The sequence below is a fragment of the Salmo trutta genome, chromosome 25 (assembly GCF_901001165.1).
Source record: "Salmo trutta chromosome 25, fSalTru1.1, whole genome shotgun sequence".
NCBI classification, from domain to species: domain Eukaryota; kingdom Metazoa; phylum Chordata; class Actinopteri; order Salmoniformes; family Salmonidae; genus Salmo; species Salmo trutta.
The window spans coordinates 3,595,704-3,667,792 of record NC_042981.1 but is presented as its reverse complement, the minus strand read 5'-3'; the positions used below and the strand labels follow the sequence as shown (position 1 = coordinate 3,667,792).

Sequence of the window (72,089 nt, the reverse complement as noted above, 5' to 3'; positions counted from 1 at the left end):
AGATTATGTGTGCTAGTGATTGAACTCAGCCAGCAGCTCCTGAAGAGGAAGATCACCATGGTTGGCACAGTTAGAAAGAACAAGCCTGAGCTCCCCCCTGCACTCCTCACAACAAGGGGGAGAGAAGCCTTCTCATCAAAGTTTGCCTTCACCCACACCACCACTCTAGTTTCTTACCTCCCAAAGAGGAATCAAATCAAATCAAATGTATTTATATAGCCCTTCTTACATCAGCTGATATCTCAAAGTGCTCTACAGAAACCCAGCCTAAAACCACAAACAGCAAGCAATGCTAGAAAGGCCAAAACCTAGGAAGAAACCTAGAGAGGAACCAGGCTATGAGGGGTGGCCAGTCCTCTTCTGGCTGTGCCGGGTGGAGATTATAACAGCACATGGGCTAGATGTTCAAATGTTCATAAATGACCAGCATTGTCAAATAATAATAATCATAGTAGTTGTCGAGGGTGCAACAAGTCAGTAACACAAGAGTAAGTGTCAGTTGGCTTTTTCATAGCCGATCTTTGAGAGTATCTCTACCGCTCCTGCTGTCTCTAGAGAGTTGAAACTGCAGGTCTGGGACAGGTAGCACATCCGGTGAATAGGTCAGGGTTCCAGCAGGTCTGGGACATTTAATGGAACAAGAATGTGGTCCTCCTGAGCACACTGCACAAAACGGCTGAGATCAGTGATCGTGAGGACAGGAAGCCAGCCATCACCCTGGACTACAACCACAACAAAGGAGGTGTGGACAACCTGGACAAGGTGATTGGAACTTACAGCTGCAGGAGAATGACCGCCCACTGGGACCTGGTCATCTTCCATAACATCATGGATGTGTCCTCATACAATACATTTGTGATATGGAACAAGATCAACCCTACCTGGATGCCTGATAAGCGGAACAAGAGGAGGGTGTTCCTGGAGCAGCTGGGAAAGGCACTTGTAACCCCACACATTCATAGAAGGGAGCGCCTGCCCTGCACAGTAGCCTCTGCAGCGCTTGTGAAAGCAGTTCAGGGGGCTGAATCTTGTCCTGATCACCTGAGGCTGCAGCTGGGGCAGGCAAGAGGAGGAGATGCCAATTCTGCCCCCCAAAGAAGGACTGTAAAACAAATACTATGTGCTGCACATGTGAGAAATACAACTACATGCACAAGTACTTGCATACTGTCCTACATGTGCAATTTGAGTTGATTGATTTATGTTCTTCATGATTTTTGTTTTGTATCTATTATCTTATTATATTCTTATTTATTGTTGTTATTTATACACCTTGTGGGTGGGTGGCAATGGTAAAAAAAATGGGAGAAGACTAGTATTGTGTTGTTTAATTCTTCATTGTACAGTATATAAGAATATATCATTATGTTGCCAAAAACGTTCAAGACTGTTATTGTTTCCCTTCAATAAAATGCACTCAAAACGACTTTCTGCACATTTCTGCTACTTTCTTAGGCTATACAAGTGCTATCAGTACTTCTGGATACGATACGCATGTTTCTATCAAGAATTCATGCCCAAATGCAGTAAACTCAATTAAGATGAATACTTTTTAGGACTGATTATTATCTGTGGTGAGACTAGATCATAACAAGGTGTTTTAGCTGGTGAGAGTGTGTTCCACCTGCTGATACCACATTATGGTGTTGTAGCTGGGGAGAGTGTGTGAACAGGACAGGACAGCAGTTTCTCCAGAACTCTGAAATACTGAAGATGGAGACTGAAGAACGCTGGAACAGAGGAGTTCACCTGTTACAGAAGAGGAGAGAGAGACCTGTTTGTTATAACTACTGTAGTCATTCAAGAAATATATGGATTTATAGATTATTTTAGACGGTATCTAATCTGTGTTCAAGAATTATCAAGAGATTCACGTTCAGAGGTGAAAAATATCCAACAGTGAAAGATTCTTAGTTCAACACTGAGTCAAGATGAATATTCAAAAGGACATGGATCTTCAACTCTCAGACTCCTTACTACACACCATAGTTTACTGTGGTACTGTGTCTGGTGAGTCCACATGGATTTGTTGAGCTGTATCTCCACCTACAGGAAAGACATGATATCAGACCATACTGTATCATGGTCTCCTGTATATCAGAGGGAACCTCCCCTTTCTGTTAGACCAGCTGGTGAGTGTTTTGGCATTGAATCAGAGTCAGATACAGTGTGATGTTAATACAGGTGTGATTAGTCTACAGTACACCAGGGAGGAGGTTTTTGTAGAGCAGAGAGGGAGATCTTATGCACTGTGTAAACTAGCAGCACAGTAATACACAGCACTGCTATTTGGAGTTAGTTGATTGATGGTTAAGGTGCTGGTACCACCTGCACTAGCATCTCCTTCTATACCAAATCCAACCTCAGGATTTGCAGTTTTCGCTGTCATGTATCCTAAAAACACAAATTCTCTGTAGTTGGATTGCTTGTACCAGAGGATGACATTATAGGCTGATATACTATGTGAACACTCCATCTTAGCCAACTCTCCCGGGTTCTTGTACAGGGATGCAGGACTCTGGTAAACCTGGCTACTGAGAGAATAACCTGGAGAGAGAGAGACAGAGAGACAGAAAGAGAGAGAGAGAGAGATAGACACAGAGAGAGAGAGACAAAGAGAGACAGACAGAGAGAGAGAGACAGAGAGAGAGACAGACAGAAACAAAGAGGTGAAACAACAAATACATCTACATTTTCACCTGAAACATAAACTATCAAATGAGGATATTAGTAGTTGATGAAATCAATGACCTGAATACCTGCAGCCCAGGCTGTGTAACCCATGGTGATGGAGATAAGAATTCTGATCATGTTGACTTACTGTTAATTAAGGAGACAGAAAGAATGAGACAGACAAACCACTCCACATGAATTAGAGGTGGCTTCTCATCAACTCATCTCAGTGATCTTATAGAGGGATGCTGCCTCCTTATGAGAACATCTAAAACATCAGAGACCTGAGATGAACCCTGTAGGAGGAGTCTCTGTGGGACAGGAAGCAGGGTTTAGCAGAGCAGAGAGGGAGATCTGATGCACTGCTATCTGGAGTTAGTTGATTGATGGTTAAAGGAAATATTCACCCATTTTGAATGTTATATTATTTTTGTGTATCTCTGAGTGAGGTCTTATCAATGCCATGGGTCATTTCATGTTTTAATGTGTATCGTAGTTATTTGCAGTCAAGCAGTCAGACATTCGTCTGGTATGACGTAGTACTGTGATAAAGTGATAAAGAGTGGCCAACCTCCCGGCCCTCTCAGTGGACCCTATGATCACTCGGCTACACAGCTGATGCCTCCCGGACTCTTGACTAACACGACTAGAAGCCACTACATCACCGGATTCCTGCCGTAACCTCCTTTGCATCAGATCACCGCTTCTAGCTAGCTGCTACCGAGTGGCTATAGTGGCTATCGCCCTTGTCCTGAACCTAGCACCAGTTAGCCGTTAGCCAGGCGCATCTCCCGGCTAGCAAACAAAATTACTACAACCACAATACCTCTTTCGCCAACTGGCCTGGACCCTTTGTCGAAACGAAGCCCCGCCGTTCCACCACGACTGGTCTGCCGACGTAACTCCATCCGCTGTGCCCCTAACCGGCCTTTGCTGGATGTCGGAGCAGGCGCTTCTACTAGCCCCGGCCTGCTAACTTTAAACGCTGTGTCTCCCGCTTGCTAGGTAGTAATGACTACCCAGCGTCTTCCCTGTTTCATCTATTGCTGTTTACTGGAACCTATGATCACTTGGCTACATAGCTGATGCCTGCTGGACTGTTCATTAGTCATGGTTCTCCATTTTGTTTATTTTTTTGTTTATCTGTCGGCCCCAGCCCCGAACTCAGGCCCTGTGTGTAGTTAACTGACCCTCTCTGCCCGTTCATCACCATTTTACCTGTTGTTGTTGTCTTAGCAGATTAGCTGTTGTTGTCTTACCCGTTGTTGTCTTAGCTAGCTCTCCCAATCAACACCTGTGATTGCTTTATGCCTCGCATTATGTCTCTCTCAAATGTCAATATGCCTTGTATATTGTTGTTTAGGATAGTTATAATTTTTTTTGTTTACTGCGGAGCCCCTAGTCCCACTCAACATGCCTCTGATACCTAATTTGTCCCAACTCAGAGCCATCCGTAAGTCTCTACCACTCAGCCGTCCTCAGGTCTCCACCACTCAGCCATCCTCAAGTCTTTACCAGTCAGCCATCCTCAGGTCTCTACTACTCAGTTGTCCTCAGGTCTCTACCACTCAGCCATCCTCAGGTCTCTACCACTCAGCCATCCTCATGTCTCTACTAATCAGGTCTACACATACGGAGACAGAGGGGAGCTGTTTCACTGTCCAGACAACATCAGATACATGGTCTACACATACGGAGACAGAGAGGAGCTGTTTCACTGTCCAGACAGCATCAGATACATGGTCTACACATACTGAGACAAAGAGGAGCTGTTTCACTGTCCATACCACCAGCCCTGGTCCTGGCCCCCTAGGGTCCTCCCATACCACCAGCCCTGGCACAGGCCCCCTAGGGTCCTCCCATACCACCAGCCCTGGTCCTGGCCCCCTAGGGTCCTCCCATACCACCAGCCCTGGCACAGGCCCCCTAGGGCCCTCCCATACCACCTGCCCTGGTCCAGGCCCCCTAGGGTCCTCCCATACCACCGGCCCTGGTCCATGCCCACACACATTTAGAAAGCTTCTCAATCCCAAGTTACATCCTATTCCCTATATAGAAAGCTTTTCATCCCAACTGCCACCCTATACCCTATATAGGGCACTACTTTTGACCAGAGCCATGCCTACAAACACATTTATGAAGTGTGTTCATCCCAAGTGACACCCTATTCCCTATATAGGGCACTACTTTGACCAGTGCCCAGAATGCCACTATACAGCATCTTCTAAATGTGTGTTGAGAAACACTCCCTCCTGTTGGAGAACTGAGGAAGTGCACCTAAACCATCTAAACTAGCCACTTATAACAGTATCATTACCATCTGTTTGATATCAAATGGTTCATAGCAAAGTGTTGTTGAAGTGGTTGAAGACAGGTACAGGTGTATAGAGCTGTAGTCAGTATTATATGAGAGGATCAGAGAGGGTTTTTGTAGAGGAGAGAGGGTATAGTGAAACACTGTGCTTCACTAGCAGCACAGAAATACACCGCACTGTCTTCAGCTTCTGTCAGTTTGGGAAAATGTAGATACGCCATTTTATTAGCTGCAGCATCTCCACTGACATTAAAACGCCCTTTAAAGGAATCTTCCACCGTTGGACTGGTGTTACTCACATACCCAATGAGTTTCAGAGCAGTGTTTTGGGCTGACTGTTGGTACCACAGTATCATGTAGTAACTTGAATCAGTGTGTCTGCAGGTGAGTTGAACTTTATCTTCAGGTCCTTTTAGTATTGCAGTAGGAGTCTGGTAAACTTTGTTTGTTTGTAACAGCCCTGTGGATAAAAACAGACAATATGAAATATACATTATTACTCAGCATATTGACAGCAATATATTTCAGTAGTAAATCTATCTTTCATGAGGGATTTAGTACCTGTCACCCATAGTGGTAAAGTTGCTACATGTATGAGAAGCTTGATCATGTCGATGGTTCTGGAGAGAAGAGTCACATGGACAAGGAGAAAGGGTTTTCAGATAGTCAGAGATGTGATGTCATCTAGTGGGAGTGTCAAATGTATGTCAGCATCCCAAATGGCACCCTATCCCCTTTCAAGTGCACTACTTTAGACCAGAGCCCATAGGGGGAGAGGAGAATAAGTCAATAGAGAAGGGGAGCTGAACTGAGCTGCCGGAGGGGAAGGAAATGACATCACTTTGACGTCAGATCTTGTGTTGATATTCAAGCAGATTCTTTGTTCACCTACAGGTCTCCTGTTCAACTTAAAGGTGTATTGTGGAACATACCGGTATCTACATCATTGAAAGGGTTTGTCTTTTTTAGTCTTTAGATTCTATCTGTGTTATAGATTCTGCAGTCATCACACTAGAAATAGGCTGTAATTTGAAGAAATACCTGAACTGTTTCTTCACGACATCATCAACCACATTATTTGGTATAGAGGTTTGATATCAACTTCCTCCATGTGCTCAGACATCTACAGTGGTGGATAGCAGGTGTGCTGGGTGTTGATGAACACTGCAGTTATGGAGTAAAAGATCAGAAGGGGGTTTTGTAGAAGAGAGAAGGGTATCTACATCACTGTGTTGACTTCAGGTCAGAACAGTAATAAACTGCACTGACTTCAGGTCAGAACAGTAATACACTGCACTGACTTCAGGTCAGAACAGTAATAAACTGCACTGACTTCAGGACAGAACAGTAATACACTGCACTGACTTCAGGTCAGAACAGTAATACATTGCACTGATTTCAGGTCAGAACAGTAATACACTGCACTGACTTCAGGTCAGAACAGTAATACACTGCACTGACTTCAGGTCAGAACAGTAATACACTGCACTGACTTCAGGTCAGAACAGTAATAAACTGCACTGACTTCAGGTCAGAACAGTAATACACTGCACTGACTTCAGGTCAGAACAGTAATACACTGCACTGACTTCAGGTCAGAACAGTAATACATTGCACTGACTTCAGGACAGAACAGTAATACACTGCACTGACTTCAGGTCAGAACAGAAGCTGAAGAGATGCTTCTTTCGATCCATTTCCAAGGATTTTAAATTGCTCTTTAAATGAACCTTCAACTGTCTGACTTTTATAATACACATATCCAATCAGTTTCAGACTAGTATCATCTATTGACTGCTGGTACTATAATATAGTATTGTATTAACTAGTAGTATGGCTGCATACCAGTACCACTGTAACATTGGGACTTCTCAATAGTGCTGAGGGAACCTGGTGGACCTTACTGCAGAGAGAACGTCCTGTGAAAAAAACAATAAAATAATATTTAAAACAGAAAGAATCATTATTTAGACATCTGTTAGTTGCTAGTGTTTTCAGGATTTACATACATTCTACAGACATGTTATTATTAGCTGTTATCCTGAACAGTGAGAGTGTGAACGTGATGAAAGCTCTGGTCATGATGACTGACTCTCTACTGGACGGATGGATGAAGAGAAATAGAAAGAGAGAGAGAGAGAGAGAGAGAGAGAGAGAGAGAGAGAAAGGGGGTGGGAGAGAGAGAGAGATGGGGTGGGGGAGAGAGAGAGATGGGGTGGGGGAGACAGAGACAGAGACACAGAGGGGGGAGTGGCGGGGGAGGGAGAGAGAGGAGAGAGTGTAAAGAGAGGGGGGGCAGGCTAGAGGGGAAATAACTAGAGACATTAGAAGAACTAGAGTTGGAGGTCCCCCTGCAGTATGTGATGAGACCATCTCTTTACATATTATATTACATCCTGTTGAAATACTGGGGTTTTTGTACAGCTGTACTTGTTGTCTGTATCACTGTGTTGACTCACAGCACAGAAGTACATGCCACTGTCTCCTGTCTCCAACTTCTTCACTGTGAATGATCCACTCTCAGCTACAGTCTTCTTGGCTGAGAATTTGTCTTCATTGAAATCCCCTGAATACTCAGGTTTGGAATTGGGAATAGTGAAGGCTACCTGCTTCATTCCCTCTCCTGGAAGCTGTCTGTACCAGTGCATCTGGAAGTAGCTAGAATCCTTAGTGTGACTGCAGTTCATCAGAGCATCACTGTCTTTCAGTCCCCAGAGTATGGTGGGTATCTGAGTGACTTCACTCCCCTCAACAAGACCTGTAAGGATACAGTGAGAATGAAATCAATAGAGTTAGGTACAGTTAGACCTGAATACATCAAATGTGCCATTTTGCTCAATTGATACATTTTCAAGTACATAACAATAGTGAACATAGAAAAATTATATGGTATTAACAAATTAAAGTTTACACACTCCCAGAAATGTCATACATGATGGATCATTAGTTTATAACTAACATTCACACATCAAGATGGCTGGACGGGGTGGGTGTGGAGCCAGAGACAGCAGTGGGGTCAAACTGTAGAACTTAATACTGTTTTTTATCAAACAAAACTATGCTACATTTTGTCTCTGGGACCCTCAGGATGACCAATCAGAGCAAGATTACTGAATGTAAGTACATTATTTACCTTCAGAGGTGAATGTATCAAACCAGTTGCCGTGAAAAAAGTGTTTTGTTGTTGTGCACTCTCCTCAAAGAATAGCATGGTGTTTTTTCACTGTAATTGCTACTGTTTATTGGACACTGCAGTTAGATGAACAATAATGTAAGCTTTCTGTCAATGTAAGACATGTCTATGTCCCGGAAAGTTGGCTGTTGTATTCAACGTCATTCTAGTCCCATTAGAGCACGATAGCAACAACCGTGTCATGTTTGGGAAAATCCAATACAACACATTACTGAGTACAACTATCCATATTTTCAAGCATAGTGGTGGCTGCATCATGTTATGGGAATGCTTGTAATAATTAAGGACTGGTGAGTATTTTAGGATAAAAATACAGTATGGAGCTAAGCAGTCGCAAAATCTTAGAGGAGAATCTGGTTCAGTCTGCTTTTCACCAGGCACTGGGAGATGAAATGTACCTTTCAGTAGTACAATAACTTAAAACACAAGTCCAAATCTACACTGGAGTTTCTATGCTTACGAAGAATACAGAGAATGTTCCTATGAAGCAAATTACAGTTTTGACATAAATCTGCATGAAAATCTATAGCAAGACCTGAAAATGGTTGTCTAGCATTGATTAACATGAAGAAGCAAAGTGATGCCGAAACGTTGGTAAATACCCAATAAATTACTGGGAGTTTATGGAGTGTGCGACTCTCTTTATTTTGATAGCAATGATTAACAACCAATTTGACAGAGCTTGAAGAATTTTGAAAATAATAATAATGGGCAAAAATTGCACATTCCAGGTGTGGAAAGCTCTTAGAGACGTACCTAGAAAGATTCACAGCTGTAACTGCTGCAAAAGGTGCTTCTACAAAGTATTGATTCACAGGTGTGGATACTTATGTAAATTAAATACTTATAAAACATGTTTTCACTTTGTCATTAAGGGGTAATGTGTGTAGATGGGTGAACAAATATATTTATTTAGTCCATTTTGAATTCAGGTTCTCACACAACAAAATGTGGAAGAAGTCAAGGGGTATAAATACTTTCTGAAGGCACTGTAGCTTTAACGTTAGGTGGTATGGCATACATAGCCATACCATCTGCATACAGATTAATATGAAGGGATTTAATACAAAGACCAATGTTATTTATATGAATAGTAAAGAGAACTGGTCCCAATACTGACCCCTGCGGTACACCTAATATTGAGGAAACTCGACTCAACACCATCAGAACGCACACATTGTGTCCTGTCTGTCAGAAAGCTCTTAAACCATTTGCAAGACTTATTGTCCAGGCCCATTTCAGATAAGGTTTTAATTAGTAGGGAATGTTCAATGGTGTTGAATGCCTTGGAAAGGTCTAGAAATATGGCAGCACAATGATTTTTATGATCTATGCAATTGAAAACATCATCTAAAACAAGCATAACAGCTGAAACAGCGTTGCCAAAGACATTAGAGAAAGGAGATAGGAATCCCATTGGTGTACCAAACGCCCCACCCAGCAGACTATCAACCAATCGCGTTCATGTTGTTATGTTGCGTCTCACGGTTGCTAAACTAACCATCACGCAAACCCTTCTCAAAGTCAGGATATGAGATGAGAAACTTTCCTATTTTCCTCGAAAGTATGTAATGTCTCGATTCCAAAGCTATACAATATTAGAGATATCAAGTTTATTATCTGTAATGTTGTACTGTTGGTTGACAAAATTCATGCTTATGTATACCCCATCATGGTAGATATCCCAGCTAGCACAATGGATCTGGGCCGATTCCAGCTGAGAGTAAGACTCGGCCGATGTCATGTGGCCCGAGTCTGGGCCGCCTTCGGCAGTATTACTTATAGCTAGGATGTGGGGATTGAACTCGGGCCGACTCCGGTGTGAGTTATCTTCTTATGGGCAGGTGGTAGCGTCCCTCCTGGCCAACATCCATTGAATTTGCAGAGCGCGAAATTCAAACTACAGTGTTATAAATATTTAACTTTCATAAAAACACAAGTGTAATACATCCAAATAAAACGTAACTTCTTGTTAATCCAGCTGCTGTGTCAGATTTCAAAAAGGCTTAATGGCGAAAGCACACCATGCGATTATCTGAGGACAGCTCCCTGCATACAAACACATGAAAAACATATTTCAACCAGGCAGGTGCGACACTAAAGTCTGAAATAGCGATGTAAAAAATGCCTTACCTTTGATGATCTTCTTCTGTTGGCACTCCAAAAGGTCCCAGTTACATTACAAATGGTCCTTTTGTTCGATAATGTCCTTCTTCATATCCATAAAAACTCAGTTTAGCTGGCACGCTTCAGTCAGTAATCCACCCAGTTTCCCTCCATCAAAATGCATTCAAAATGAATCCCAAACATTACTAATAAACTTTTCCAAACAAGTCAAACAACGTTTATAATCAAACCTTAGGTACCCTAATACGTAAATAAACAACACAATTTAAGACGGAGAATCGTTATTGTCTTTACCGGAGAAAAATACCAAAGAACGCGCTCTCTTCCATGCGCTTGGAAACACTACAGCCAAAATGGAAGCCACCTAGAAAAACTACAATTTCTGGCTCATTTTTCCAAAAACCAGCGTGAAACTCTTTCTAAAGACTGTTGACATCTAGTTGAAGCCCTAGGAACTGATATCTGGGAAGACTTGGCCTTATAATTGAAGTGATAGCCATTGAAAATAGAGGTAGGCAGAATTTTTTTAGGGGGGATGGTTTGTCCTCGGCGTTTTGCCTGCCATATCAGTTCTGTTATACTCACAGACATAAATTTAACAGTTTTAGAAACTTTAGAGTGTTTTCTATCCAAATCTACAAATTATATGCATATCCTAGCTTCTGGGACTGAGTAACAGTTTACTTTGGGCACGCTTTTCATCCGGACGTCAAAATACTGCCCACTACCCAAGAGAGGTTATCTGGCCCAAATGTATTACTTGGGTCTCTGGCGGATTCCGATGAGAGTTATCTGGCAAAAATGTACTACTTGGGGCTCTGGCCGATGTGGCTACTCTCTGACAGATGATTACACGGGCTGCTTTATATAATTAACATTTCATTATTTATTTATTCATATTTTCTCATTGTTTCTGTTATCAAGAAATACAATGAACATGAATTCTTTAAGAGGCCTGTGTAGTATTTTAGTATTTTAACTTTGTTTAAGGCAATTGATAAGCATTTAGAACTTTGTGGATGGAGCCTCCAGAGTGGTGCAGCGGTCTAAGACACTGCATCGTAGTGCAAACTGTGTTGCTACAGATGCTGGTTCGAGACCCGTGCCGGACGCCACCGGGAGACCCATGAGGCGACGCACAATTGGCTCAGCGTTGTCCGAGTTAGGGGAGGGTTTGGCTGGAAGGGATGTCCTTGTCCCATCGCGCTGTAGCGACTCTTGTAGCGAGCCGGGTGCAAACACGTTCACCAGGTGTATGTTGTTTCCTTGGACACAAAATGTTTTTTCTGGAAATGTATAAAAGTAATATTTAAATTACTAAATTGGGTAATTTTGAATACATTAATTTAAATTTGCATCAGGTCGCTTCTGGGGAGATTCTGGAAAGATGCCGGCCATGTCGGCTTAATTCCGGTAGACGGATACGGCCCAAAATACTTTTGCCGATTCCTCAATGCTAGCTGGGATATTAGAGCAGCTTCAGTCTCTAGATATTCCCCATCATGGTAGATATACCAGAGCAGCTTCACCTGCTGATACCACAGTATGGTGTTGTAGCTGGGGAGAGTGTGTTCCACCTGCTGATACCACAGTATGGTGTTGTAGCTGGGGAGAGTGTGTGAACAGGACAGGACAGCAGTTTCTCCAGAACTCTGAAATACTGAAGATTGAGACTGAAGAACGCTGGAACAGAGGAGTTCACCTGCTACAGAAGAGGAGAGAGAGACCTGTTTGTTATAACTACTGTAGCCATTTAGGAAATATATGGATTTATAGATTATTTTAGACGGTATCTAATCTGTGTTAAAGAATAATCAAGAGATTCACGTTCAGAGGTGAAAAATATCCAACACTGAGTTCAACACTGAGTCAAGATGAATATTCAACAGGACATGGATCTTCAACTCTCAGACTCCTTACTACACACCATAGTTTACTGTGGTACTGTGTCTGGTGAGTCCACATGGATTTGTTGAGCTGTAACTCCACCTACAGGAAAGACATGATATCATAACATACTGTATCATTGTCTCCTGTATATCAGAGGGAACCCCCCCTTTCTGTTAGACCAGCTGGTGAGTGTTTTGGCATTGAATCAGAGTCAGATACAGTGTGATGTTAATACAGGTGTGATTAGTCTACAGTACACCGGGGAGGAGGTTTTTGTAGAGCAGAGAGGGAGATCTGATGCACTGTGTAAACTAGCAGCACAGTAATACACAGCACTGCTATTTGGAGTTAGTTGATTGATGGTTAAGGTGCTGGTACCACCTGCATTAGCATCTCCTTCTATATCAAATCCAGCCTCAGGATTTGCAGTTTTCGCTATCATGTATCCTAGTAGCACCAATTCTCTGTAGTTGGATTGCTTGTACCAGAGGATATAATTGTAGCCTGATATACTATGTGAACACTCCATCTTAGCCAACTCTCCTTGGTTCTTGTACAGGGATGCAGGACTCTGGTAAACCTGGCTACTGAGAGAAGAACCTGGAGAGAGAGACAGAGAGTGAGAGAGAGAGAGAGAGAGAGAGAGAGAGAGAGTTGAAACAACAGATAATGAAACATATTGACCTGAAACATAAAAAACAATCAAATGAGGATATTAGTAGTTGATGAAATCAATGACCTGAATACCTGCAGCCCAGGCTGTGTAACCCATGGTGATGGAGATAAGAATTCTGATCATGTTGACTCACTGTTAACTTCTTGAGGCTACCTGGGACGTTAGCGTGCCACCTGTGGCGCACCCTATCAACAGCAGGTGCATTTCAAGAGCGGCAAATTTGAAACCAAATAAATGTACAAATTCAAATTTCTCAAACATACAACTAACTTACAGCCTTTGAAAGATAAACATCTTCTTAATCTAACCACGTTTACCGATTTCAAAAAGGTTTTACGGGGAAAGCATAAAGTTAGGTTATGTTAGGAGAGTACATTGACAATAGCTGTGTGCAATGCATTGTCGATTCAAAGACATGCGTCACCAAAACCATACAATCAGCTAAAATTATGCACTAACCTTTTACAATCTCCATCAGATGACACTCCTAGGACATTTTGTTAGACAATGCATGCATTTTTAGTTCTATCAAGTTCATATTTATATCTAAAAACAGTGTTTTACTATGGCGTTGATGTTCAGGAAATCGTTTCCCTCCAATACCGGCAGTCAAGTCATGACGACAAAATAATTAATTAATATTAGAAAACATTGCTAAAATATTATATTGTCATTCAAAGAATTATAGATTTACATCTCTTGAACGCAATGGACTTGTCAGATTTTAAATTAACCTTACTGGGAAATCACACTTTGCAATAATCTGAGCACTGCGCCAGAAAAATACGCATCGCGATACAGACTAACCGCCATGTTGGAGGAATCTAAAATCGAAAATACTATATAAATAATCCATTACCTTTGATTCTCTTCATCAGATGTCACTTCCAAAGAGTCCCAGGTCCATAACGAATGTAGTTTTGTTCAAAAAAGCACATCATTTATGTCGAAAAACCTCCGTGTTGTAGCGCATGATCTAAGCCAGCCGGACTTCACTTCACTTCAAGAACGGAAAAAATATATTTCCGTTCGTTCAAACATGTCAAACGTTGTATCGCATAAATCATTAGGGCCTTTTTTAACCAGAACATGAATAAAATTCAAGGCGGACCATTGGGTTTTCTTTTAAAACGTTTCGGAATGAGAGTACCCACCATCAAATCGCGCGCCAGGGTGAATGATGGACCATCACGTTCCATGGCTCTTATTCGGTCAGATCTCACTGTAGAACACTCAAAACACTTTGTAAAGGCTGGGGACATCTTGTGGAAGCAATAGGAAGTGCCAGAATATAATTCACCCCCTTTGTTTTTCAATGGCATAGGCTCAAAGTCAATTCAACACATCAGGTATCCACTTCCTGTCAGAATCTGTCTCAGGGTTTTGCCTGCCAAATGAGTTCTGTTATACTCACAGACACCATTCAAACAGTTTTTGAAACTTTAGGGTGTTTTCTATCCATATATAATAAGTATATGCATATTGTAGTTACTGGGTAGGTGTAGGAGGCATTTAAAAATGGGCACATCTTTTTTCAAAAAAGTCTCAATACTGCCCCCTATACCCTAACAGGTTAAGGAGACAGAAAGAATGAGACAGACAAACCACTCCACATGAATTAGAGGTGGCTTCTCATCAACTCATCTCAGTGATCTTATAGAGGGATGCTGCCTCCTTATGAGAACATCTAAAACATCAGAGACCTGAGATGAACCCTGCAGGAGGAGTCTATGTGGGACAGGAAGCAGGGTTTAGTAGAGCAGAGAGGGAGATCTGATGCACTGCTATCTGGAGGTAGTTGATTGATGGTTAAAGGAAATATTCACCCATTTTGAATGTCATAATATTTTTGTGGATCTCTGAGTGAGGTCTTATCAATGCCATGGGTCATTTCATGTTTTAATGTGTATCTTAGTTATTTGAGGTCAAGCAGTCAGACATACGTCTGGTATGACGTAGTACTGTGATAAAGTGATAAAGAGTGGCCAACCTCCCGGCCCTCTCAGTGGACCCTATGATCACTCGGCTCCAAAGCTGATGCCTCCCGGACTCTTCACTAACACGACTAGAAGCCACTACATCACCGGATTCCTGCCGTAAGCTCTAGACCTTTGCATCCGATCATCGCTGCTAGCTAGCTGCTACCAAGTGGCTATCAACCTTGTCCCAAACCTAGCACCAGTTATCCGTGAGCCAGGTGCATCTCCCGGCTAGCAAACAAAATTACTACAACCACAATACCTCTTTCGCCAACTGGCCTGGACCCTTTGTCGAAACGAAGCCCCGCCGTTCCAACACGACTGGTCTGCCGACGTAACTCCATCCGCTGTGCCCCCAACAGACCTTTGCTGGACGTCGGAGCAGGCGCTTCTACTAGCCCCGGCCTGCTAACTTTAAATGCTGTGTCTCCCGCTTGCTAGGTAGTAACGACTACCCAGCGGCTTCCCTGTTTCATCTATTGCTGTTCACTGCACCCTATGATCACTTGGCTACATAGCTGATGCCTGCTGAACTGTTCATTAGTCACGGTACTCCATTTTGTTTATTTTTTGTTTATCTGTCGGCCCCAGCCCCGAACTCAGGCCCTGTGTGTAGTTAACTGACCCTCTCTGCCCATTCATCGCCATTTTACCTGTTGTGTTGTCTTAGCTGATTAGCTGTTGTTGTCTTACCCGTTGTTGTCTTCGTTGTCATGCTGAAAGTCCCAGCCACGACCCATCTTCAATGCTCTTACTGAGGGAAGGAGGTTGTTGGCCAAGATCTCGCGATACATGGCCCCATACATCCTCCCCTCAATACGGTGCAGTCGTCCTGTTCCCTTTGCAGAAAAGCATCCCAAAGAATGATGTTTCCACCTCCATGCTTCATGGTTGGGATGCTGTTCTTGGGGTTGTACGCTTCCTTCTTCTTCCTCCAAACATGGCGAGTGGAGTTTAGACCAAAAAGCTCTATTTTTGTCTCATCAGACCACATGACCTTATCCCATTCCTCCTCTGGATCATCCAGATGGTCATTGTCAAACTTCAGACGGGCCTGGACATGCGCTGGCTTGAGCAGGGGGACCTTGCGTGCGCTGCAGGATTTTAATCCATGACGGCATAGTGTGTTACTAATGGTTTTCTTTGAGACTGTGGTCCCAGCTCTCTTCAGGTCATTGACCAGGTCCTGCCGTGTAGTTCTGGGCTGATCCCTCACCTTCCTCATGATCATTGATGCCCCACGAGGGGATATCTTGCATGTAGCCCCAGACCGAGGGTGATTGACCGTCATCTTGAACTTCTTCCATTTTCTAATAATTGCGCCAACAGTTGTTGCCTTTTCACCAAGCTGCTTGCCTATTGTCCTGTAGCCCATCCCAGCCTTGTGCAGGTCTACAATTTTATCCCTGATGTCCTTACACAGCTCTCTGGTCTTGGCCATTGAAAGAGAGGTTAGAGTCTGTTTGATTGAGTGTGTGGACAGATGTCTTTTATACAGGTAAGGAGTTCAAACAGGTGCAGTTAATACAGGTAATGAGTGGAGAACAGGAGGGCTTCTTAAAGAAAAACTAACAGGTCTTTGAGAGCCGGAATTCTTACTGGTTGGTAGGTGATCAAATACTTATGTCATGCAATAAAATGCAAATTTAATTACTTAAAAATCATACAATGTGATTTTCTGGATTTTTGTTTTAGATTCCATGTCTCACAGTTGAAGTGTACCTATGATAAAAATTACAGACCTCTACATGCTTTGTAAGTAGGAAAACCTGCAAAATCGGCAGTGTATCAAATACTTGTTCTCCCCACTGTATACATATACACATACACACATTCAACCATGCTCAGTCACTCAATACAGTATGTAGCCCTTATATCTGATGATGTCTGGACAGAAAAAGAATGACACTCCATACTCTTTTTGTACAGACAGCATCAGATACATGGTCTACACATATGGAGACAGAGGGTCACCAGGACCAGGCCCCCAGAGGCACTCCCATAACATTCCCTGGCCCAAGGCCCCCAAGGGCTCTCCCGTACCACATTCCCTGGCCCAGGCACCCATACTGTCCCACACACATTTAGAAAGCGTCTGAATCCCAAATGACACCCTATTCCCTATATAGGGCACAACTTTTGACCAGGACCCATAAACTGCCACAATACAGCATTTTCTAAATGTGTGTTGAGAAACACTCCCTCCTGTTGGAGAACTGAGGAAGTGCACCTAAACCATCTAAACTAGCCACTTATAACAGTATCATTACCATCTGTTTGATATCAAATGGTTCATAGCAAAGTGTTGTTGAAGTGGTTGAAGACAGGTGCAGGTGTTTAGAGCTGTAGTCAGTATTATATGAGAGGATCAGAGAGGGTTTTTGTAGAGGAGAGAGGGTATAGTGAAACTCTGTGCTTCACTAGCAGCACAGAAATACACTGCACTGTCTTCAGCTTCTGTCAGTTTGGGAAAATGTAGATACGCCATTTTATTAGCTGCAGCATCTCCACTGACATTAAAACGCCCTTTAAAGGAATCTTCCACCGTTGGACTGGTGTTCCACACATACCCAATGAGTTTCAGAGCAGTGTTTTGGGCTGACTGTTGGTACCACAGTATCATGTCGTATCTTGAAACAGTGTGGCTGCAGGTGAGTTGAACTTTATCTTCAGGTCTTTTTAGTATTGCAGTAGGAGTCTGGTGAACTTTGTCTGTTTGTGACAGCCCAGTGGATGAAAACAGACAATATGAAATATACAGTATTACTCAGCATATTGACAGCAACATATTTCAGTAGTAAATCTATCTTTCATGAGGGATTTAGTACCTGTCACCCATAGTGGTAGAGTTGCTACATGTATGAGAAGCTTGATCATGTTGATGGTTCTGGAGAGAAGAGTCACATGGACAAGGAGAAAGGGTTTTCAGATAGTCAGAGATGTGATGTCATCTAGTGGGAGTGTCAAATGTATGTCAGCATCCCAAATGGCACCCTATTCCCTTTCTAGTGCACTACTTTAGACCAGAGCCCATAGGGGGAGAGGAGAATAAGTCCATAGAGAAGGGGAGCTGAACTGAGCTGCCGGAGGGGAAGGAAATGACGTCACTTTGACGTCAGATCTTGTGTTGATATTCAAGCAGATCCCTTGTTCACCTACAGGTCTCCTGTTCAACTTAAGGGTGTATCTACAACTTAAAGGTGTATCTACATCGTAGATAGTATTTGTCTTTTTTAGTCTTTAGATTCTATCTGTGTTATAGATTCTGCAGTCATCACACTACAAAAAGGCTGTAATTTGAAGAAATACCTGAACCGTTTCTTCAAGACCACAACATCAACCACATTATTTGGTAAAGAGGATTGATATCAACTTCCTCCATGTGCTCAGACATCTACAGCGGTGGATAGCAGGTGTGCTGGGTGTTGATGTTCACTGCAGTTATGGAGTAAAGGATCAGAAGGGGGTTTTGTAGAAGAGAGAAGGGTATCTACATCACTGTGTTGACTTCAGGTCAGGACAGTAATACACTGCACTGACTTCAGGTCAAAACAGTAATACACTGCACTGACTTCAGGACAGAACAGTAATACACTGCGCTGACTTCAGGACAGAACAGTAATACACTACACTGACTTCAGGACAGAACAGTAATACACTGCACTGACTTCAGGACAGAACAGTAATACACTGCACTGACTTCAGGTCAGAACAGTAAAGGAGAGAGAGGGAGAGAGGGAGAGAGGGAGAGAGGGAGAGAGGGAGAGAGAGAGAGAGAAAGAGGGGTGATAGAGAGAGTAGTCATGTGAATCACATCTATCCAGGGGGGAGTAATTGAATATGACATTGTAACATTGCATAATGTATGTTAATGAGTGATGACTCTAAACTGTAAATACTGGTATACTGTACTAGGACAGATATCACCTTGCTAATGCCATCATCCATCTGTGTTTATTCATTGGCACTGAGTCAAAGTCAAACCTCAGATGCAGGTGTTCTGAGCCGTGGTCTAATATTACCATCAGACAGGGTTTTAGTAGAGAACAGGAGGAACTCTACATCACTGTGTTGGCTGGCTGCACAGTAATAAACTGCACTGTGTTCATGTCCTCTCAGACTCACTAGATGAAGATAAGCCTCTTTCTCACCGTCTCCACTCACATTGAAGTGCTTTTCAAACAATTTCAACATGGTTATTGACTTTTTATATGCATAACCAATGAGTTTCATAGCAGTGTCTCCTGCTGACTGTTTGTACCATAGTATCATGTAGTAGTTAGGGTTAGTATGTGTAACGCCCTGGCCATAGAGAGGGGTTTTTGTTCTTTATTTTGGTTAGGCCAGGGTGTTACATTGGGTGGGCGTTCTATGTTCCTTTTTCTATGTTTTTGTATTTCTTTGTTTTGGGCCGTGTGTGTGGCTCCCAATCAGGCACAGCTGAAGCTCATTGCTGCTGATTGGGAGTCACACATAAGGAGCATGTTTTTCCTTTGGGTTTGTGGGTAATTGTTCCTGTCAGTGTTTTGTACCAGACAGGACTGTTTGCTGTCGGTTTACTCATTTCTTGGTTTGTATAGTGTTCATGTTGTTTATATTAAATTCTGATAATGAACACTAACTCCGCTGCACCTTGGTCCACTTCTTCAGACGACAGCCGTTACAGAATTACCCACCACCAAGGGACCAAGCAGCGGAAGAGGGAGGTCCGGTCAATGGAGGAGACGCCGGCCAGCAGACGGGGTCGCTGGCGTCGGTCGAGGAAGCCCGGAAGACACCCCCAAGAAAATTTTGGGGGGGGGCTAATGGGGTGGTCCGGAAGGGCAGAGGAGGAGCCCAGACCACTGCTCTCGTGGGGGATGACGGCAGAGGAGGAGACGCAGATGAGGTGGTTTATTGAGGACCTGCTGAAGGAAGATCTGGAGGAGGAGCCTTGGTATGCGGAGTTGCGCGCTGTGTCGCCAGTGCGTCCGCACAGCCCGGTGCGTCCGGTGGACATGCCCAGCACATGCCGTGCTAGGAAGGGCATCCAGCCAGGACGAGTGGCAAAACCGGCTCCACGCTTCAGTTCACCAGTGCGTGTTCACAGTCCTGTCTGGCCCGTCCCTGCTCCCCGCACCAAGTCCACAGTGCATGTCCCCAGTCCTGTCCGGCCCGTCCCTGCTCCCCGCACCAAGCCCAAGGTGCGTGTCCCCAGCCCTGCCAGTCAGCAGTCGTCAGAGCTGCCCGCCAGTCAACAGTCGTCAGAGCTGCCCGCCAGTCAACAGTCGTCGGAGCTGCCCGCCAGTCAACAGTCGTCGGAGCTGCCCGCCAGTCAACAGTCGTCAGAGCTGCCCGCCAGTCAACCATCGCCAGAGCTGCCCGCCAGTCAACAGTCGTCAGAGCTGCCCGCCAGTCAACAGTCGTCAGAGCTGCCCGCCAGTCAACAGTCGCTAGAGCTGCCCGCCAGTCAACAGTCGTCAGAGCTGCCCGCCAGTCAACAGTCGTCAGAGCTGCCCGCCAGTCAACAGTCGCCAGAGAGGTCAGACTGCGCTGAACTGCCGGAGTGGCCAGACTGCGCTGAACTGCCGGAGTGGCCAGACTGCGCTGAACTGCCGGAGTGGCCAGACTGCGCTGAACTGCCGGAGTGGCCAGACTGCGCTGAACTGCCGGAGTGGCCAGACTGCGCTGAACTGCCGGAGTGGCCAGACTGCGCTGAACTGCCGGAGTGGCCAGACTGCGCTGAACTGCCGGAGTGGCCAGACTGCGCGGAACTGCCGGAGTGGCCAGACTGCGCGGAACTGCCGGAGTGGCCAGACTGCGCGGAACTGCCGGAGTGGCCAGACTGCGCGGAACTGCCGGAGTGGCCAGACTGCCCCGAACTGCCGGAGTGGCCAGACTGCCCCGAACTGCCGGAGTGGCCAGACTGCCCCGAACTGCCGGAGTGGCCAGACTGCCCCGAACTGCCGGAGTGGCCAGACTGCCCCGAACTGCCGGAGTGGCCAGACTGCCCCGAACTGCCGGAGTGGCCAGACTGCCCCGAACTGCCGGAGTGGCCAGACTGCCCCGAACTGCCGGAGTGGCCAGACTGCCCCGAACTGCCGGAGTGGCCAGACTGCCCCGAACTGCCGGAGTGGCCAGACTGCCCCGAACTGCCGGAGTGGCCAGACTGCCCCGACCTGCCGGAGTGGCCAGACTGCCCCGACCTGCCGGAGTGGCCAGACTGCCCCGAACTGCCAGAGTGGCCAGGGACGCCCGCCAGCCCGGTGAGTCCTGTGCCTACGCCTAGGGCCAGGCCTCTGTCATGTCTCCCCAGCCTGGTGAATCCTGGGTCAGTGCCGTCAGAGCAGCCAGGGTCGCCCGCCAGCCAGGCGCAACCATCACCGCCCGCCAGCCGGGCGCAGCCAGGGTCGCCCGCCAGCCGGGCGCAACAAGGGTCGCCCGCCAGCCAGGCGCAACCATCGCCGCCCGCCAGCCGGGCGCAACCATCGCCGCCCGCCAGCCGGGCGCAACCATCGCCGCCCGCCAGCCGGGCGCAACCATCGCCGCCCGCCAGCCGGGCGCAACCATCGCCGGCCGCCAGCCGGGCGCAGTCAGTGTCGCCCACCAGACCTTCGGCGCGGCCAGGTGCGCCACCGAAGAGGGCGACGTCAAGGGTGGAGCAGAGGCCACGTCCCGCACCTGAGCCGCCGCCGTAAGAAGGCCCACCCGGACCCTCCCCTTCAGAGTCAGGTTTTGCGGCCGGAGTCCGCACCTTTGGGGGGGGGTACTGTAACGCCCTGGCCATAGAGAGGGGTTTTTGTTCTTTATTTTGGTTAGGCCAGGGTGTTACATTGGGTGGGCGTTCTATGTTCCTTTTTCTATGTTTTTGTATTTCTTTGTTTTGGGCCGTGTGTGTGGCTCCCAATCAGGCACAGCTGAAGCTCGTTGCTGCTGATTGGGAGTCACACATAAGGAGCATGTTTTTCCTTTGGGTTTGTGGGTAATTGTTCCTGTCAGTGTTTTGTACCAGACAGGACTGTTTGCTGTCGGTTTACTCATTTCTTGGTTTGTATAGTGTTCATGTTGTTTATATTAAATTCTGATAATGAACACTAACTCCGCTGCACCTTGGTCCACTTCTTCAGACGACAGCCGTTACAGTATGGCTGCAGGTGAGTTGAACGATTCCTCCAGGTCCTTCTGTTAGTGCCACAGGCCTCTGATGAACCATGCTACTAAACAACTGCCCTGTGGACAGAGAGAGAGAGAGAGAGAGGGAGAGAGGAGAGAGAGGAGAGAGGAGAGAGAGGGAGAGAGGAAAGAGGAGAGAGGAGACAGAGGAGAGAGGAGACAGAGGAGAGAGGAGAGAGGAGAGAGGAGAGAGGAGAGAGAGGGAGAGAGGGAGAGAGAGGAGAGAGAGGGAGAGGAGAAAAGGAGAGAGGAGCGAGAGAGAGGAGAGAGGGAGAGAGAGGAGAGGAGAGAGGGAGAGAAGGTGACAGAGAGAGAGAGATAGAGGAGATGAAGTGAGATTGAGAGAGAAAGAAAGAAAGAGAAAGAAAGAGAGAGAAGGAGCGATAGAAAGGATATTTTATTCAGTTTGATGACATTCGTAGAATCGTTAGGCTTCTCATCGTAAGTGATTTAATACCTGTCACCCAGAGTGGTAGAGCTGCCAGGTGAATCAGAACTCTGAACATGATGATGAGGATGATGAATATACTGAGGAAGACGATGATGATGAGGATGATCAATATGCTGAGGAAGACGATGATGATGGGGATGATGAGGAAGACGATGATAATGAGGATGATGAATATGCTGAGGAAGACAATGATGATGGGGATGATGAATTTGCTGAGGAAGACGATGATGAGGATGTGATATGAGTGTCTCCTGGATGAAGCTCTGAGGTGAAAGGAGATTGGCTGAAGTAGTATCATGTTTCCTTCAGGGTGGTGGATAGTGACAGTGTTAGAGGGAGTGTCAGGAAGCCTGTACTGTAAAGCTTGCTCATAGGACCTCACTGTGAACATGACTGATTACATGATCATGACAATGAAACCATCAGACATTAGAAGAACTAGAGTTAGAGGTCCCCCTACAGTATGTGATGAGACCATCTCTTTACATATTATATTACATCCTGTTGAAATACTGGGGTTTTTGTACAGCTGTACTTGTTGTCTGTATCACTGTGTTCACTCACAGCACAGAAGTACATGCCGCTGTCTCCTGTCTCCAACTTCTTCACTGTGAAAGATCCACTCTCAGCTACAGTCTTCTTGGCTGAGAATTTGTCTTCACTGAAATCCCCTGAATACTCAGGTTTGGAACTGGAAGTAGTGTAAACTACCTGTTTTATTCCCTCTCCTGGAAGCTGTCTGTACCAGTACATCTGGTAGTAGAAGGATCCCTTAGTGTGACTGCAGTTCATCAGAGCATCCCTGTCTTTCAGTCCCCAGAGTATGGTGGGTATCTGAGTGACTTCACTCCCCTCAACAAGACCTGTAAGGATACAGTGAGAATGAAATCAATAGAGTTAGGTACAGTTAGACCTGAATACATCAAGACTCAGGTGAAGTGAACATATGCTTGGAAACATCAATATCTAAAACTAGAGAAGACCGTCATCGTAAATAAGAATTTTGTTCTTAACTTTCCTGGTTAAATAAATGAAACATTATGAAACTGTACCTGCAGCACAGAGCAGTGAGACAGTAACAGTGAAGAGAAATGTGAACATGTTTGATCACGTTATATGTGAGAGTGCTGGAAAGAGTTTGGTATCAATGTATATAAAACAAGAGGAGTGTCACATAGATGAATAGATGACAATCAGTAGACCACGGCAGGTTCCACCATATTCAACATGTCAGTGAAGTGGGAGGGACTGATGATCTGAATACATCATGCTAATTAGTGGTTCAGACTGTAGAGACATTCACATTATTAAAGTTAGAGGTCCCCCTACAGTCCATGATGAGACCATCAGCTCTTTACATATTATATTCTATCCTATAGAGCTCGCCAGCTTGTAGTCCTAAAACACGGAAATGAGTCAGCATTTTCTACCTCTAGTTCGTTGACGATTGCTGTGGGAGAAATGAAGGGGGAAAATAATGGGGTTTTGGGATATAAGGCCTGAAGTTAACACAGGCTTTGGAGATGTTATAGTTTTGTTCTGTGCAATAACTTAAGGATCTGACATTTTTTTTAATTTTCGCCTGAAATGACATACCTGAATCTAATTGCCTGTAGCTCAGGACCTGAAGCAAGGATATGAAGGACATGCAGAGTTGCAAGAAAAGCCATATCTTAGACTGGCCAATAAATAGAAAAGAAAAGATAAAGATGGGTAAAAGAACACAGACACTGGACAGAGGAACTCTGCCTAGAAGGCCAGCATCCCGGAATCGCCTCTTCACTTTTGACAACGAGACTGGTGTTTTGCGGGTACTATTTAATGAAGCTGCCAGTTAAGGACTTGTGAGGCGTCTGCTTCTCAAACTAGACACTCTTACGTACTTGTCCTCTTGCTCAGTTGGGCACCGGGGCCTCCCACTCCTCTTTCTATTCTGGTTAGAGCCAGTTTGCGCTGTTCTGTGAAGGGAGTAGTACAAAGCGTTGTACAAGATCTTCCGTTTCTTGGCGATTTCTCAAATGGAATAGCCTTAATTTCTCATATCAAGAATAGACTGACGAGTTTCAGAAGAAAGTCCTTTGTTTCTGGACATTTTGAGCCTGTAATCGAACCCACAAATGCTGATGCTCCAGATACTCAACTAGTCTAAAGAAGGCCAGTTTTATTGCTTCTTTAATCAGTACAACAGTTTTCAGCTGTGCTAACATAATTGCAAAAGGGTTTTCTAATGATCAATTAGCCTTTTTAAATGATAAACTTGGATTAGGTGGCACAACGTGTCATTGGAACACAGGAGTGATGGTTGCTGATAATGGGCCTCTGTACGCCTGTTTAGATATTCCATAATAACTCAGCCGTTTCCATCTACAATAGTCATTTGCAACATTAACAATGTCTACACTGTATTTCTGATCAATTTGATGTTATTTTAATGGACAAAAATATGCTTTTCTTTCAAAAACAAGGAGATTTTTAAGTGACCCTAAACTTTTGAACGGTAGTGTATATGAACTGAATATATGCTTGTCAACAACAGCCAGTGTTTGTTTTATTACCTGTAGACTAATTTGATGGATTGTTACCTAAATCTAATAGATTCTAAAAACAGCTGATCAGCAATTATTGATAGAACTGTGGAAATCATCACAATTGATGGGGAAACAACAGTGAATTTAACCCTTGTGTTGTCTTCAGGGTCAACAATGACATTCCAATATGTTTAACAGCAGAGAAAACCCCCTAAATTATATTTTTTAAACTTGAAATTTGATGACTTTTCCTAGTGACCCCAACATTAGAAAGTGAAACATCGCCTTTGTTCATAAGCTGTACACCACCAAGGTACAAAGATTGTCTTAGGGTCATTTTTGACCCGGCAGTTATAAAATAATTTACACACCACAAAAACCACAAAGACACACACACCACACACACACACACACACACACACACACACACACACACACACACACACACACACACACACACACACACACACACACAATGAGAATTTGAGATGATGTGTGCTACTGATTGAACTCAACCAGCAGCTCCTGAAGAGGAAGATCAACATGGTTGGCACAGTTGGAAAGAACAAGCCTGAGCTCCCCCCTGCACTCCTCGCAACAAGGGGGAGCAGACAACCTGGACAAGGTGATTGGAACTTACAGCTGCAGGAGAATGACCGCCCACTGGGCCCTGGTCATCTTCCATAACATCATGGATGTGTCCTCATACAATACATTCGTGATATGGAACAAGATCAACCCTACCTGGATGCCTGATAAGCAGAACAAGAGGAGGGTGTTCCTGGAGCAGCTGGGAAAGGCAACACCACACATTTATAGAAGGGAGCGCCTCCCCCACACAGCAGCCTCTGCAGCGCTTGTGAAAGCAGTTCAGGGGGCTGAATCTTGTCCTGATCACCTGAGGCTGCAGCTGGGGCAGGCAAGAGGAGGAGATGCCAATTCTGCCCCCCAAAGAAGGACTGTAAAACAAATACTATGTGCTGCACATGTGAGAAATACAACTGCATGCACACATACTTGCATACTGTCCTACATGTGCTAATTAGAGTTGATTGATTTATGTTCTTCATGTTTTTTGTTTTGTATCTATTATCTTATTATATTCTTATTTATTGTTGTTATTTATACACCTTGTGGGTGGGTGGCAATGGTTAAAAAAATGGGAGAAGACTAGTATTGTGTTGTTTAATTCTTCATTGTACAGTATGTAAGAATATATCATTATGTTGCCAAAAACGTTCAAGACTGTTATTGTTTCCCTTCAATAAAATGCACTCAAAACGACTTTCTGCACATTCCTGCTACTTTCTTAGGCTTTACAAGTGCTATCAGTACTTCTGGATACGATACGCATGTTTCTATCAAGAATTCATGCCCAAATGCAGTAAACTCAATTAAGATTAATACTTTTTAGGACTGATTATTATCTGTGGTGAGACTAGATCATAACAAGGTGTTTTAGCTGGTGAGAGTGTGTTCCACCTGCTGATACCACAGTATGGTGTTGTAGCTGGGGAGAGTGTGTTCCACCTGCTGATACCACAGTATGGTGTTGTAGCTGGGGAGAGTGTGTTCCACCTGCTGATACCACAGTATGGTGTTGTAGCTGGGGAGAGTGTGTGAACAGGACAGGACAGCAGTTTCTCCAGAACTCTGAAATACTGAAGATGGAGACTGAAGAACGCTGGAACAGAGGAGTTCAACAGTTACAGAAGAGGAGAGAGAGACCTGTTTGTTATAACTACTGTAGTCATTCAGGAAATATATGGATTTATAGAGTATTTTAGACAGTATCTAATCTGTGTTCAAGAATAATCAAGAGATTCACGTTCAGAGGTGAAAAATATCCAACAGTGAAAGATTCTTAGTTCAACACTGAGTCAAGATGAACATTCAAAATGACATGGATCTTCAACTCTCAGACTCCTTACTACACACCATAGTTTACAGTGGTACTGTGTCTGGTGAGTCCACATGGATTTGTTGAGCTGTAACTCCACCTACAGGAAAGACATGATATCATACCATACTGTATCATGGTCTCCTGTATATCAGAGGGAACCTCCCCTTTCTGTTAGACCAGCTGGTGAGTGTTTTGGCATTGAATCAGAGTCAGATACAGTGTGATGTTAATACAGGTGTGATTAGTCTACAGTACACCAGGGAGGAGGTTTTTGTAGTGCAGAGAGAGAGATCTGACGCACTGTGTAAACTAGCAGCACAGTAATACACAGCACTGCTATTTGGATTTAGTTGATTGATGGTTAAGGTGCTGGTACCACCTGCATTAGCATCTCCTTCTATACCAAATCCAGCCTCAGGAAATCCAGTTTTCTCAACCATGTATCCTAGTAGCACCAATTCTCTGTAGTTGGATTGCTTGTACCAGAGGATACAATTATAGCTTGATATACTATGTGAACACTCCATCTTAGCCGACTCTCCCGGGTTCTTGTACAGGGATGCAGGATTCTGGTAGACCTGGTTACTGAGAGAAGAACCTGGAGAGAGAGACAGAGAGAAAGAAGGAGAAAGAGAGAGACAGAAAGAGGTGAAACAACATAAAGAAACATATTGACCTGAAACATAAAACCAATCAAATGAGTATATTAGTAGTTGATGAAATCAATGATCTGAATACCTGCAGCCCAGGCTGTGTAACCCATGGTGATGGAGATAAGAATTGTGATCATGTTGACTCACTGTTAAGGAGACAGAAATAATGAGACAGACAAACCACTCCACATGAATTAGAGGTGGCTTCTCATCAACTCATCTCAGTGATCTTATAGAGGGATGCTGCCTCCTTACGAGAACATCTAAAACATCAGAGACCTGAGAGGAACCCAGCAGGAGGAGTCTATGTGGGACAGGAAGCAGGGTTTAGTAGAGCAGAGAGGGAGATCTGATGCACTGCTATCTGGAGGTAGTTTATTGAGGTAAAGGACAATTTCACCCATTTTGAATGTTATATTATTTTTGTCCATCTCTTAGTGATGTTCTATTGATTCCCTTGGTCATTTCATGTTTTTATGTGTATCTGAGTTATTGGTGTTTAAGCGGTCAGAAATCCATCCGGTATGATGTAGTACTGTGGTAAAGTCTCTCTCAGTATGATGTAGTACTGTGGTAAAGTCTCTCTCTCAGTATGACATAGTACTGTGGTAAAGTCTCTCTCAGTATGATGTAGTACTGTGGTAAAGTCTCTCTCAGTATGACGTAGTACTGTGGTAAAGTCTCTCTCTGTATGACGTAGTACTGTGGTAAAGACTCTCTCACTACACTGGAAGTTAATAGGAATATGAATTGTAGATCACTAAAACGTCTATAATACATGTCAGATTACAATACTGGCTGATGTCATCACTCAGGAGGATGTCTTCTCTCCAATGAGCCATTGATCATATTTTTTTGATATTCCTACCTGGAGAGATGTGTAATTTAACGTGTAATTTCTCCTGCACATTTCTCCTATTCGTCTGTCTCTTCAGTCCAGGGTGCTTTGCATGGTGCCGTTGCCAAAGATATTAGAGAAAGGGGATAGGAATCCCATTGGGCAATGAATGGAGGAACGTATAACGCCCCACCCAGCAGTCTGTCGATTGTTCTGGACCCCTTTACTGCCGACACGGAGCCCCACCGATCCATCACGACTGGTCTGCCAACGTATCCGTACGAGGGGGTTTCTACAGGCTCTTCAGTTGTGTTGTACCCTGCAGGCCCGTCTCCTAACCTGCTAGCCCCATCTGCTAGCCTACTAGGCACGGCCTGCTAGCTGTTTCAATCGCCGTGTCTCCAGCTCGCCTAGCTACTCACTGGACCCTATGATCACTCGGCTACACATGACCCTCCCTAATGTCAATATACCTTGTCTACTGCTGTTTTGGTTAGTGATTATTGTCTTATTTCACTGTAGAGCCTTCAGCCATGTTCAATATGCCTTATTTAGCCTTTTTGTTCCACCCCCCACATATGCGGTGACCTCACCTGGCTTAAATGGTGCCTCTAGAGACAAAACCTCTCTCATCATCACTGAAAGCCTAGGTTTACATCTACTGTACTCCCATCCTACCATACCCTTGTCTGTACATTATGCCTTGAATCTATTCCTCCGCGCCCAGAAATCTGCTCCTTTTACTCTCTGTTCCGAACGCACTAGACGACCGGTTCTTATAGCCTTTAGCTTTACCCTTATCCTACTCCTCCTCTGTTCCTCTGGTGATGTGGAGGTTAATCCAGGCCCTGCAGCCCCCAGCATCACTCCCATTCCCCAGGCGCTCTCATTTGTTGACTTCTGTAACCGTAAAAGCCTTGGTTTCATGCATGTTGACATTAGAAGCCTTTTACCTAACTTTATTTTATTCACTGCTTTAGCACACTCCGCCAACCCTTATGTCCTAGCCGTGTCTGAATCCTGGCTTAGGAAGGCCACCAAAAATCCTGAAATTTCCATCCCTAACTATAACATTTTCCGACAAGATAGAACTGCCAAAGGGAGCAGAGTTGCAATCTACCGCAGACATAGACTGCAGAGTTCTGTCATACTCTCCAGGTCTGTGCCCAAAAAATTTGAGCTTCTACTTTTAAAAATCCACTTTTCCAGAAACAAGTCTCTCACCGTTGCCGCTTGTTATAGACCCCCTTCAGCCCCCTGCTGTGCCCTGGACACCATATGTGAATTGATCACCCCCATCTATCTTCAGAGTTCGTGCTGTTAGGTGACCTAAACTGGGACATGCGTAACACCCCGGCTGTCCTACAATCTAAGCTAGATGTCCTCAATCTCACACAAATTATCAAGGAACCTACCAGGTACAACCCTAAATCTGAAAACATGGGCACCCTCTTAGATATCATTCTGACCAACTTGCCCTCTAAATACACCTCTGCTGTCTTCAACCAGGATCTCAGCGATCACTGCCTCATTGCCTGCGTGTGTAATGGGTCCGCAGTCAAACGACCACCCCGCATCACGGTCAAACGCTCCCTAAAACACTTCAGTGAGCACAACTTTCTAATCGACTTTGCCCGGGTATCCTGGAAGGATATTGACCTCGTTCCGTCAGTAGAAGATGCCTTGTTGCTCTTCTAAAGTGCTTTCCTCACCATCTTAAATAAGCATGCCCCGTTCAAAAAACGTAGAACTAGGAACAAATATAGCCCTTGGTTCACTCCAGACCTGTTTCCCCTTGACCTGCACAATAATATCCTGTGGCGTTCTGCATTAGCATCGAATTGCCCCCGCGATATGCAACTTTTCAGGGAAGTTAGGAACCAATATACTCAGTCTGTTAGGAAAGCTAAGGATAGCTTTTCAAACAGAAATTTTCATCCTGTTGCACTAATTCCAAAAGGTTTTGGGACACTGTAAAGTCCATGGAGAATATGAGCACCTCCTCCCAGCTGCCCACTGCACTGAGGATAGGAAACACTTTCACCACCGATAAATCGACGGTAATCGATAGTTTCATTAAGCATTTTTCTACGGCTGGCCATGCTTTCCACCTGGCTACCCCTAACCCGGCCAACGTCTCAGCACCACCTGCAGCAACTTGCTCAAGTCCCCCCCGCTTCTCCTTCACCCAAAGCCAAACAGCTGATGTTCTGAAAGAGCTGCAAAATCTGGATCCCTACAAATCAGCTGGGCTAGACAATCTGGACACTCTCTTTCTAAAATGATCCTCCGAAATTGTTTCAACCTCTATTACTAGCCTATTCAACCTCTCTATCGTATCGTCTGAGATCCCCAAAGATTGGAAAGCTGCCGTGGTCATCCCCCTCTTCAAAGGGGGAGACACTTACCGATCACTGTACCTATACACAGCCAATCTGTAAATAGCACACCCAATTGCATCCTCCCCATATTATTACTTACCCTCTTGCTCTTTTGCACCCCAGTATCTCTACTTGCAAATCATCATCTGCACATCTATCACCCCAATGTTAATGTTAAATTGTAATTATTTTGCCTCTGTGGCCTATTTATTGCCTTAGCTCCCTACTCTTCTACATTTGCTCACACTACATAGATTTTTCTATTGTGTTATTGACTGTATGTTTGTTTATGTGTAACTCTGTGTTGTTGTTTTTGTCGCACCTCTTTACTTTAACTTGGTCAGGTCGAAGTTGTAAATGAGAACTTGTTCTCAACTGGCCTAAATAAAGGTGAAATAAAAATATTATAAAAAACAGTGGTGAGTTGTATCTCCAGACAGAGGAACCGTTATAGTGGTGAGTTGTATCTCCAGAGGAACAGTTATAGTGGTGAGTTGTATCTCCAGAGGAACAGTTATAGTGGTGAGTTGTATCTCCAGACAGAGGAACAGTTATAGTGGTGAGTTGTATCTCCAGAGCAACAGTTATAGTGGTGAGTTGCATCTCCAGAGGAACAGTTATAGTGGTGAGTTGTATCTCCAGACAGAGGAACAGTTATAGTGGTGAGTTGTATCTCCAGAGGAACAGTTATAGTGGTGAGTTGTGTGTGCTTAGGGTTGTTGTCCTGTTGGAAGGTGAACCTTTGCCCCAGTCTGAGGTCTTGAGCACTCTGGAGCAGGTTTTCATCAAGGATCTCTCTGTACGTTGCACCGTTCATCTTTCCCTCGATCCTGACTAGTTTCCCAGTCCCTGCCTCTGAAAAACATCCCCACAGTATGATGCTGCCACCACCATGCTTCAATAGAGGGATGGTGCCAAGTTTCCTCCAGACGTGACTCTTGGATTCAGGCCAAAGAGTTGAATAATGGTTTCATCAGACCAGAGAATCTTGTTTCTCATGGTCTGAGAGTCCTTTAGGTGCCTTTTGGCAAACTCCAAGTGGGCTGTCATGTGCCTTTTACTGAGGAGTGGCTTCCGTCTGGTCATTCTACCATAAAATCCTGATTGGTGGAGTGCCGCAGAGATGGTTGTCCTTCTGGAAGGTACTCACATCGCCACAGAGGAACTCTAGACCATGGGGTTCTTGGTCACCTCCCTGGTCAAAGTTGCAAGTTCGAATCCCTGAGCTGACAAGATACAAAATCTGTCGTTTTGCCACTGAACAAGGCAGTTAACCCACTGTTCCTAGGCCGTCATTGAAAATAAGAATTTGTTCTTAACTGATTTGCCTAGTAAAATAAAGGTAAAGAAAAACAAGAAGGAAAAAAAGGCCCTTCTCCCCCAATTGCTCAGTTTGGCTAGGCTGCCAGCTCTAGTTTTTTAATAAAAAATATATTTTATTTAACCTGGCAAGTCAGTTAAGAACAAATTCTTATTTATAATGATGGCCTACACCGACCAATTGAGCGCCTCCCTATGGGACTCCCAATCCTAGATACGAACCAGGGTGTCTGTACTGAGATGCAGTGCCTTAGACCGCTGCGCCACTCGGGAGGTATAGTCTTGGTGGTTCCAAATTTCTTCCATTTAAGAATGATGGTGGCCACTGTGTTCTTGGGGACCATCAATGCTGCAGACATTTTTTGGTACCCTTTCCCAGATCTGTGCCAATCCTGTCTCGGAGCTCAAAGGACAATTCCTTCAACTTCATGGCTTGGTTTTTGCTCTGACATGCACTGTCAACTGTGGGATCTTTGTCAATATGTGGTATTGCTGAGGATTGTTTATTTATTTAATCCATTTAAGAATAAGGCTGTCACGTAACAAAATGTGGAAAAAGTTAAGGTGTCTAAACATTTCGGAAATCACTGTATATGTATGTGATGAGACCATCTCTTTACATATTATATTACATCCTGTTGAAATACTGGGGTTTTTGTACAGCTGTACTTGTTGTCTGTATCACTGTGTTAACTCACAGCACAGAAGTACATGCCGCTGTCTCCTGCCTCCAACTTCTTCACTGTGAAAGATCCACTCTTAGCTGTAGTCTTAATAGTTGGATATTTGTCTTCACTGAAGTCTCCATAGTCTGGTCTGTTATAAGTACTTGTGTAAACTACCTGCTTCATTCCCTCTCCTGGAAGCTGTCTGTACCAGTACATCTGGAAGTAGCTTAGACCCTTAGTGTGACTGCAGTTCATCTGAGAATCACTGTCTTTCAGTCCCCAGAGTATGGTGGGTATCTGAGTGACTTCACTCCCCTCAACAAGACCTGTAAGGATACAGTGAGGATGAAATCAATAGAGTTAGGTACAGTTAGACCTGAATACATCAAGACTCAGGTGAAGTGAACATGTGCTTGGAAACATCAATATATATATCTAGAGAAGACCATCATTGTAAATAGGACTTTTTTTCTTCACTTTCCTGGTTAAATAAATGAAACATTATGGAACTGTACCTGCAGCACAGAGCAGTGAGACAGTAACAGTGAAGAGAAATGTGAACATGTTTGATCACGTTATATGTGAAAGTGCTGGAAAGAGTCTGGTATCAATGTATATAAAACAAGAGGAGTGTCACATAGATGAATAGATGAAAATCAGTAGACCACGGCAGGTTCCACCATATTCAACATGTCAGTGAAGTGGGAGGGACTGATGATCTGAATACATCATGCTAATTAGTGGTTCAGACTGTAGAGACATTCACATTATTAAAGTTAGAGGTCCCCCTACAGTCCATGATGAGACCATCAGCTCTTTACATATTATATTCTATCCTATAGAGCTCGCCAGCTTGTAGTCCTAAAACACGTAAATGAGTCAGCATTTTCTACCTCTTGTTCGTTGACCATTGCTACGGGAGAAATGAAGGGGGGAAATAATGGGGTTTTGGGATATAAGGTCTGAAGTTAAAACAGGTTTTGGAGATATTATATGTGTTTTGTCCTATGCAATAACTTAAAGATCTGACATTTTTAATAATTTTCGCCTGAAATGACATACCTGAATCTAACTGCCTGTGGGACCTGAAGGAAGGACATGCGGACTTACAAAGAAAAAGCCATATCTCAGGCTGGCCATTACAAATGAAAGATTAAGATGGGCAAAAGAACACAGACACTGAACCAAGGAACTCTGCCTAGAAAGCCAGCATCCTGGAATCGTCTCTTTACTGTTGACAATGAGACTGGTGTTTTGCGGGTACTATTTAATGAAGCTCCTCCCACTCCTCTTTCTTTTCTGCTTAGAGCCAGTTTGCACTTTTCTGTGAAGGGAGTAGTACACAGCGTTGTACAAGATCCTCAGTTTCTTGGCAATTTCTCACATGAAATAGCCTTCATTTCTTATATCAAGAATAGACTGACGAGTTTCAGAAGAAAGTCCTTTGTTTCTGGACATTTTGAGCCTGTAATCGAACCCACAAATGCTGATGCTCCAGATACTCAACTAGTCTAAAGAAGGCCAGTTTTATTGCTTCTTTAATCAGTACAGCAGTTTTCAGCTGTGCTAACATAATTGCAAAATGGTTTTCTAATGATCAATTAGTCTTTTAAAACGATAAACTTTGATTAGTTGGCACAACGTGTAATTGGAAAACAGGAGTGATGGTTGCTGATAATGGGCCTCTGTACGCCTGTATAGATATTCAATAAAAACTCAGCCGTTTCCTGCTACAACAGTAATTTACAACATTAACAATGTCTACACTGTTTTTCTGATCAATTTGATGCTATTTTAATGGACAAAAAATTGCTTTTCTTTCAAAAACAAGGACGTTTTTAAGTGACCCTAAACTTTTGAACAGTAGTGTATATGAACTGAATATATGCTTGTCAACAACAGCCAGTGTTTGTTTTATTACCTGTAGACTAATGTTGTGGCTAATTTCTGCATTACCAACTGAGGAGAGTTAAACACACCAGTCCGAGTTAACTACATCTTTAATACTTAACTTACATCTAGACGTTCCGCTAGCGGAACACCTGCTCCAATAGCCAATAATGGGCGTGGCGCGAATTACAAATTCCTCAAAAATACAAAAACTTCAATTTTTCAAACATATGACTATTTTACACCATTTTAAAGACAAGACTCTCCTTTATCTAACCACACTGTCCGATTTCAAAAAGGCTTTACAGCGAAAGCAAAACATTAGATTATGTCAGCAGAGTACCCAGCCAGAAATAATCAGACACCCATTTTTCAAGCTAGCATATAATGTCACATAAATCCAAACCACAGCTAAATGCAGCACTAACCTTTGATGATCTTCATCAGATGACACCCCTAGGACATTATGTTATACAATACATGCATGTTTTGTTCAATCAAGTTCATATTTATATCAAAAACCAGCTTTTTACATTAGCATGTGACGTTCAGAACTAGCATACCCCCCGCAAACTTCCGGTGAATTTACTAAATTACTCACGATAAACGTTCACAAAAAACATAACAATTATTTTAAGAATTATAGATACAGAACTCCTCTATGCACTTGCTATGTCCAATTTTAAAATAGCTTTTCGGTGAAAGCACATTTTGCAATATTCTCAGTAGATAGCCCGGCATCCCAGGGCTAGCCATTTAGACACCCGGCAAGTTTAGCACTCACCAAAGTCAGATTTACTATAAGAAAAATGTTATTACCTTTGCTGTTCTTCGTCAGAATGCACTCCCAGGACTTCTACTTCAATAACAAATGTTGGTTTGGTCCCAAATAATCCATAGTTATATCCAAACAGCGGCATTTTGTTCAAGACACTATCCGAAAGGGTAAATAAGGGTTACGCGCCCGACGCGTTCGTGACAAAAAAATTCTAAATATTCCATTACCGTACTTCGAAGCATGTCAACCACTGTTTAAAATCAATTTTTATGCAATTTTTCTCGTAAAAAAAGCGATAATATTCCGACCGGGAAAGCGTGTTTACGTTCAGAGAGAGAGAAAGTAAAAGCATGGGATCCCCTCGTGCACGAGCCTCAGTCTGATGGCCCTCTGATCGACCACCATCCAAACGCGCTAAAGTTTCTCAGCCAGCGGCTGGAATTACATCATTCAGCTTTTTCACGGGTTCTGAGAGCCTATGGGAGCCGTAGGAAGTGTCACGTTACAGCAAAGATCCTAATTTTTTTTTAAACAGAGCCAAAAAGCTCAAGGAATGGTCAGAGAGGGTATTTCCTGTTTGGAATCTTCTCAGGTTTTTGCCTGCCATATGAGTTCTGTTATACTCACAGACACCATTCAAACAGTTTTAAAAACTTGAGGGTGTTTTCTGTCCAAAGCCAATAATTATATGCATATTCTAGTTTCTGGGCAGGAGTAATAACCAGATTAAATCGGGTACGTTTTTTATCCGGCCGTGAAAATACTGCCCCCTAGCCATAACAGGTTAACATACTTTTGCAAAAGCCTCTTTGACCTTCAATAATGCACTCTCTCAAATGAACCAGGAAGGTGATTACACAATGGCTACAGAGATATTTTATAGCAAAGATACACCCCCTTCAACGTACATTAACAAACCACAGATAGTTAGGAACGGTTCACAAAGAAAGACTGTTTACTTTAGAGAGGAGTATCTAGATTGCATTCGCTATAAATTATCGTTCAGTTTGATCCCTAATGACAAGGTTCTAATCTCGTCCCTGGTGCTTCATAGAACAAAAACACCATTTCATCCAATGGCATATATCAATTGTCAACTCTAGATACTCCCATCTCAAGCAAACCCCCTCTTGACCCTACTCCTGGACAGGCTCACTGGAGGGAGTGAGCCTCTAGGCCATATACTATCACAGGATAAGTGCGAGATCTAAGAGAGGACATACAAGGTCCAGACACTACCATAAACCTCCCCACAATAAAGAAAAGGAGGGAGTGACTTGCTCACAGACATTGTGGAGACAAGTCATTGGTTCCCCATTAATCACGCCATCCCTTCACAAGGTTTAAGAATAGGTAAAGACACATTCACATATAAAAGACAAGTCTGACCTCTCCCCTCTCTGGGCCCCAAGTGTCTGATCCCCAGCAAAGAGAAACGTGCAACTGAAACATACCAGAGTCCAAAGGACACTTTCTAATGACAAGTATCTCACATAAGCATATTATACTAATAAAACATCTTAATGTTACCCAACTAATTCTGATTTCATCCACAACACTAATCTGATGGATTGTTACCTAAATCTAATAGATTCTAAAAACAGCTGAATAGCAAATATTGATAGAACTTCGGAAATCATCACAATTGATGGGGAAACAACAGTGAATTTAACCCTTGTGTTGTCTTCAGGGTCAACAATGACTCGCCACTATGTTTAACAGCAGAGGAAACCCCTTAAATGATATTTTTTAAACTTGAAATTTGATGACTTTTCCTAGTGACCGCAACATTAGAAAGTGAAACATCACCTTTATTCATAAACTGTACACCACCAAGGTACAAAGATTATCTTAGGGTAATTTTTGACCCGGCAGTTATAAAATAATTTACACACCACAAAAACCACACACACACACACACACCACAAAAACCACACACACACACACACACACACACACACACACACACACACACACACTTCCTAAAACATTTTGGTCAGAAACATTGTATAATGAAGCCAGCTTACCTGCCACATGGACCACCAGTCCCAAGGTGGTGGTGATCTTTGAGCTGGCAATCCTCGCAGACTCTGGATCTAAACACACACACACACACACACACACACACACACACACACACACACACAATGAGAAATCGAGATGATGTGTGCTACTGATTGACCTCAGCCAGCAGCTCCTGAAGAGGAAGATCAACATGGTTGGCACAGTTAGAAAGAACAAGCCTGAGCTCCCCCCTGCACTCCTCGCAACAAGGGGGAGAGAGGCCTTCTCATCAAAGTTTGCCTTCACCCCCACCACCACTCTAGTTTCTTACCTCCCAAAGAGGAACAAGAATGTGGTCCTTCTGAGCACACTGCACAAAACCGCTGAGATCAGTGATCGTGAGGACAGGAAGCCATCCATCATCGTGGACTACAACCACAACAAAGGAGGTGTGGACAACCTGGACAAGGTGATTGGAACTCTCAGCTGCAGGAGAATGACCGCCCACTGGGACCTGGTCATCTTCCATAACATCATGGATGTGTCCTCATACAATACATTCGTGATATGGAACAAGATCAACCCTACCTGGATGCCTGATAAGCGGAACAAGAGGAGGGTGTTCCTGGAGCAGCTGGGAAAGGCACTAGTAAACCCACACATTCATAGAAGGGAGGGCCTCCCCTGCACAGTAGCCTCTGCAGCGCTTGTGAAAGCAGTTCAGGGGGCTGAATCTTGTCCTGATCCACCTGAGGCTGCAGCTGGGGCAGGCAAGAGGAGGAGATGGTAATTCTGCCCCCCAAAGAAGGACTGTAAAACAAATACTATGTGCTGCACATGTGAGAAATACAACTGCATGCACAAGTACTTGCATACTGTCCTACATGTGCTAATTAGAGTTGATTGATTTATGTTCTTCATGATTTTTGTTTTGTATCTATTATCTTATTATATTCTTATTTATTGTTGTTATTTATACACCTTGTGGGTGGGTGGCAATGGTTAAAAAAATGGGAAAAGACTAGTATTTTGTAGTTGAATTCCTCATTGTACAGTATATAAGAATGTATCACTATGTTGCCAAAAACGTTCAAGACTGTTATGTCCCTTCAATAAAGTGCACTCAAAACTACTTTCTGCACATTTCTGCTACTTTCTTAGGCTATACAAGTGCTATCAGTACTTCTGGATACGCATATTTCTGTCAAGGATTCGTGCCCAAATCCAGTAAATTCAATTAAGATGAAGACTTTTTAGGACTGATTGTTATCAGTGGTGAGACTAGATCAAAACAAGGTGTTGTAGCTGGGGAGAGTGTGATCCACCTGCTGATACCACAGTATGGTGTTGTAACTGGGGAGAGTGTGTTCCACCTGCTGATACCACAGTATGGTGTTGTAGCTGGGGAGAGTGTGTTCCACCTGCTGATACCACAGTATGGTGTTGTAGCTGGGGAGAGTGTGTTCCACCTGCTGATACCACAGTATGGTGTTGTAGCTGGGGAGAGTGTGTTCCACCTGCTGATACCACAGTATGGTGTTGTAGCTGGGGAGAGTGTGTGAACAGGACACGACAGCAGTTTCTCCAGAACTCTGAAATACTGAAGATGGAGACTGAAGAACGCTGGAACAGAGGAGTTCACCTTTTACAGAAGAAGAGAGAGAGACCTGTTTGTTATAACTACTGTAGTCATTCAGGAAATATATAGAATTATAGATTATTTTAGACGGTATGTGGCTCAGTGGACCCTATGATCACTCAGCTACACAGCTGATGCCTCCCGGACTCTTCCCCAACACGGCTAGAACTCCACTAGTCCACCGGATCCTTGCTGAAAGCTCTGGACCTTTGCATCGGATCATCGCTGCCTGCTAGCTGCTACCGAGTAGCTATAGTGGCTAACGCCCCTGTCCTGAAGCTAGCACCAGTTAGCCGTGAGCCAAGCGCATCTCCCGGCTAGCAAACAAAATTACTACAACCACAATACCTCTTTCGCCAACTGGCCTGGACCCTTTGTCGATACGAAGCCCCTCCATTCCACCACGACTGGTCTGCCGACGTAACTCCATCCGCTGTGCCCCTAACCGACCTTTGCTGGACGTCGGAGCAGGAGCTTCTACTAGCCCCAGCCTGCTAACTTTAACTTCTTACATCTAGCGGAACGCCTCGCCAATATCCAATGGAAGAACGTGGCGCAAAATACAAAAACCTCAAAAATGCAATAATTTCAATTTTTCAAACATCCGACTATTTTACACCATTTTAAAGACAAGACCCTCGTTAACCTTTCTAGGATAGGGGGCAGTATTTTCACGGCCGGATGAAAAACGTACCCGATTTAAACCGGTTACTACTCTTGCCTAGAAACGAGAATATGCATATTATTAGTAGATTTGGATAGAAAACACTCTGAAGTTTCTAAAACTGTTTGAATGGTGTCTGTGAGTATAACAGAACTCATATGGCAGGCAAAAACCTGAGAAAATTCCAAGCAGGAAGTGGCCTGTCTGAGAATATGTAGTTCTTCTTTTGGTTCTCTATCGAAACTACAGTATCTGTGCTTTTACGTAGCACTTTCTAAGGCTTCCATTGGCTCTCTAAAGCCTTCAGAAAGCGGATTGAGGCGTCTCCTGTCTCTGGGCAGAGTTTTGTAGCTCAGTTTGTCAGTGGTCTGCCTGGTGACTAAGCCATCCCAGCCATCCTCAAGTCTCTACCACTCAGCCATCCCCAAGTCTCTACCACTCAGCCATCCCCAAGTCTCTACCACTCAGCCATCCCCAAGACTCCACCACTCAGCCATCTCCAAGTCTCCACCACTCAGCCATCCCCAGGTCTCCACCACTCAGCCATCCCCAGGTCTCCACCACTCAGCCATCCCCAGGTCTCCACCACTCAGCCATCCTCAGGTCTCCACCACTCAGCCATCCTCAGGTCTCTACCACTCAGCCATCCTCAGGTCTCTACCACTCAGCCATCCTCAGGTCTCTACCACTCAGCCATCCTCAGGTCTCTACCACTCAGCCATCCTCAGGTCTCCACCATTCAGCCATCCTCAGGTCTCTACCACTCAGCCATCCTCAGGTCTCTACCACTCAGCCATCCTCAGGTCTCTACCACTCAGACACACGATGATACTGACTCTTCACATGCACACATGTACATATACACACACATTCATTCACCCACGCTCTGTCCCTCAATACAGTATGTAGCCCTTTTATCTGATGATGTCTGGACATAAAACGTATGACACTCCATACTCTTTTTGTCCAGACAGCATCAGATGTATGGTCTACACATATGGAGACAGAAGGTCATCAGGCCCAGGCTCCCAAGGGCTCTCCCATGCCACATTCCCTGTCCCAGACCCCCAGAGGCTCTGCCGTACCACATTTCCTGGCCAAAGGCCCCCAAGGGCCCTCCCATACCACATTCCCTGGCCCAGGCACCCATACTGTCCCACACACATTTAGAAACATCTGAATCCCAAATGACCAGGGCCATAAAGTGCCACTATACAGCATCTTCTAAATGTGTGTTGAGAAACTCCCTCCTGATGGAGAACTGAGGAAGTGCACCTAAACCATCTAAACTAGCCACTTATAACAGTATCATTACCATCTGTTTGATATCAAATGGTTCATAGCAAAGTGTTGTTGAAGTGGTTGAAGACAGGTGCAGGTGTATAGAGCTGTAGTCAGTATTATATGAGAGGATCAGAGAGGGTTTTTGTAGAGGAGAGAGGGTATAGTGAAACACTGTGCTTCACTAGCAGCACAGAAATACACTGCACTGTCTTCAGCTTCTGTCAGTTTGGGAAAATGTAGATACACCATTTTATTAGCTGCAGCATCTCCACTGACATTAAAACGCCCTTTAAAGGAATCTTCCACCGTTGGACTGGTGAATCTCACATACCCAATGAGTTTCAGAGCAGTGTTTTGGGCTGACTGTTGGTACCACAGTATCATGTTGTAATTTGGATCAGTGTGGCTGCAGGTGAGATTAACTTTATCTTCAGGTCCTTTTAGTATTGCAGTAGGAGTCTGGTGAACTTTGTCTGTTTGTGACAGCCCTGTGGATGAAAACAGACAATATGAAATATACAGTATTACTCAGCATATTGACAGCAATATATTTCAGTAGTAAATCTATCTTTCATGAGGGATTTAGTACCTGTCACCCATAGTGGTAGAGTTGCTACATGTATGAGAAGCTTGATCATGTTCATGGTTCTAGAGAGAAGAGTCACATGGACAAGGAGAAAGGGTTTTCAGATAGTCAGAGATGTGATGTCATCTAGTGGGAGTGTCAAATGTATGTCAGCATCCCAAATGGCACCCTATTCCCTTTCTAGTGCACTACTTTAGACCAGAGCCCATAGGGGGAGAGGAGAATAAGTCAATAGAGAAGGGGAGCTGAACTGAGCTGCCGGAGGGGAAGGAAAGGACATCACTTTGACGTCAGAACTTGTGTTGATATTCAAGCAGATCCCTTGTTCACCTACAGGTCTCCTGTTCAACTTAAAGCTGTATTGTGGAACATACCAGTATGTACATCATTGAAAGTATTTGTCTCTAGATTTGATCTGTGTTACAGGTTCTGCAGACTTCACACTAGATATAGGATGTAAATGGAAGAAATACCTGAACTGTTTCTTCAAGACAACAACAACCACATTATTTAGTATAGAGGTTTGATATCAACTTCCTCCATGTGCTCAGACATCTACAGTGGTGGACAGAAGGTGTGCTGGGTGTTGATGTTCACTGCAGTTATGGAGTAAAGGAACAGAAGGGGGTTTTGTAGAAGAGAGAAGGGTATCTACATCACTGTGTTGACTTCAGGTCAGAACAGTAATAAACTGCACTGACTTCAGGTCAGAACAGTAATACACTGCACTGACTTCAGGTCAGAACAGTAATACACTGCACTGACTTCAGGTCAGAACACTAATACACTGCACTGACTTCAGGTCAGAACAGTAATACACTGCACTGACTTCAGGTCAGAACAGTAATACACTGCACTGACTTCAGGTCAGAACAGTAATACACTGCACTGACTTCAGGTCAGAACAGTAATACACTGCACTGACTTCAGGACAGAACAGTAATACACTGCACTGACTTCAGGTCAGAACAGTAATACATTGCACTGACTTCAGGTCAGAACAGTAATAAACTGCACTGACTTCAGGTCAGAACAGAAGCTGAAGAGATGCTTCTTTCAATCCATTTCCAAGGATTTCAAAGTGCTCTTTAAATGAACCTTCAACCGTCTGACTTTTATAATACACATATCCAATCAGTTTCAGACTAGTATCATCTATTGACTGCTGGTACTATAATATAGTATTGTATTAACTAGTAGTATGGCTGCATACCAGTATCACTGTAACATTGGGACTTCCCAATAGTGCTGAGGGAACCTGGTGGACTTTACTGCAGAGAGAACGTCCTGTGAAGAAAACAATAAAATAATATTTAAAACAGAAAGAATCATTATTTAGACACGTCTGTTAGTTGCTAGTGTTTTCAGGATGTACATACATTCTACAGACATGTTATTATTAGCTGTTATCCTGAACAGTGAGAGTGTGAACGTGATGAAAGCTCTGGTCATGATGACTGACTCTCTACTGGATGGATGGATGAAGAGAAATGGAAAGAGAGGGAGAGAGAAAGAGAGAGAGAGAGAGAGAGAGAGAGAGAGAGAGAGAGAGAGAGAGAGAGAGAGAGAGAGAGAGAGAGAGAGAGAGAGAGAGAGAGAGAGAGATAGAGAGAGAGAGAGAGAGAGAGAGAGAGAGAGATGGGGTGGGGGAGAGAGAGACAGAGACACAGAGGGGGGAGTGGCGGGGGAGGGAGAGAGAGGAGAGAGTGTAAAGAGAGGGGGGGCAGGCTAAAAGGGAAATAACTAGAGACATTAGAAGAACTAGAGTTAGAGGTCCCCCTGCAGTATGTGATGAGACCATCTCTTTACATATTATATTACATCCTGTTGAAATACTGGGGTTTTTGTAAAGCTGTACTTGTTGTCTGTATCACTGTGTTGGCTCACAGCACAGAAGTACATGCCGCTGTCTCCTGTCTCCAACTTCTTCACTGTGAAAGATCCACTCTCAGCTACAGTCTTCTTGGCTGAGAATTTTTTTTCACTGAAATCCCCTGAATACTCAGGTTTGGAACTGGAAGTAGTGTAAACTACCTGTTTTATTCCCTCTCCTGGAAGCTGTCTGTACTAGTACATCTGGAAGTAGCTAGAATCCTTAGTGTGACTGCAGTTCATTGGAGCATCACTGTCTTTCAGTCCCCAGAGTATTGTGGGTATCTGAGTGACTTCACTCCCCTCAACAAGACCTGTAAGGATACAGTGAGAATGAAATCAATAGAGTTAGGTACAGTTAGACCTGAATACATCAAGACTCAGGTGAAGTGAACTTATGCTTGGAAACATCAATATTTACAACTAGAGATTCTTTCATTGTAAATAAGAATTTTGTTCTTAACTCTCCTGGTTAAATAAATGAAACATTATGAAACTGTACCTGCAGCACAGAGCAGTGAGACAGTAACAGTGAAGAGAAATGTGAACATGTTTGATCACGTTATATGTGAGAGTGCTGGAAAGAGTCTGGTATCAATGTATATAAAACAAGAGGAGTGTCACATAGATGAATAGATGAAAATCAGTAGACCACGGCAGGTTCCACCATATTCAACATGTCAGTGAAGTGGGAGGGACTGATGATCTGAATACATCATGCTAATTAGTGGTTCAGACTGTAGAGACATTCACATTATTAAAGTTAGAGGTCCCCCTACAGTCCATGATGAGACCATCAGCTCTTTACATATTATATTCTATCCTATAGAGCTCGCCAGCTTGTAGTCCTAAAACACGGAAATGAGTCAGCATTTTCTACCTCTGGTTCATTGACCGTTGCTATGGGAGAAATAAAGGGGGAAAATAATGGGGTTTTGGGATAAAGGGTCTGAAGTTAACACAGGCTTTGGAGATCTTATACGTTTTGTTCTGTGCAATAACTTAAAACCTCTCTGGGCTAGGGTCTAGTTTCCTGATTTTCTGCCTGACTAACGTGCCCAAAGTAATCTGCCTGTTTCTCAGGCCCAGACGCCAGGATATGCATTTAATTGGTAACCTTGAATCGAAAACACTTTGAAGTTTATTAAACTGTTAATATAATGTCTGAGACTATAACATAATTGATATGGCAGGCGAAAATGTCACATCCTGACCAGTAAGGGGTTATTTGTTATTGTAGTTTGGTCAGGACGTGGCAGGGGTGTGTTTGTTTAGAGTGTTTCTTGGTTTGTTGGGCTATGTTCTATGTAAGTATATTTCTATGTTTATCTAGTATGTCCAGTTCTATGTTTAGTTAATGGGGTTGACCTTCAATTGGAAGCAGCTGCTCCTAGTTGCTTCTAATTGACGGTCCTATTTAAGAGGGGTGTTTTTCTGTAGGATTTTGTGGGTAGTTGTTTCTTGCTCAGCTGTGTGCCTGACAAGACTGTTATCGTCATTGTTTTTGTATACGTGTGTTTTGTTTTCGGTTTTCCTTCTTTCTGCCTATTAAAAAGAAGATGAGTATACACATTCCCGCTGCGTTTTGGTCTAATCCTTACGACACCTGTGACAGAAGATCTGAAGAAAATCCAGCCAGAAATATTTTTTTTGAGCTCCCAGGCTCTTATTATGTAAACCTACTGTTTCTATGCATGTCTGTCACCCAGATTGCAATTCCAATGGCTTCCATTATATGTCAATAGTCTTTTTCAAGGTTTCAGGCTTCTTTTTTGAAAAACGAACAAGTATTTGGAGTTTTTGTTAGGTTACCAACTGAAGCAAATCAGTCTTGCGAGGCAAATGGCGAACGCTTATGAATTTGCATTTGCTATTGAACATACTTCACTCCGTGTGAAATATTATAGTTTATTTACATTTTAGAGTGCCTGAGGATTAAACAGAAACATCGTTTGACTTGTTCGGATGAAGTTTAGCGGTGTTTTTTTGGACTCCTTTGTCTGCCTGTTGAACGAGTGGATTACTGTAATCAATGGCACCAACTAAACTGACTTTTTGGGATATAAAGAAGGATTTTATTGAACTAAAAAAACATTCATGTTGTAGCTGGGACCCTTGGGATTGCAAACAGAGGAAGATCTTCAAAGGTAAGTGATTTATTTGATCGCTATTTGTGATTTTGTGAAGCCTCTGCTGGTTAAAAAATATGTTGATGTGGGGCGCCGTCCTCAGACAATTGCATGGTATGCTTTCACCGTAAAGCCTTTTTGGAATCTGACAACGCAGTTAGATTAACAGGAAGTTAAGCTTTTAAATGATATAAAACACTTTTATGTTCATGAATGTTTAATATTACGAATATTTAGTTGAATTGCACACCCTCCAATTTCACCGGATGTTGTCGGCTTTGTCCCGCTAGCGGGACACCTAGCCCTAATCAACAATCGGTGCTATGGCATACATAACCATATCATCTGCATACAGATTAATATGAAGGGATTTAATACAAATACCAATATTATTAACCTCTTACATCTAGATGTTCCGCTAGCGGAACACCTGCTCCAATATCCAATGATGGGCGTGGCGCGAAATACAAATTCCTCTAAAATCCGAAAACTTCCATTTTTCAAACATATGACTATTTTACAGCATTTTAAAGACAAGACTCTCGTTAATCTAACCACACTGTCCGATTTCAAAAAGGCTTTACAGCGAAAGCAAAACATTAGATTATGTCAGCAGAGTACCCAGCCAGAAATAATCAGGATTCAACGACTCCCGGTCGGAATATTATCGCTTTCTTACGAGAAAATTAGCTGATTTTAAACAGCGGTTGACATGCTTCGAAGTACGGTAATGAAATATTTAGAAATCTTTTGTTACGAAATGTGCCATGCGCGTGACACTTATTTACCATTCGGATAGTGTCTGGAAAGCATGAACAAAACGTCGCTGTTGGAACATAACTATGGATTATTTTGGACCAAAACAGCATTTGTTATTGAAGTAGAAGTCCTGGGAGTGCATTCTGACGAAGAACATCAAAGGTAATCAAACTTTTCTAATAGTAAATCTGATTTTGGTGAAGGCTAAACTTGCTGGGTGTCAAATTAGCTAGCCGTGATGGCCGGGCTATGTACTCAGAATATTGCAAAATGTGCTTTCACCGAAAAGCTATTTTAAAATCGGACACCGCGATTGCATAAAGGAGTTCTGTATCTATAATTCTTAAAATAATTGTTATGTTTTTTGTCAACGTTTATCGTGAGTAATTTAGTAAATTCCCCGGAAGTTTTCGGTGGGTATGCTAGTTCTGAACAAAACATGCTAACGTAAAAAGCTGTTTTTTGATATAAATATGAACTTGATTGAACAAAACATGCATGTATTGTATAACATAATGTCCTAGGACTGTCATCTGATGAAGATCATCAAAGGTTAGTGCTGCATTTAGCTGTGGTTTTGGTTTTTGTGACATATATGCTAGCTTGAAAAATGGGTGTGTGATTATTTCTGGCTGGGTACTCTCCTGACCTAATCTAATGTTTTGCTTTCGCTGTAAAGCATTTTTGAAATCGGACAATGTAGTTAGATAAAGGAGAGTCTTATCTTTCAAATGGTGTAAAATAGTCATATGTTTGAGAAATTGAAATGATAGCATTTTTAAGGTTTTTCGTATTTTGCGCCAGGCGCTACCATTGGATATTGTCCATAAGAGGTTTTAAGAGTCCTGTGTAGTATTTTAGTATTTTGATACTTTGTGCAAGGCAATTGATAAGCATTTAGAACTTTGTGGATGGAGTATCCTGAGTGGTGCAGGGGTCTAAGACACTGCATCGTAGTGCAAACTGCGTTTCTACAGATGCTGGTTTGAGACCCTTGAAGGCCGCGACCGGGAGAACCGTGAGGCAACTCACAATTGGCCCTGTGTCGTCCGTGTTCGGGGAGGGTTTGGCCGGCAGGGATGTCCTTGTCCCATCTCGCTACAGCGACACCTGTGGTGGGCCAGGCACATGAACCCTGACACGGTCACTAGGTGTATGGTGTTTTCCGTTGTTTTTTTTGTTGATGGGTATAATGTGGATGACTTAATCGGGAAATTCTCTATTCATTGATTTCAATTGGCATCAGGACGCATCTGAGTGGGAATTCTGGTAAGATGTGGGCAAACTTGGCTGAATTCCGGTAGAAAGATACGGCCGATGTATTTGAGCTGATTCCTCATTGCTTGCTGGGATATCAGAGCAGCTTAACTCTCTAGGTATTAGTTAGGTAGGAGGGGAGAGTGTGTTCCACCTGCTGATACCACAGTATGGTGTTGTAGCTGGGGAGAGTGTGTTCCACCTGCTGATACCACAGTATGGTGTTGTAGCTGGGGAGAGTGTGTTCCACCTGCTGATACCACAGTATGGTGTTGTAGCTGGGGAGAGTGTGTAAACAGGACAGGACAGCAGTTTCTCAGGAACTCTGAAATACTGAAGATGGAGACTGAAGAACGCTGGAACAGAGGAGTTCACCTGTTACAGAAGAGGAGAGAGAGACCTGTTTGTTATAACTACTGTAGTCATTCAGGAAATATATGGAATTGTAAATTATTTTAGACGGTATCTAATCTGTGTTCAAGAACAATGAAGAGATTCACGTTCAGAGGTGAAAAATATCCAACAGTGAAAGATTCTTAGTTCAACACTGAGTCAAGATGAACATTCAAAAGGACATGGATCTTCAACTCTCAGACTCCTTACTACACACCATAGTTTACTGTGGTACTGTGTCTGGTGAGTCCACATGGATTTGTTGAGCTGTATCTCCATCTACAGGAAAGACATGATATCATACCATACTGTATCATGGTCTCCTGTATATCAGAGGGAACCTATCCTTTCTGTTAGACCAGCTGGTGAGTGTTTTGGCATTGAATCAGAGTCAGATACAGTGTGATGTTAATACAGGTGTGATTAGTCTGCAGTACACCAGGGAGGAGGTTTTTGTAGAGCAGAGAGGGAGATCTGATGCACTGTGTAAACTAGCAGCACAGTAATACACAGCACTGCTATTTGGAGTTAGTTGATTGGTGGTTAAGGTGCTGGTACCACCTGCATTAGCATCTCCTTCTATATCAAATCCAGCCTCAGGAAATCCAGTTTTCGCTGTCATGTATCCTAGGAACACCAATTCTCTGAAGTTAGATTGCTTGTACCAGAGGATACGATTATAGCTTGATATACTATGTGAACACTCCATCTTAGCCGACTCTCCCTGGTTCTTGTACAGGGATGCAGGACTCTGGTGAACCTGGCTACTGAGAGAAGAACCTGGAGAGAGAGAGAGAGAGAGAGAAAGAGGTGAAACAACAGATAATGAAACATATTGACCTGAAACATAAAAAACAATCAAATGAGGATATTAGTAGTTGATGAAATCAACGATCTGAATACCTGCAGCCCAGGCTGTGTAACCCATGGTGATGGAGATAAGAATTCTGATCATGTTGACTCACTGTTAAGGAGACAGAAAGAATGAGACAGACAAACCACTCCACATGAATTACAGGTGGCTTCTCATCAACTCATCTCAGTGATCTTATAGAGGGATGCTGCCTCCTTATGAGAACATCTAAAACATCAGAGACCTGAGATGAACCCTGCAGGAGGAGTCTATGTGGGACAGGAAGCAGGGTTTAGTAGAGCAGAGAGGGAGATCTGATGCACTGCTATCAGGAGGTAGTTGATTGATAGTTAAAGGAAAAATTCACTCATTTTGAATGTTATATTATTTTTGTGGATCTCTGAGTGAGGTCTTATCAATGCCATGGGTCATTTCATGTTTTAATGTGTATCTTAGTTATTTGCAGTCAAGCAGTCAGACATTCGTCTGGTATGACGTAGTACTGTGATAAAGTGATAAAGAGTGGCCAACCTCCCGGCCCTCTCAGTGGACCCTATGATCACTCGGCTACACAGCTGATGCCTCCCGGACTCTTCACTAACACGACTAGAAGCCACTACATCACCGGATTCCTGCCGTAAGCTCTGGACCTTCACATCGGATTATCGCTGCCTGCTAGCTGCTACCGAGTGGCTATAGTGGCTATCGCCCTTGTCCCGAACCTAGCACCAGTTAGCCGTGAGCCAGGCGCATCTCCCGGCTAGCAAACAAAATTACTACAACCACAATACCTCTTTCGCCAACTGGCCTGGACCCTTTGTCGACACGAAGCCCCGCCATTCCAACACGACTGGTCTGCCGACGTAACTCCATCCCCCAACTGACCTTTGCTGGACGTCGGAGCAGGCGCTTCTACTAGCCCCGGCCTGCTAACTTTAAACGCTGTGTCTCCCGCTTGCTTGGTAGTAACGACTACCCAGCGTCTTATCCTGTTTCATCTATTGCTGTTTACTGGAACCTATTATCACTTGGCTACATAGCTGATGCCTGCTGGACTGTTCATTAGTCATGGTTCTCCGTTTTGTTTATTTTTTGTTTATCTGTCGGCCCCAGCCCCGAACTCAGGCCCTGTGTGTAGTTGACTGACCCTCTCTGCCCGTTCATCACCATTTTACCTGTTGTTGTTGTCTTAGCTGATTAGCTGTTGTCTTACCCGTTGTTGTCTTAGCTAGCTCTCCCAATCAACACCTGTGATTGCTTTATGCCTCGCATTATGTCTCTCTCAAATGTCAATATGCCTTGGATATTGTTGTTTAGGATAGTTATCATTGTTTTAGTTTACTGCGGAGCCCCTAGTCCCACTCATCATGCCTCTGATACCTCCTTTGTCCCAACTCCCAGCCATCCTCAAGTCTCTACCACTCAGCCGTCCTCAGGTCTCTACCATTCAGCCGTCCTCAGGTCTCTACCACTCAGCCATCCTCAGGTCTCCACCACCCAGCCATCCTCAGGTCTCCACCACTCAGCCATCCTCAGGTCTCTACTAGTCAGTCATCCTCAGGTCTCCACCACTCAGCCATCCTCATGTCTTTAACAATCAGCCATCCTCAGGTCTCTACCACTCAGCCATCCTCAGGTCTCTACCACTCAGCCGTCCTCAGGTCTCTACCACTCAGCCATCCTCAGGTCTCTACCACTCAGCCGTCCTCAGGTCTCTACCACTCAGCCGTCCTCAGGTCTTTACCACTCAGCCGTCCTCAGGTCTCTACCACTAAGCCACACACATATACACACACTCATTCACCCATACTCAGTCACTCAATATAGTATGTAGCCCTTGTATCTGATGATGTCTGGACAGATAAAGTATAACAAGCCATATGCTTTTTGTCCAGATAGCATCAGATACATGGTCTACACATACGGAGACAGAGGATCACCAGGCCCAGGCCCCCATGGACCCTCCTTTACCGCATTCCCTGGCCCAGGCCCCCTAGGGACCTCCCGTACCACCGGCCCTGGTCCAGGCACCCATACTGTCCCACAAACATTTAGAAAGCATCTGAATCCCACATGACACCCTATTCCCTATATACGGCACACTTTTGACCAGCGCTCAGACCATTGCCCTTCTGAATGTGTGTTGAGAAACTCTCCCTCCTGTTGGAGAACTGAGGAAGTGCACCTAAACCATCTAAACTAGCCACTTATAACAGTATCATTACCATCTGTTTGATATCAAATGGTTCATAGCAAAGGGTTGTTGAAGTGGTTGAAGACAGGTGCAGGTGTATAGAGCTGTAGTCAGTATTATATGAGAGGATCAGAGAGGGTTTTTGTAGAGGAGAGAGGGTATAGTGAAACACTGTGCTTTACTAGCAGCACAGAAATACACTGCACTGTCTTCAGCTTCTGTCAGTTTTGGAAAATGTAGATACGCCATTTTGTTAGCTGCAGCATCTCCACTGACATTAAAACGCCCTTTAAAGGAATCTTCCACCGTTGGACTGGTGAATCTCACATACCCAATGAGTTTCAGAGCAGTGTTTTGGGCTGATTGTTGGTACCACAGTATCATGTCGTAATTTGGATCAGTGTGGCTGCAGGTGAGTTGAACTTTATCTTCAGGTCCTTTTAGTATTGCAGTAGGAGTCTGGTGAACTTTGTTTGTTTGTAACAGCCCTGTGGATGAAAACAGACAATATGAAATATACAGTATTACTCAGCATATTGACAGCAATATATTTTAGCAGTAAATCTATCTTTCATGAGGGATTTAGTACCTGTCACCCATAGTGGTAGAGTTGCTACATGTATGAGAAGCTTGATCATGTTGATGGTTCTGGAGAGAAGAGTCACATGGACAAGGAGAAAGGGTTTTCAGATAGTCAGAGATGTGATGTCATCTAGTGGGAGTGTCAAATGTATGTCAGCATCCCAAATGGCTCCCTATTCCCTTTCTAGTGCACTACTTTAGACCAGAGCCCATAGGGGGGAGAGGAGAATAAGTCAATAGAGAAGGGGAGCTGAACTGAGCTGCCGGAGGGGAAGGAAATGACATCACTTTGACGTCAGAACTTGTGTTGATATTCAAGCAGATCCCTTGTTCACCTACAGGTCTCCTGTTCAACTTAAAGGTATATTGTGGATCAAACCGGTATCTACATTGTTGAAAGGGTTTGTATTTTTTAGTCTTTAGATTTGATCTGTGTTATAGATTGTGAAGTCATCACACTAGAAATAGGCTGTAAATTGAAGAAATACTTCAGAACAGTAATACAATGCACTGACTTCAGGACAGAACAGTAATACTCTGCACTGACTTCAGGTCAGAACAGTAATACACTGCACTGACTTCAGGACAGAACAGTAATACACTGCACTGACTTCAGGACAGAACAGTAATAAACTGCACTGACTTCAGGACAGAACAGTAATACACTGCACTGACTTCAGGACAGAACAGTAATACACTGCACTGACTTCAGGACAGAACAGTAAAGGAGAGAGAGAGGGGAGAGAGGTAGAGAGAGAGAGCGAGAGAGAGGGAGTGAGAGAGAGGGAGAGAGAGAAAGAGGGGAGATAGAGAGAGTAGTCATGTGAATCACATCTATCCAGGGGGGAGTAATTTAATAACACATTGTAACATTGCATAATGTATGTTAATGAGTGATGACTCTAAACTGTAAATACTGGTATACTGAACTAGGACAGATATCATCTTGCTTATGCCATCATCCATCTGTGTTTATTCATTGGCACTGAGTCAAAGTCAAACCTCAGATGCAGGTGTTCTGAGCCATGGTCTAATATTACCATCAGACAGGGCTTTAGTAGAGAACAGGAGGAACTCTACATCACTGTGTTGGCTGGCTGCAAAGTAATAAACTGCACTGTGTTCAGGTCCTCTCAGACTCACTAGATGAAGATAAGCCTCTCTCCCACCGTCTCCACTCACATTGAAGTGCTTTTCAAACGATTTCTCCATGGTTATTGACTTGTAATTTGCATAACCAATGAGTTTCATAGCAGTGTCTCCTGCTGACTGTTTGTACCATAGTATCATGTAGTAGTTAGGGATAGTATGGCTGCAGGTGAGTTGAACGTTTCCTCCAGGTCCTTCTGTTAGTGCCACAGGCCTCTGATGAACCATGCTACTAAACAACTGCCCTGTGGACAGAGAGAGAGGAGAGAGGAGAGAGGGAAAGAGGAGAGAGAGGAGAGAGGGGAGAGGGGAGAGAGGAGAGAGGGAGAGAGGAGAGAAGAGAGAGAGGGAGAGATGGAGAGGAGAGAGGAGAGAGGGAGAGAGAGGGAGAGAAGGTGACCGAGAAAGAGAGAGGAGATAAGGTGAGAAAGAGAGAGAGAAAGAAAGACAGAGAAGGTGAGAAAGAAGGAACGAGAGAAAGGATATTTTATTCAGTTTGATGACATTTGTGAGGAGAGATGGAGAGAGAGGAGAGGAGAGGAGAGAGAGAGTAGAGAAGAGAGAGCGAGGAGAGAGGGAGAGAAGGAGAGGAGAGGGAGAGAAGGTGACAGAGAGAGAAAGGAGATAGAGAGAAGAGAGGAGAAAGAGAGAGAAGGAGAGAAGGAGTGAGTGAAAGGATATTTTATTCAGTTTGATGACATTCGTAGAATCGTTAGGCTTCTCATCGTAAGTGATTTAATACCTGTCACCCAGAGTGGTAGAGCTGCCAGGTGAATCAGAACTCTGAACATGATGATGAGGATGATGAATATGCTGAGGAAGATGATGATGATGAGGATGATGAATATGCTGAGGAAGACGATGATGATGAAGATGATGAATATGCTGAAGAAGACGATGATGAGGAGGATGATGAATATCCTGAGGAAGACGATGATGATGGGGATGTGATATGAGTGTTTCCTGGATGAAGCTCTGAGGTGAAAGGAGATTGGCTGTAGTAGTATCATGTTTCCTTCAGGGTGGTGGATAGTGACAGTGTTAGAGGGAGTGTCAGGAAGCCTGTACTGTAAAGCTTGCTCATAGGACCTCACTGTGAACATGACTGATTACATGATCATGACAATGAAACCATCAGACATTAGAAGAACTAGAGTTAGAGGTCCCCCTACAGTATGTGATGAGACCATCTCTTTACATATTATATTACATCCTGTTGAAATACTGGGGTTTTTTGTACAGCTGTACTTGTTGTCTGTATCACTGTGTTGGCTCACAGCACAGAAGTACATGCCGCTGTCTCCTGTCTCCAACTTCTTCACTGTGAATGATCCACTCTCAACTACAGTCTTCTTGGCTGAGAATTTGTCTTCACTGAAATCCTCTGATTACTCAGGTTTGGAACTGGAAGTAGTGTAAACTACCTGCTTCATTCCCTCTCCTGGAAGCTGTCTGTACCAGTACGTCCGGATGTAGCTTACATCCTTAGTGTGACTGCAGTTCATCTGAGCAACACTCTCTTTCGGTCCCCAGAGTATGGTGGGTATCTGAGTGACTTCACTCCCCTCAACAAGACCTGTAAGGATACAGTGAGAATGAAATCAATAGAGTTAGGTACAGTTAGACCTGAATACATCAAGACTCAGGTGAAGTGAACATATGCTTGGAAACATCAATATTTACAACTAGAGATTCTTTCATTGTAAATAAGGATTTTGTTCTTAACTTTCCTGGTTAAATAAATGAAACATTATGAAACTGTACCTGCAGCACAGAGCAGTGAGACAGTAACAGTGAAGAGAAATGTGAACATGTTTGATCACGTTATATGTGAGAGTGCTGGAAAGAGTCTGGTATCAATGTATATAAAACAAGAGGAGTGTTACATAGATGAATAGATGACAATCAGTAGACCACGGCAGGTTCCTCCATATTCAACATGTCAGTGAAGTGGGAGGGACTGATGATCTGAATACATCATGCTAATTAGTGGTTCAGACTGTAGAGACATTCACATTATTAAAGTTAGAGGTCCCCTACAGTCCATGATGAGACCATCAGCTCTTTACATATTATATTCTATCCTATAGAGCTCGCCAGCTTGTAGTCCTAAAACACGGAAATGAGTCAGCATTTTCTACCTCTGGTTCATTGACCATTGCTATGTGAGAAATGAAGTGGAAAATAATGGGGTTTTGGGATAAAATGTCTGAAGTTAAAAGAGGCTTTGGAGATGTTATACGTTTTGTTTTGTGCAATAAATTAAGGATCGGACCCTTTTATAAAATGTTCGCCTAAAATGACATACCTGAATCTATCTGCCTGTAGCTCAGGACCTGAAGAAAGGATTTGCATATTCTTGATACCATTTGAAAGGAAACACTTTGAAGTTTGTGAATCTGTGAAAGAAATCTATGAAAATATAACACATCTGGTAAAAGATCATTTAAACAAATAAAAATATGCGTTTTCTCTCCCCAAACATTCATCATCATTGAAATGCAAGAGAAAGGCCATACTTTCAGATAGGAGTCTAGGTGCAATTTATATTTCGTCCACCAGATGGCAGTAGTGTGTGTGCAAAGTTTCAGACTGATCCAGTGAAGAATTGCATTACTGCACAATATTTTGTATCAAGTCTGTCAGGAGTTTGCCCAAATGTGCCATTTTGGTCAATTGATACATTTTCAAGTACATAACTATAGAGAACATAGATAAATTATATGGTAATAACAAATTAAAGTTTACACACTCCCAGAAATGTCATACATGATGGATCATTAGCTTATACACTAACATTCACACATCCAGATGGCCGGACTGGGTGGGTGTGGATCCAGAGACAGCAGTGGGGTCAAACTGTAGAACATAATACTGGTTTTTATCAAACAAAACTATGCTACATTTTAACTCTGGGACCCTCAGGATGACCAATCAGAGCAAGATTACTGAATGTAAGTACATAATTTACCTTCAGAGGAGAATGTATCAAACCAGTTGCCGTGATAAAAGTGTTTTGTTGTTGTGGACTCTCCTCAAACAATAGCATGGTATTTTTTCACTGTAATTGCTACTGTTAATTGGACACTGCAGTTAGATTAACAAGAATTTAAGTTTTCTACCGATATTATACATGTCTATTTCTTGGAAAGTTGGATGGTGCATACAACGTCATTCTAGTCACATTAGAGCACGATAGCAACAACCGTTTCATGTTTGGGACAAATCCAATACAACACATTACTGAGTACAACTCTCCATATTTTCAAGGCTAGTGGTGGCTGCATCATGTTATGGGTATGCTTGTAATCATTAAGGACTGGGGAGTTTTTCAAGGTAAAAATAAACGATATGGAGCTAAGCACTCGCAAAATCTTAGAGGAAAATCTGGTTCAGTCTGCTTTTCACCAGACACTGGGAGCTGAAATGCACCATTCAGCAGTACAATAACCTAAAACACAAGGCCAAATCTACACTGGAGTTTCTTTACTTACCAAGAATACAGCGAATGTTCCTGAGAAGCCAAGTTACAGTTTTGACATAAATCTGCATGAAAATCTATGGCAAGACCTGAAAATGGTTGTCTAGCATTGATTAACATGAAGAAGCAAAGTGATGCTGAAACGTTGGTATGCTGCTCAAAAAAATAAAGGGAACACTTAAACAACACATCCTAGATCTGAATGAAAGAAATAATCTTATTAAATACTTGTTTCTTTACATAGTTGAGTGTGCTGACAACAAAATCACACAAAAATAATCTATGGAAATCCAATTTATCAACCCATGGAGGTCTGGATTTGGAGTCACACTCAAAATTAAAGTGGAAAACCACACTACAAGCCTATCCAACTTTGATGTAATGTCCTTAAAACAAGACAAAATGAGGCTCAGTAGTGTGTGTGGCCTCCACGTGCCTGTATGACCTCCCTACAAAGCCTGGGCATGCTCCTGATGAGGAGGTGGTGGATGGTCTCCTGAGGGATCTCCTCCCAGACCTGGACTAAAGCATCCGCCAACTCCTGGACAGTCTGTGGTGCAATGTGGCATAGGTGGATGGAGCGAGACATGATGTCCCAAATGTGCTTAATTGGATTCAGGTCTGGGGAACGGGCGGGCCAGTCCATAGCATCAATGCCTTCCTCTTGCAGGAACTGCTGACACACTCCAGCCACATGAGGTCTAGCATTGTCTTGCATTAGGCGGAACCCAGGGCCAACCGCACCAGCATATGGTCTCACAAGGGGTCAGCAGAACATTCTCCACGGCATCTCCAGACTCTGTCACGTCTGTCACGCGCTCAGTGTGAACCTGCTTTCATCTGTGAAGAGCACAGGGCGCCAGTGGCGAATTTGCCAATCTTGGTGTTCTCTGGCAAATGCCAAACGTCCTGCACGGTGTTGGGCTGTAAGCACAACCTCCACCTGTGGACGTCGGGCCCTCACCACCCTCATGGAGTCTGTTTCTGACCGTTTGAGCAGACACATGCACATTTGTGGCCTGCTGGAGGTCATTTTGCAAGGCTCTGGCAGTGCTTCTCCTGCTCCTTGCACAAAGGCGGAGGTAGCGGTCCTGCTGCTGGGTTGTTGCCCTCCTACAGCCTCCTCCAAGTATCCTGATGTACTGGCCTGTCTCCTGGTAGCGCCTCCATGCTCTGGACACTACGCTGACAGACACAGCAAACCTTCTTGCCACAGCTCGCATTGATGTGCCATCCTGGATGAGCTGCACTACCTGAGCCACTTGTGTGGGTTGTGGACTCCGTCTCATGCTACCACTAGAGTGAAAGCACCGCCAGCATTCAAAAGTGACCAAAACATCAGCCAGGAAGCATAGGAACTGAGAAATGGTCTGTGGTTACCACCTGCAGAACCACTCCTTTATTGGGGGTGTCTTGCTAATTGCCTATAATTTCCACCTGTTGTCTATTCCATTTGCACAACAGCATGTGAAATGTATTGTCAATCAGTGTTGCTTCCTAAGTGGACAGTTTGATTTCACAGAAGTGTGATTGACTTGGAGTTACATTGTGTTGTTTAAGTGTTCCCTTTATTTTTTTGAGCAGTGTATATCCTTAATTAATTACTGGGAGTTTATATATGGAGTGTGCAGCTCTCTTTATTTTGATAGTTTATAGCATTGATTAACAACCAATTTGACAGCGCTTGAAGATTTTTGAAAACAATAATGGGCAAATATTGCACATTCCAGGTGTGGAAAGTTCTTAGAGACTTACCCAGAAAGATTCACAGCTGTAATTGCTGCAAAAGGTGCTTCTACAAAGTATTGATTCATAGGTGTGGATACTTATGTAAATTACATATTTTTGTATTTCATTTTCAATGCATTTGCAAACATTTCTAAAAACATGTTTTCCCTTTGTCATTAAGAGGTAATGTGTGTAGATGGGTGAAAAAAAATATGTAGTCCATTTTGAACTCAGGTTCTTACACAACAAAATGTGGAAGAAGTCAAGGGGTATAAATACTTTCTGAAGGCACTGTAGCTTTAACAATCGGTGCTATGGCATACATAACCATACCATCTGCATACAGATTAATATGAAGGGATTTAATACAAATACCAATATTATTAATATGAATAGTAAAGAGAACTGGTCCCAATCCTGACCCCTGTGGTACACCTAATATCGAGGAAACTAGACTCAACACCATCAGAAAGCACACATTGTGTCCTGTCTGTCAGAAAGCTCTTAAACCATTTGCAAGACTTATTGTCCAGGCCCATTTCAGACAATTGTTGAATGAGTAGGGAATGTTCAATGGTGTTGAATTCCTTGGAAAGGTCTAGAAATATGGCAGCACAATGATTTTTATGATCTAGGCAATTTAACACATCATCTAAAACAAGCATAACAGCTGAAACAGCGTTGCCAAAGATATAAGAGAAAGGAGATAGGAATCCCATTGGTGTACCAAACGCCCCACCCAGCAGACTATCGACCAATCGCGTTCATGTTGTCATGCTGCGTCACGCGGTTGTTAAACTGGTTAGTGTTTATTGGCTTATTTCACTGTAGAGCCTCTAGCCCTGCTCATTATACCTTATCCAACCTCTCAGTTCCTCCACCCACATATGCTATGACATCTTCTGGTTTCAATGATGTTTCTAGAGACAATATCTCTCTCATAATCACTAAATGCCTAGGTTTACCTCCTCTGTACTCACATCCCACCATACCTTTGTCTGTACATTATACCTTGAAGCTATTTTATCGCCCCCAGATACCTGCTCCTTTTTCTCTCTTTTCTGGACGTCACAGACGACCAATTCTTATAGCTTTTAGCCGTACCCTCATACTTATTCTTCTCTGCTCCGCTGGGGATGTAGAGGTGAATCCAGGCCCTGCAGTGCCTGGCTCCACACCTACTCCCCAGGCGCTCTCTTTTGATGACTTCTGTAACCGTAATAGCCTTGGTTTCATGCATGTTAACATTAGAAGCCTCCTCCCTAAGTTTGTTTTATTCACTGCTTTAGCACACTCTGCCAACCCGGATGTCCTAGCTGTGTCTGAATCTTGGCTTAGGAAGTCCACCAAAAACTGTGAAATCTTCATCCCTAACTACAACGTTTTCAGACAAGATAGAACGACCAAAGGGGGCGGTGTTGCAATCTACTGCAGAGATAGCTTGCAGAGTTCTGTCCTGCTATCCAGGTCTGTACCCAAACAATTTGAACTTCTACTTTTAAAAATCCACCTCTCCAAAAACAAGTCTCTCACCGTTGCCGCCTGCTATAGACCCCCCTCGGCCCCTAGCTGTGCTCTGGACACCATATGTGAACTGATTGCCCCCCATCTATCTTCAGAGCTCGTGCTACTAGGCGACCTAAACTGGGACATGCTTAACACCCCAGCCATTCTACAATCCAAGCTTGATGCCCTCAATCTCACACAAATTATTAATGAACCCACCAGGTACAACCCCAAAGCCGCAAACACTGGCACCCTCATAGATATCATCCTAACCAATGTGCCCTCTAATTACACCTCTGCTGTTTTCAACCAAGATCTCAGCGATCACTGCCTCATTGCCTGCACCCGTAATGGGTCAGCGGTCAAACGACCTCCACTCATCACTGTCAAATGCTCCCTGAAACATTTCAACGAGCAAGCCTTTCTAATCGACCTGGCCCTGGTATCCTGGAAGGATATTGACCTCATCCCGTCAGTAGAGGATGCCTGGTTATTTTTTTAAAATGCCTTCCTCTCCATCTTAAATAAGCATGCCCCTTTCAAGAAATTTAGAACCAGGAACAGATATAGCCCTTGGTTCTCCCCAGACCTGACTGCCCTTAACCAACACAAAAATATCCTGTGGCGTTCTGCATTAGCATCGAACTGCCCCCGCGATATGCAACTTTTTAGGGAAGTTAGAAACCAATACACACAGGCAGTTAGAAACGCCAAGGCTAGCTTTTTCAAACAGAAATTTGCTTCGTGCAACTCCAACTCTAAAAAGTTCTGGGACATTGTAAAGTCCATGGAGAATAAGAACACCTCCTCCCAACTGCCCACTGCACTGAGGATAGGAAACTCTGTCACCACCGATAAGCCCACTATAATTGAGAATTTCAATAAGCATTTTTCTACGGCTGGCCATGCTTTCCACCTAACTACCCCTACTGCATTCAACAGCACTGCACCCCCCACAGCTACTCGCCCAAGCCTCCCCCATTTCTCCTTCTCCCAAATCCATTCAGCTGATGTTCTGAAAGAGCTACAAAATCTGGACCCCTACAAATCAGCTGGGCTTGACAATCTGGACCCTTTCTTTCTAAAATTATCTGCCGAAATTATTGCAACCCCTATTACTAGCCTGTTCAACCTCTCTTTCGTGTCGTCTGAGATTCCCATAGATTGGAAAGCAGCTGCTGTCATCCCCCTCTTCAAAGGAAATGACACTCTTGACCCAAATTGCTACAGACCTATATCCATCCTACCCTGCCTTTCTAAGGTCTTCGAAAGCCAAGTCAACAAACAGATTACCGACTATTTTGAATCCCACCGCACCCTCTCCGCTATGCAATCTGGTTTCAGAGCTGGTCATGGGTGCACCTCAGCCACGCTCAAGGTCCTAAACGACATCGTAACCGCCATCGATAAGAAACATTACTGTGCTGCCGTATTCATTGACCTGGCCAAAGCTTTTGACTCTGTTAATCACCACATCCTCATCGGCAGACTTAGTAGCCTTGGTTTCTCAAACGGTTCACCAACTACTTCTCTGACAGAGTTCAGTGTGTCAAATCGGAGGGCCTACTGTCTGGACCTCTGGCAGTCTCTATGGGGGTACCACAGGGTTCAATTCTTGGGCCAACTCTTTTCTCTGTATACATAAATGATGTCGCTCTTGCTGCTGGTGAATCTCTGATCCACCTCTACGCAGACGACACCATTCTGTATACTTCTGGCCCTTCTTTGGACACTGTGTTAACAACCCTCCAGACGAGCTTCAATGCCATTCAACTCTCCTTCCGTGGTCTCCAACTGCTCCTAAACACAAGTAAAACTAAATGCATGCTCTTCAACCGATCGCTGCCTGCACCTGCCCGCCCATCCAGCATAACTTCTCTGGACGGTTCTAACTTAGAATTTGTGGACAACTACAAATACCTAGGTGTCTGGTTAGACTGTAAACTCTCCTTCCAGACTCACATCAATCATCTCCAATCCAAAGTGAAATCTAGAATTGGCTTCCTATTTCGCAACAAAGCATCCTTCACTCATGCTGCCAAACATACCCTCGTAAAACTGACCATCCTACCAATCCTCGACTTCGGCGATGTCATTTACAAAATAGCCTCCAATACCCTACTCAACAAGCTGGATGCAGTCTATCACAGTGCCATCCGTTTTGTCACCAAAGCCCCATATACAACCCACCACTGCGACCTGTATGCTCTCGTTGGCTGGCCTTCACTTCATAATCGTTGCCAAACACATTGGCTCCAGGTCATCTACAAGACCCTGCTAGGTAAAGTCCCCCCTTATCTCCGCTCACTGGTCACCATAGCAGCACCCACCTGTAGCACACGCTCCAGCAGGTATATCTGTCTGGTCACCCCTAAAGCCAACTCCTCCTTTGGTCGTCTCTCCTTCCAGTTCTCAGCTGCCAATGACTGGAACGAACTACAAAAATCTCTAAAATTGGAATATCTCCCTCACTAGCTTTAAGCACCAGCTGTCAGAGCAGCTCACAGATCTCTGCACCTGTACATAGCCCATCTTTAATTGAGCCCAAACTACTACCTTTTCCCCTACTGTATTTATTTATTTTATTTATTTTGCTCCTTTGCACCATATTATTTATATTTTAACTTTTAACTTTCTTCAAACTACAAATCTACCATTCCAGTGTTTTTCTTGCCATACTTTATTTACTTTGCCACCATGGCATTTTTTTGCCTTTACCTCCATTATCTCACATCATTTGCTCACATTGTATATAGTCTTATTTTTATTTTAATTTTTTAAAAAAAAAATTTCTACTGCATCATTGATTGTATGTTGTTTTACTCCATGTGTAACTCTGTGTTTTTGTATGTTGTCGAACTGCTTTGCTTTATCTTGGCCAGGTCGCAATTGTAAATGAGAACTTGTTCTCAACTTGCCTACCTGGTTAAATAAAGGTGAAATAAATAAATAAAAACTAACCATCACGCAATCCCTTCTCAAAGTCAGGATATGAAACTTTCCTATTTTCCTCGAAAGTATGTAATGTCACGATTCCAAAGCTACACAATAATACAGATATCAAGTTTATTATCTGTAATGTTGTACTTCTTGTTGATGAAATCCATGCTTATGTATACCCCATCATGGTAGATATCCCAGCTATCCCAGTGGATCTGGGCCGATTCCAGCCAAGAGTCAGACTCGGCCGACGTCATGTGGCCCGAGTCTGGGCCGCCTTCAGCAGTATTACTTGTGGCAAGGATGCGGGGATTGAACTTGGGCCGATTCCAGTGTGAGTTATCTGGCCCAAATGTATTACTTGGGGCTCGGGCTGATGTGGTTACTCTCTGACAGATGATTACACAGTCTGCTTTATATAATTAGCATTTCTCCATATTTTCTCACTGTTTCTGTTATCAAGAAATACAATTAATATTTAAATGAAATTCTTTAAGAGTCTTGTGTGGTATTTTAGTATTTTGATACTTTGTGCAATGCAATTGATAAGCATTAAGAACTTTGTGGATGGAGTCTCCTGAGTGGAGCAGCGGTCAAAGACACTGAATCGTATTGCAAACTGCGTTGCTACAGATGCTGCTTCGAGACCCTTGACGGCCGCGACCGGGAGACCAATGAGGCAACGCACAATTGGCCCTGTGTCGTCTGTGTTAGCGGAGGGTTTGACCAGCAGGGATGTCCTTGTCCCATCGCGCTACAGCGACACCTGTGGTGGGCCAGGCACATGAACCCTGACACGGTCACCAGGTGTATGGTGTTTCCTCAAGCACCGTTGTTTTTTTTGTGGATGGGTATAATGTGGATGACTTAATCGGGAAATTCTCTATACATTGATTTCAATTGGCATCAGGACGCATCTGAGTGGGAATTCTGGTAAGATGTGGGCAAACTTGGCTGAATTCCGGTAGAAAGGTACGGCCAACGTATTTGAGCTGATTCCTCATTGCTTGCTGGGATATCAGAGCAGCTTAACTCTCTAGGTATTAGTTAGGTAGGAGGGGAGAGTGTGTTCCACCTGCTGATACCACAGTATGGTGTTGTAGCTGGGGAGAGTGTGTTCCATCTGCTGATACCACAGTATGGTGTTGTAGCTGGGGAGAGTGTGTTCCACCTGCTGATACCACAGTATGGTGTTGTAGCTGGGGAGAGTGTGTGAACAGGACAGGACAGCAGTTTCTCCAGAACTCTGAAATACTGAAGATGGAGACTGAAGAACGCTGGAACAGAGGAGTTCACCTGTTACAGAAGAGGAGAGAGAGACCTGTTTGTTATAACTACTGTAGTCATTCAGGAAATATGTGGATTTATAGATGATTTTAGACAGTATCTAATCTGTGTTCAAGAATAATCAAGAGATTCACGTTCAGAGGTGAAAAATATCCAACAGTGAAAGATTCTTAGTTCAACACTGAGTCAAGATGAACATTCAAAAGGACATGGATCTTCAACTCTCAGACTCCTTACTACACACCATAGTTTACAGTGGTACTGTGTCTGGTGAGTCCACATGGATTTGTTGAGCTGTAACTCCACCTACAGGAAAGACATGATATCATACCATACTGTATCATGGTCTCCTGTATATCAGAGGGAACCTCCCCTTTCTGTTAGACCAGCTGGTGAGTGTTTTGGCATTGAATCAGAGTCAGATACAGTGTGATGTTAATACAGGTGTGATTAGTCTACAGTACACCAGGGAGGAGGTTTTTGTAGAGCAGAGAGGGAGATCTGATGCACTGTGTAAACTAGCAGCACAGTAATACACAGCACTGCTATTTGGAGTTAGTTGATTGATGGTTAAGGTGCTGGTACCACCTGCATTAGCATCTCCTTCTATATCAAATCCAGCCTCAGGAAATCCAGTTTTCGCTGTCATGTATCCTAGAAACACAAATTCTCTGTAGTTGGATTGCTTGTACCAGAGGATGCGATCATAGCCTGATATACTATGTGAACACTCCATCTTAGCCGACTTTCCCTGTTTCTTGTACAGGGCTGCAGGATTCTGGTGAACCTGGTTTCTGAGAGAAGAACCTGAAGAGAGAGAGAGAGAAAGAGAGAGAGAGAGAGAGAGAGAGAGAGAGAAAGATTTTCAACTGAAACATAAAAACCTATCAAATGAGGACATTAGTAGTTGATGAAATCAATGATCTGAATACCTGCAGCCCAGGCTGTGTAACCCATGGTGATGGAGATAAGAATTCTGATCATGTTGACTCACTGTTAAGAAGACAGAAACAATGAGACAGACAAACCTCTCCACATGAATTAGAGGTGGCTTCTCATCAACTCATCTCAGTGATCTTATAGAGGGATGCTGCCTCCTTATGAGAACATCTAAACCATCAGAGACCTGAGATGAACCCTGCAGGAGGAGTCTATGTGGGAAAGGAAGCAGGGTTTAGTAGAGCAGAGAGGGAGATCTGATGCACTGCTATCAGGAGGTAGTTGATTGATAGTTAAAGGAAAAATTCACTCATTTTGAATGTTATATTATTTTTGTGGATCTCTGAGTGAGGTCTTATCAATGCCATGGGTCATTTCATGTTTTAATGTGTATCTTAGTTATTTGCAGTCAAGCAGTCAGACATTCGTCTGGTATGACGTAGTACTGTGATAAAGTGATAAAGAGTGGCCAACCTCCCGGCCCTCTCAGTGGACCCTATGATCACTCGGCTACACAGCTGATGCCTCCCGGACTCTTCACTAACACGACTAGAAGCCACTACATCACCGGATTCCTGCCGTAAGCTCTGGACCTTCACATCGGATTATCGCTGCCTGCTAGCTGCTACCGAGTGGCTATAGTGGCTATCGCCCTTGTCCCGAACCTAGCACCAGTTAGCCGTGAGCCAGGCGCATCTCCCGGCTAGCAAACAAAATTACTACAACCACAATACCTCTTTCGCCAACTGGCCTGGACCCTTTGTCGACACGAAGCCCCGCCATTCCAACACAACTGGTCTGCCGACGTAACTCCATCCGCTGTGCCCCCAACTGACCTTTGCTGGACGTCGGAGCAGGCGCTTCTACTAGCCCCGGCCTGCTAACTTTAAACACTGTGTCTACCGCTTGCTAGGTAGTAACGACTACCCAGCGGCTTCCCTGTTTCATCTATTGCTGTTTACTGGAACCTATGATCACTTGGCTACATAGCTGATGCCTGCTGGATTGTTCATTAGTCACGGTTCTCCGTTTTGTTTATTTTTTGTTTATCTGTCGGCCCCAGCCCCGAACTCAGGCCCTGTGTCTAGTTAACTGACCCTCTCTGCCCGTTCATCACCATTTTACCTGTTGTTGTTGTCTTAGCTGATTAGCTGTTGTCTTACCCGTTGTTGTCTTAGCTAGCTCTCCCAATCAACACCTGTGATTGCTTTATGCCTCGCATTATGTCTCTCTCAAATGTCAATATGCCTTGTATATTGTTGTTTAGGATAGTTATTGTTGTTTTAGTTTACTGCGGAGCCCCTAGTCCCACTCAACATGCCTCTGATACCTCCTTTGTCCCATCCTCAGGTCTCTACCATTCAGCCATCCTCAGGTCTCTACCACTCAGCCGTCCTCAGGTCTCTACCACTCAGCCATCCTCAGGTCTCTACCACTCAGCCATCCTCAGGTCTCTACCACTCAGCCATCCTCAGGTCTCTACCACTCAGCCATCCTCAGGTCTCTACCACTCAGCCATCCTCAGGTCTCTACCACTCAGCCATCCTCAGGTCTCTACCACTCATCCATCCTCAGGTCTCTACCACTCAGCCATCCTCAGGTCTCTACTACTCAGCCATCCTCAGGTCTTTACCAATCAGCCATCCTCAGGTCTCTAACACTCAGCCATCCTTAGCTCCCCACCAATCAGCCATCCTCAGGTCTCTACCACTCAGCCATCCTCAGGTCTCTACCACTCAGCCATCCTCAGGTCTCTACCACTCAGCCATCCTCATGTCTCTACCAATCTGGTCTACACATACTGAGACAGAGAGGTTCTGTTCCACTGTCCAGACAGCATCAGATACATGGTCTACACATACTGAGACAGAGAGGAGCTGTTTCACTGTCCATACTGCATCAGATACATGGTCTACACATACTGAGACAGAGAGGAGCTGTTTCACTTGATCGGATGCTTTATCTGAGATTGATGTGTCTTTCTGTTGTGGTGCATCTTGGTAAGACAAATTATCACATTTTTTATATTTTACTTGGTATTACGTTCTCCCCTCGGGTGTAGCTCGTCTGAGGAGGAGACGTAAATGCCTGGGCCTAAACACACCAGGTAACACGGATGAAATGGGAAGAAATGTGGGGTGCAATGGGCGATAAATAAATCAGACCACAACCAGAACTCAATTTTAACCCTCAGGGGATGTTTAGTAAATTATTTAAAATAAACAATATAACACACCCATAAATAATCAGTAAGACACAACAACAACAAGGGAAGGTAAGAGAAGGGAATGTTTGGGATCGGGGTCCAAGTAATGAAAATAAACAAAAGGTCCCTCCTCTTCTACACACCTAATCCTTCGTAACACACTCTAAACCCTAACCCACTGTCCTACCTGGTTCCAAGAAAATACAAGGGTGACACCCGCCCGGCTAACCTAGTGTATAAAACAATGGGTTATCTACGTGAGAATGTACACCCATGGGCAGATCTACCTTTTCCCTTCTCCAGGACCTAGGTAGGGTGGAGTACCTCAGGAGGACAGGCTGAAACACAAACAAAGAAAATAACACCAATAATCAAACAAAAAACAAGTGTCCTCTCTCTCCCCCTCCTCCTTCTCCTTCTCTTCTAACACTGCAAACATATATCCTCTCTGTAATCAGCTACAGCCACGCCCACCATCGTTAGCCGCAACTTGGTACACCTGTAATGCTCAGGACAAACACACTAACAGGGGAAAATGGGGAACAAGAAAAATGTAACACGTAACATTTGGACATGCAAGGAGGTACGGTAGGTCGGTCCAGGCCCCCTAGTGTCTGCCTATACCACCAGCCCTGGCACAGGCCCCCTAGGGACCTCCCATACCACCAGCCCTGGTCCAGGCCCCCTAGGGCCCTCCCATACTGCCGGCCCTGGTACAGGCCCCCTAGGGCCCTCCTATACCACCAGCCCTGGTCCAGGCCCCCTAGGGCCCTCCCATACCACCAGCCCTGGCACAGGCCCCTTATGGCCCTCCCATACCACCAGCCCTCGTCCAGGCCCCCTATTGTCCTCCCATACCACCGGCCCTGGCACAGGCCCCCTATGGCCCTCCCATACCACCAGCCCTGGTCCAGGCCCCCTAGGGTCCTCCCATACCACCAGCCCTGGCACAGGCCCCCTAGGGCCCTCCCATACCACCGGCCCTGGTCCATGCCCATACACATTTAGAAAGCTTCTCAATCCCAAATTACATCCTATTCCCTATATAGGGCACAACTTTTGACCAGGACCCATAGAATGCCAGCATCTTCTAAATGTGTGTTGAGAAACACTCCCTCCTGTTGGAGAACTGAGGAAGTGCACCTAAACCATCTAAACCAGCCACTTATAACAGTATTATTACCATCTGTTTGATATCAAATGGTTCATAGCAAAGTGTAGTTGAAGTGGTTGAAGACAGGTGCAGGTGTATAGAGCTGTAGTCAGTATTATATGAGAGGATCAGAGAGGGTTTTTGTAGAGGAGAGAGGGTATAGTGAAACACTGTGCTTCACTAGCAGCACAGAAATACACTGCACTGTCTTCAGCTTCTGTCAGTTTGGGAAAATGTAGATACGCCATTTTATTAGCTGCAGCATCTCCACTGACATTAAAACGCCCTTTAAAGGAATCTTCCACCGTTGGACTGGTGAATCTCACATACCCAATGAGTTTCAGAGCAGTGTTTTGGGCTGACTGTTGGTACCACAGTATCATGTTGTAACTTGAATCAGTGTGTCTGCAGGTGAGTTGAACTTTATCTTCAGGTCCTTTTAGTATTGCAGTAGGAGTCTGGTGAACTTTGTCTGTTTGTGACAGCCCTGTGGATGAAAACAGACAATATGAAATATACAGTATTACTCAGCATATTGACAGCAATATATTTCAGTAGTAAATCTATCTTTCATGAGGGATTTAGTACCTGTCACCCATAGTGGTAGAGTTGCTACATGTATGAGAAGATTGATCATGTTGATGGTTCTGGAGAGAAGAGTCACATGGACAAGGAGAAAGGGTTTTCAGATAGTCAGAGTTGTCATGTCATCTAGTGGGAGTGTCAAATGTATGTCAGCGTCCCAAATGGCACCCTATTCCCTTTCTAGTGCACTACTTTAGACCAGAGCCCATAGGGGGAGAGGAGAATAAGTCAATAGAGAAGGGGAGCTGAACTGAGCTGCCGGAGGGGAAGGAAATGACATCACTTTAACCTCTCTAGGGCAGGTGGCACCAAATCGTCCCAACTACGTAAAAGCCAGTTGAATCCTGTGGCGCGATTTTCAAATACCTTAGAAATGCTATTACTTCAATTTCTCAAACATATGACTATTTTACACCATTTTAAAGACAAGACTCTCGTTAATCTAACCACACTGTCCAATTTCAAAAAGGCTTTACAACGAAAGCAAAACATTAGATTATGTCAGCAGAGTACCCAGCCAGAAATAATCAGACACCCATTGTTCAAGCTAGCATATAATGTCACAAAAACCCAGAAGACAGCTAAATGCAGCACTAACCTTTGATGATCTTCATCAGATGACACACCTAGGACATTATGTTATACAATACATGCATGTTTTGTTCAATCAAGTTCATATTTATATCAAAAACCAGCTTTTTACATTAGCATGTGACGTTCAGAACTAGCATACCCCCCGCAAACTTCCGCCGAATTTCTAACAATTTACTAAATTACTCACGATAAACGTTCACAAAAAGCATAACAATTATTTTAAGAATTATAGATACAGAACTCCTCTATGCACTCGATATGTCCGATTTTAAAATAGCTTTTCGGTGAAAGCACATTTTGCAATATTCTAAGTAGATAGCCCGGCATCACAGGGCTAGCTATTTAGACACCCAGCAAGTTTAGCCTTCACCAAACTCCGATTTACTATTAGAAAAGTTTGATTACCTTTCCTGTTCTTCGTCAGAATGCACTCCCAGGACTTCTACTTCAACAACAAATGTTGGTTTGGTCCCAAATAATCCATAGTTATGTTCCAACAGCGGCGTTTTGTTCGTGCGTTCAAGACACTATCCCAATGGTAAATAAAGGTCACGCGCACGACGCATTTCGGGACAAAGGATTTCGAAATATTTCATTACCGTACTTCGAAGCATGTCAACCGCTGTTTAAAATCAATTTTTATGCCATTTTTCTCGTAAAAAAGCGATAATATTCCGACCGGGAATCTGCAATTAGGTAAACAGCCGAAAGAAAATACAGCACGGGGTCGACTCGGGCACGCGCCTAATTCCTTTGTCCTCTGATCGGCCACTTGGCAAAGGCGATAATGTGTTTCAGCCTGGGGCTGCCTTGATATCGTTCAGCTTTTTCCCGGGCTCTGAGAGCCTATGGGAGCCGTGGGAAGTGTCACGTTACAGCTAAGATCCTCACTCTTCAAAAAACAGAGACAAGAAGAACAACTCCTTGTCAGACAGGCCACTTCCTGCATGAAATCTTCTCAGGTTTTTGCCTGCCATATGAGTTCTGTTATACTCACAGACACCATTCAAACAGTTTTAGAAACTTTAGGGTGTTTTCTATCCAAAGCCAATAATTATATGCATATTCTAGTTACTGGGCAGGAGTAGTAACCAGATTAAATCGGTACGTTTTTTATCCGGCCGTGTAAATACTGCCCCCTAGCCTTAACAGGTTAACGTCAGAACTTGTGTTGATATTCAAGCAGATCCATTGTTCACCTACAGGTCTCCTGTTCAACTTAAAGGTGTATTGTGGAACATACCGGTATCTACATCATTGAAAGTATTTGTCTTTAGATTTGATCTGTGTTATAGATTCTGCAGTCATCACACTAGAAATAGGCTGCAATTTGAAGACATACCTGAACTGTTTCTTCAAGACAACAACAACCACATTATTTGGTATAGAGGTTTGATATCAACGTCCTCCATGTGCTCAGACATCTACAGTGGTGGATAGCAGGTGTGCTGGGTGTTTATGAATACTGCAGTTATGGAGTAAAGGATCAGAATGGGGTTTTAGAGAAGAGAGAAGGGTATCTAAATCACTGAGTTGACTTCAGAACAGTAATACACTGCACTGACTTCAGGTCAGAACAGTAATACTCTGCACTGACTTCAGGTCAGAACTGTAATACACTGCACTGACTTCAGGTCAGAACAGTAATACACTGCACTGACTTCCGGTCAGAACAGTTATACACTGCACTGACTTCAGGTCAGAACAGTAATACACTGCACTGTGAGAGAGAGAGAGAGAGAGAGAGAGAGAGAGAGAGAGAGAGAGAGAGAGGGGAGAAAGCAAACCTGAGAGAAAACCTGGTAGAGATGATGTTTGACTTTGACTCAGTGCCAATGAATAAACACAGATGGATGATGGCATAAGCAAGGTGATATCTGTCCTAGTACAGTATACCAGTATTTACAGTTTAGAGTCATCACTCATTAACATACATTATGCAATCTTACAATGCCATATTCCATTACTCCCCCCTGGATAGATGTAATTCACATGACTACTCTCTCTATCTCTCTCCCCTCTTGCAGGTGTTCTGAGCCGTGGTCTAATATTACCATCAGACAGGGTTTTAGTAGAGAACAGGAGGAACTCTACATCACTGTGTTGGCTGGCTGCACAGTAATAAACTGCACTGTGTTCAGGTCCTCTCAGACTCACTAGATGAAGATAAGCCTCTTTCTCACCGTCTCCACTCACATTGAAGTGCTTTTCAAACGATTTCTCCATGGTTATTAACTTGGTATATGCATAACCAATGAGTTTCATAACAGTGTCTCCTGCTGATTGTTTGTACCATAGTATCATGTAGTAGTTAGGGATAGTATGGCTGCAGGTGAGTTGAACGTTTCCTCCAGGTCTTTCTGTTAGTGCCACAGGCCTCTGATGAACCATGCTATTAAACAACTGCCCTGTGGACAGAGAGAGAGAGGAGAGAGAGGAGAGAGAGGAGAGAGAGGAGAGAGAGAGGAGAGAGAGGAGAGAGAGGAGAGAGAGGAGAGGAGAGAGAGGAGAGAGAGGAGAGAGAGGAGAGAGAGGAGAGAGAGAGGAGAGAGAGAGAAGAGAGAGGAGAGAGAGGAGTGAGAGGAGAGAGAGGAGAGAGAGGAGAGAGAGGAGAGGAGAGAAAGAGAGAGAGTGGGAGAGTGAGAGGGAGAGTGAGAGGGAAAGTGAGAGAGGGAGCGTGAGAGAGGAGAGAGAGGAGAGAGGGAGAGAAGGTGACAAAGAGAGAGAGGAGAAAGAGAGAGGAAAGAGGGATGAGAAGGTGACAGAGAGAGAGAGGAGATAAAGAGAGAGACAGAGAGAGGAGAGAAGAGAGAGGGAGAGAAGGTGACAGAGAGAGAAAGGAGATAGGGAGAGAAAAGAGAGGGAGAGAGAGGAGATAAGGTGAGAAAGAG

At 43.9% G+C, this 72,089-nt stretch overlaps 2 long non-coding RNA genes across 2 annotated transcripts; both read right to left on the bottom strand.

Moving 5' to 3' along the window:
- Positions 1-23,116: 23,116 nt before the first annotated feature.
- Positions 23,117-33,565, bottom strand: LOC115161860 (uncharacterized). The gene is made up of 3 exons (XR_003869435.1): positions 33,262-33,565; positions 32,921-33,072; positions 23,117-23,166 (listed from the first exon to the last, which is right to left on the bottom strand). It is a non-coding gene; the product is annotated as an uncharacterized LOC115161860 (long non-coding RNA).
- A 7,881-nt stretch (positions 33,566-41,446) lies between these two features.
- Positions 41,447-53,580, bottom strand: LOC115161864 (uncharacterized). The gene is made up of 4 exons (XR_003869439.1): positions 53,522-53,580; positions 52,910-53,024; positions 51,638-51,696; positions 41,447-41,493 (listed from the first exon to the last, which is right to left on the bottom strand). It is a non-coding gene; the product is annotated as an uncharacterized LOC115161864 (long non-coding RNA).
- Positions 53,581-72,089: the final 18,509 nt, after the last annotated feature.